This window comes from Glycine soja, chromosome 2 (genome assembly GCF_004193775.1).
Source record: "Glycine soja cultivar W05 chromosome 2, ASM419377v2, whole genome shotgun sequence".
NCBI lineage: Eukaryota > Viridiplantae > Streptophyta > Magnoliopsida > Fabales > Fabaceae > Glycine > Glycine soja.
This window is the reverse complement of record NC_041003.1, coordinates 40,527,974-40,585,986: the sequence shown is the minus strand read 5'-3', so window position 1 is coordinate 40,585,986 and position 58,013 is coordinate 40,527,974. Positions and strand designations below refer to the sequence as shown.

General features: G+C 36.1%; 5 protein-coding genes across 7 annotated transcripts; 3 read left to right on the top strand and 2 right to left on the bottom strand.

The window, feature by feature from the left end:
- The first annotated feature begins 1,420 nt into the window (after positions 1-1,420).
- On the top strand, positions 1,421-3,046 carry LOC114394082 (casparian strip membrane protein 3-like). The gene is made up of 3 exons (XM_028355651.1): positions 1,421-1,751; positions 1,861-1,984; positions 2,646-3,046. The coding sequence occupies exons 1-3, from the start codon at positions 1,507-1,509 to the stop codon at positions 2,859-2,861; spliced, it is 585 nt and encodes a 194-aa protein (XP_028211452.1). The 5' UTR covers positions 1,421-1,506; the 3' UTR covers positions 2,862-3,046.
- A 2,937-nt stretch (positions 3,047-5,983) lies between these two features.
- On the bottom strand, positions 5,984-8,093 carry LOC114376215. The gene is made up of 2 exons (XM_028334212.1): positions 7,836-8,093; positions 5,984-7,759 (listed from the first exon to the last, which is right to left on the bottom strand). Exons 1-2 carry the CDS (start codon positions 8,091-8,093, stop codon positions 5,984-5,986), a joined length of 2,034 nt encoding a protein of 677 aa, XP_028190013.1.
- A 2,926-nt stretch (positions 8,094-11,019) lies between these two features.
- LOC114394075 (casparian strip membrane protein 4-like) lies at positions 11,020-13,212 on the top strand. Its single transcript, XM_028355639.1, has 3 exons — positions 11,020-11,377; positions 11,575-11,698; positions 12,648-13,212. Exons 1-3 carry the CDS (start codon positions 11,115-11,117, stop codon positions 12,861-12,863), a joined length of 603 nt encoding a protein of 200 aa, XP_028211440.1. The 5' UTR covers positions 11,020-11,114; the 3' UTR covers positions 12,864-13,212.
- Positions 13,213-16,549: 3,337 nt separating this feature from the next.
- On the top strand, positions 16,550-44,246 carry LOC114394061. Of its 3 annotated transcripts, XR_003662634.1 has the most exons (19): positions 16,550-16,871; positions 17,469-17,943; positions 19,134-19,225; positions 20,505-20,669; positions 20,804-21,191; positions 23,258-23,376; positions 23,677-23,749; positions 23,832-24,052; positions 24,139-24,183; positions 34,081-34,174; positions 34,462-34,653; positions 37,004-37,107; positions 37,258-37,345; positions 37,802-37,948; positions 40,196-40,321; positions 40,576-40,746; positions 41,450-41,622; positions 43,454-43,513; positions 43,615-43,684. XR_003662634.1 is itself a non-coding variant. In XM_028355615.1 (18 exons), exons 1-18 carry the CDS (start codon positions 16,825-16,827, stop codon positions 43,726-43,728), a joined length of 2,721 nt encoding a protein of 906 aa, XP_028211416.1. In that variant the 5' UTR covers positions 16,551-16,824; the 3' UTR covers positions 43,729-44,246. The 3 variants fall into 3 exon arrangements, 2 of the variants coding, with proteins under 2 accessions (XP_028211416.1, XP_028211429.1); XM_028355615.1 differs by lacking the exon at positions 41,450-41,622 and having other exon boundaries at positions 16,551-16,871; positions 43,615-44,246; XM_028355628.1 differs by lacking the exons at positions 16,550-16,871; positions 41,450-41,622 and having other exon boundaries at positions 17,782-17,943; positions 19,102-19,225; positions 43,615-44,246.
- Positions 42,840-51,369, bottom strand: LOC114376206 (protein trichome birefringence-like 8). Its single transcript, XM_028334201.1, has 7 exons — positions 51,288-51,369; positions 50,775-50,886; positions 49,039-49,141; positions 46,912-47,153; positions 45,084-45,473; positions 44,633-44,788; positions 42,840-44,148 (listed from the first exon to the last, which is right to left on the bottom strand). Exons 1-7 carry the CDS (start codon positions 51,367-51,369, stop codon positions 43,800-43,802), a joined length of 1,434 nt encoding a protein of 477 aa, XP_028190002.1. The 3' UTR covers positions 42,840-43,799.
- Between the last annotated feature and the right edge of the window lie 6,644 nt (positions 51,370-58,013).

The following is a 58,013-nucleotide window of genomic DNA, read 5'->3' as shown; positions in this document are numbered from 1 at the left end:
GATTCTGAATGATGAGCACACAAGGGATAGATAGGAGAATGCACCATGTTTCTCTCCCATCTATAAAGATTAGTAACCAAACCTTCCCGAAGAACCTTCCATAACCATGTTTCATCTTCCAATTTCCACACTTATCAACCATCATATTCGCTGTAAAGTTCAACATACTCAAAGGTGGGGGAGAAGGACAGGTTGATAGTTCTACCATTTCGAAGAATCCACCAGCCACCCTTTAGAACATTATTCCAAACACCTTGAATGCCTTTCCAAACATCATAGCAGTTGGAGGTCTTTTTAACATCAGGAATAAATCCCTGGTTGCGACCATAATTGTCCCGGAAAACTTTAACCCCAAGCGAGTTAGGGCTGGAGATGAGACCCCAACCTAGTTTCATTATTAGGGATTTGTTGAACAAACGAAGGTACCTAAACCCCATACCACCTCTAAGCTTGGGTTTACAGAATTTACTCCAAGCCACAGAGTGCATCTTCCTTTGGCCATCAGAGGATCCTCAAATAAAATCCCTGTTCATACGATCCAGCTTATCACAAACATACACCGGAAGCAGGGTTGTTTGCATAGTGTAAGTAGGTAACACAACAATCACAAACTTTCCTAACGTAACTCTACCCAAATCAACCCTCTAAACACTTACTCTTTTGTTGAGTCTTATCCAACAGGTACTTATAATGACTAATTTTCTTCCTGCCATGCAGTAAAGGTACCCCTAAATACTTCCCTAGATCAGAAGTGAGCACAAAACCTGATAAATGACTAAGATGTCCTGCTACATGATGGCTCACGTTATGCATAGTATCTTCTTGAGCCAAAACAATGTTGTGAGTGCATGATTTGTCTCCCAGTGACAAAACTACACTTGCAGGGATCAACCAAGCTTCCTATGTGCATAATACTTTTGTATTGAGCATTTCTTTTTTATCTATTCCAATATTGCACCAGCAAATTAAAGAGGCTATGTGGATTGGTTGGCTGATTAATTATAAGCAACGACTTGTATTCTGAACTTAATTATATATATGTTTTGGTAACGTACTGTCTTGTTTCATACTAGTAAGTTTTTTATCTTAATTTGTCGCGTTTAAAACATCAATACTTTGATGATAAGAGAACAAAAGTCCACTGCTTAATTGACCTCATGTAAAGTTGATTTAACAAATCCATATGATCAGTCCCTCCAACTCTTTACAACCATTATTCACTTTAATCAAAAAGCAAATTAAACAACTAAGAAAAACAATTAAATAATATTATTTCTCCCAAACCTATCTCCACTTAATTATGAAGTAGTGGAAATGGTTTTCATAACGACTCCCCTACCTAGCCTTCACTTGTATGGCTATGTCCAAACGTTAAGCATTCTCTCTCTATATATAAGCCACTACCATCAAGCCATTTGCATCACCGAGTCTTACAATTCCAATTTCAGTCACAAACAAGTATACAATTCTAGAACACAAGCTTCTCTCAAATTTCAAAGCCAAAAAATGTCAACCACCATTGATGTCCCAGAATCAAGCAATGTTGCTAAAGAAAAAGTAGTTTTAGCTGCACCCTCAAGGTCTGGAGGGTGGAAGAAAGGGGTAGCAATAATGGACTTTATTCTAAGGTTAGGTGCCATAGCAGCTGCTCTTGGTGCTGCTGCCACAATGGGAACCAGTGATCAAACACTCCCTTTCTTTACTCAGTTCTTTCAGTTTGAAGCAAGTTATGATAGCTTCACTACTTTTCAGTATGCGACTTAAAAAACTTTATTTTCTACATATATATGCCTTTTCATATAGTATACATTTTTGTATTTATATTCACAAGAAATGCAATTAATGCTTACCATAATGCAGGTTTTTTGTTATTACAATGGCACTTGTGGCTGGCTATCTTGTGCTGTCACTACCTTTCTCTATAGTAGCCATCATACGCCCCCATGCAGTTGGACCAAGGCTTTTCCTCATCATCTTAGACACAGTAATTTTGATCCATCCCTAAACCTTATCATTTGTAACTATTTATGATTTTGAGAACCATAAAGGAAATTTTACTACTTATAGTAATCAATTCTTGTGTATTACAGTATTTATGGATACAATTAATCATAATCTCAAAATAATATTAAAACAACTTTGTTAATATTTTAAGAGTTTTTGTTTTAGATAAGCCACTCAACGTATATGTACATACCCTCATCCAATCACAAAATGTCTAATTAATTTTTATAATAATTATCATAGAAATTAATTTTAATTTTTGATTAGTTGATAAGTATTTTTTTATATGCACTAACAATGTATAAAAGTTAAGCTTTATGGAAGTTGATTTGATGATTGAAGGGAAAGATCATGAATTTAAATCCTTTCCCTAATAAAAGTTAACAAACTAACAATTAATATTTACGATAAAAGTTATACTCTCATTTTAATTCACGTTAAACTTTTTTATTATCAAACCAGTAAATATTATGTTTATACAAAAACTGAATTTAATTTATCTAAAGTGAAAGAGGGTGCCTTAAAGGAGATAAAGTATAATTATTATCCAGCACAATCCTTTTAGCTAGTGTATGTTTAAACATTCTCATACAATTAATTAGAATCAAAATTTGATTGATTTGTTTGCTTATGAATTGCAGGTGTTTCTGACTTTGGCCACTGCTAGTGGTGCTTCAGCTGCTGCCATCGTTTACTTGGCACACAACGGGAACCAAGACTCGAACTGGCTTGCCATATGCAACCAATTTGGAGATTTTTGCGCGCAAACCAGTGGAGCAGTGGTGTCATCGTTCGTTTCCGTGGTTATCTTTGTGTTGCTGATTGTTATGTCTGCTTTGGCCCTTAGAAGACATTAAAATATTAAGATGAAATCAGGGACTAAGTTAATTATATTACCTGCATTGTTATATGTTATGTTTGGTTTATGAAGTACTGATGTGTCAAATTGATTATTTGCAATGATTTGGACAAATGTTTTGGATGGAATTATATTACTTATTATGACGTTTCTAATGGCAGAAGTTTGAGCCTACATGTTCAATTTTTCTGTGCCTCTTCTCTACCTTGTAACAAAACAAAGTTACGAAGAAAAAATGGGAACGTATGAAAATAATAATCACGCTGTAAATAACAAAAATAATTAAGTAAAATATATGAGAAATTAGTAGTAGAAAATGAAACACTTCTATCTCATTTTGTTGTTAACAATGTTGCCTCTCTAATTAAAAATTAACAATAAACGAAAATTGAAAGTATTGTTGTTGTGACCCTGCACTTAGCCTAGAATTCGAGGTTCTAGGGACCTCCAGAAGAGTAAGGAAAAGGAAGGGAAAATTGCTTGTATTATTCACTATCCATAAGAATTACATAATCCTCTATTTGTAAGTCTTTTCATATAAATTCTAGAATGAAATAGAAGATACAATTCTAACGGTTTTTGGCTTTTATGCCTTGAAGGAAAGTTGGAAAAATGCTGAGAATCCTTTCTAACGGTCCAAGGTCTTTGGAGAAATGCTTCTAGATGGTGCTGACTTGGCTCTTGATGCTTACTAGGATTATTTTGCCACATAATCCTCCAAGTATTTTGGTTTAATGCTTCTTCTCTTTCCTTTTGTAATTTATGCGTTGTGCCCTGTTTCTCTGTTCATATCATCCCTGCAGGCTTCCAAAAAAACCTTGTCCTCAAGGTTGTAGTCTTGTTTAAGTGTACCCCACAGCTCCCACGATGTATCCTCTAGAAATAGTCCTGCCCACTGAACAAGAACCATCAATTATTTTCCTGAGGCAGTCTCCTCCCATTTTGTGTCTAGAATAGCAAGTGGAGAAACACAGGGTTGATTATCAATAGACTTAGGAGGGAGAGAGAGAGAGGCACTGAGTCATTCGAAGGAATGTATGGTTTTAAGAGGGAACAATGGAATAATGGGTGGATGCGGGAATCTGGAGGAAGTTGCAATTGATAGGCAACACTACCAATCCTTTTGATGATCTGAAAAGGACCATAGAACCTCTTGGCAAGTTTGGAGTGAGCAGTTCCCGAAGCTGAGGTTTGCCTGTGAGGACGTAGGCGAACCAATACCTGATCTCCCTCTGCATATTGCACTTCCCGGCGCCGGCGGTCTGCAACTTTTTTCATCCTCTGTTGAGCCTTAGTTAATTTCTTTACCAAACTGCCAATCATCCTGTCACGTTGAGTGAACCACTCATCAATTGCCTTAATCTTGGATGTGCCTTCGATGTACTGCGGAAAACAGGGTGGTTTCTTCCCAAATGTAATCTCATAAGGTGACATGCCGGTAGCCGAATGAACTGAAGTATTGTATGACCATTCGGCCCAAGTTAATAAACGTCCCCAAGTGGAAGGTTGGTGGTGTACAAATGCACAAAGATATTGTTCTACAATTCGATTCATGACCTCAGTTTGCCCATCCGATTGTGGGTGATAGGCAGAGCTCATCCGGAGCTTAGTTCCGCTAAGCTTGAACAATTCTTGCCAGAAATGGCTGACAAATAGCGGGTCCCTGTCAGAAACCAGGCTCTTGGGCATGCCATGAAGCTTGCCAGAGATTTCCATGAATAACTGAGCTACACCGGCGGCGGTGTGGTGCTGTGGAAGTGATCCCAGATGAAGACCTTTCGAAAAACGGTCAACAACCACCAAGATAACTGAGTGATCATGATAGGAAGGAAGACCAACAATAAAGTCAAGAGAGAGATCCTCCCAAGGTTGCGCCGAAATCGGAAGGGGAGACAGGAGGCCTGGGGCACGACGGTGATATGTCTTAATTTGCTGACAAGTGGCACAGCTCGTGACGAATTGATGGATGTCTTGTTTCATAGAGGGCCAGACAAAATTCTCTCGAATACGGGCTAACGTCTTCATTACTCCCATATGTCCGCTGGTAGGGGTCGAATGAAACTCGGCAGTGATGGTGGGAATTAGTTTAAGTCGTGGTGGGAGCCAAATGCGTCCCCGGTGAAGGAGCCATGCGTCTCGAACAACCCATTCCTGGAATTGATTGGGTTCATCGAGGATTTGTTGTCGGTGATCAATGAATTCCTGATTAGATGTGAGCTCAGCCTTTAATTCCTGCAAAAATAAGCAATTGGGTATCGTTAGCACATAAAGCTGACCCGATGGTGGTTCCGGTAGTCGCGAGAGGGCATCAGCCGCCCCATTAGCCTTGCCGGCTCGATACTGAATGGTGTATTCAAACCCCATTAAGCGAGCGAGGTAAACTTGCTGCTCTGGGGTTTGCACCGCTTGTGCCATGAGCTCTTTCAAGCTCCTATGGTCTGTGAGAATCACGAACCGGTGGCCCAATAAATATTGCCGCCATTTTTTCACGGCCGTCGTGATGGCGGCAAGCTCCCTGACATATGTTGAAGCTCGAAGTAGCTTAGAGCAAAATGGCTTACTAAATAAGGCGAGAGGATGATGATGCTGGGATAAGATGGCCCCCATACCAATTCCCGAGGCATCAGTCTCAATTACAAACTCAGAATTAAAGTCAGGTAATCGCAGAACAGGAGCTTGACACAGAGCATCTTTGAGGAGATGGAATGCACGATCAGCATCAGGATTCCAATTGAATTTATCTTTAGCCAAAAGAGCCGTGAGGGGAGCTGCAAGGGTGGCGTAGCCCTTGATGAAACGCCGGTAGAAGCCTGATAAGCCTAATAATCCCCTCAAGGTACGAGTGGAATTGGGAGTCGGCCATTGTTGCACAACTATGACCTTCTCCGGTACCGACTCAACTCCCTTCGCAGAAACCAAATGGCCCAAGTACTCCACCTGCTGGGTCGCGAATGAGCATTTGGACAGTTTTAGAACAAAACTGTTGTCGGCAAGAGTTTGTAATGCTATTCGGAGGTGATCCAGGTGATCGGAAAAGCTTTTACTGTAAATTAGAATATCGTCAAAGAAGACGATAACGAATTTTCTGAGATAGGGGCCAAAGGTACTGTTCATGGTGGCCTAAAACGATGACGAGGCATTACACAGTCCAAATGGCATGACCACGAACTCATAGTGGCCGTGATGAGTTCGGAATGCGGTCTTGCTAATGTCCTCTGGTGCCATTAATATTTGGTGATAGCCCTGAAGGAGGTCCAACTTCGAGAACCAACATGCACCCCCTAATTCGTCAAGCAGCTCGTCTATGGTGGGAATGGGGAATCGATCTTTGATGGTAAGGGAATTGAGGGCACGGTAGTCCATGCAGAAGCGCCAGGAACCATCCCTCTTATTCACCAAGAGCACAGGTGAGGAGAAGGGACTGGTGCTCGGACGTATGATCCCCTGTCGGAGCATGGTGGTCACCCGAGTCTCGATTTCTTGTTTTTGAAAATGGGGGTACTTGTAGGGGCGGATATTGACCGGAGAAGTGTTTGGTAGTAGGTGAATTGAATGGTTTGTGGTACGGGAAGGGGGAAGGGTAGTGGGTGGTTGGAATAGAGCTTGAAATTGGTCAATAATGGAGATGATGGCTGGGTGATGTGTAGGTGATGATTGTTGGGAGGATGAAATGCGGATGTGGAAGAGCTCACTCGCACTCTGGGTTTGAAGTAAACGTCGTAATTGGGGAGGGCTCACAGCCAATGAGTGTATGTCGGAATCGCCCCTGAGTTCAACCAATTGGCCTTCGTGAATGAACTTCATTGTTAGATGATTATAATCAGTGAGCACTGGGCCCAGAGATCGTAACCATTGGACCCCTAAAACGATGTCAGCTCCTGATAATGGCAAGACGTGCAGGTCAACCGTGAAGGTACGACCCTGAGTAATGACTGGGACGGCCATGCAAATCTGAGAGCACTCCACTTCACTTCCATTGCCGACGAGGACCCGCAATGTGGGTGTGGGTTGTGAAATGAGGCCAAGGGACTTAACAAGGCGGCTCTGCACAAAATTATGTGTGTTGCCGCCATCAAATAGGATAACCACCGTGTGATGAGCAATCCGGCCAGCCAAACGGAGTGTCTCCAGCACAGTCTGGCCCGATAACGCATGGAGGCTAATCTGGGCTTGGGGAGGAGGTTCAGGTTGGAGTTGGGTTATGGGGGAATTAAAATTGATATCGGGTTGGGTAATATCAGTTTGGGCCGGGGCTGGGTCAATAGGCGGGTCAGGGGAATGGGGCAGACTCTCTATATTAGGGTTCGAGAGAACGTCCCCTGGGTCATCATCTGCAATTAGGAGGAAGAAGCGCGAGGAGCAGCGGTGGCCGCGGGTGAACTTGTCGTCACAATAAAAACATAGGCCACACTCATGGTGGCTCGCAAGTTCTTCGGGGCTCAAGCGCTTGACAGGTAGAGGAGGTGGCTTTGCGGGGGAAGGAAGTAACGGCAAGGGTGAGGGAGGTGAGGGGGTCGAGAGGGAAAGCAGAGTGGGTGGGGAAGAAGGAAAGGAGGGGCGGATGCAAGTGGGATGGGAAAAGTCCTGAAACTTTTCCTCCTGGAGACGGGCCAAGCCGGCGGCGTGCACCATTGTCAGAGGTTGCAATGCTTGGACTTCACGGCGAATAGCAGGGTCAAGCCTGGAAATGAAACAGCTGAGGAGCGAGGAAGGGGATAGACCTGTGATTCGATTCGCCAAGGCTTCAAACTGCGTAAGGTAATCGCTTACTGATCCTTTTTGTGTTAATTTGAATAACTGGCCTGTGGGATCCTCGTAAGGGGACTGAGCAAACCTAGCTTCAATTGCTTGCAAGAAGCCGGTCCATGTGGGTAGCTGGTGGTTTCTTGCCATCCACTGGAACCAGGCAAGCGCGGGTCCGTCCATATAAAAAGACGGAGTGGTATTCAAAGAACTGGGAAATCTTGAATACCCAGCCGGATGGGTCCGTGCCATCAAACCGAGGTACGTCCAACTTGAGTCTGTGGGGCTGAATTGGGTGGGTTTGTATTGCAGGGTTCGTCGAAGAAGATGAAGGTGAAGGAGTGTGGTGAGGGGTATTCTCCAGAACCGCCACGCGATTGAGGAGGTCATCGAGTTTGCCGGTGATGTGCAGGTGACTTGAAGTAAGCTTGGCAAGAGCTTCCTCCAGTCGATCCAAGGTGGTTTTCGAACGGGTTGAGTCTGCCATGCTTGGAGTGCTCAATGAAAGCACCAAGTTGTTGTGACCCTGCACTTAGCCTAGAATTCGAGGTTCTAGGGACCTCCAGAAGAGTAAGGAAAAGGAAGGGAAAATTGCTTGTATTATTCACTATCCATCAGAATTACATAATCCTCTATTTGTAAGCCTTTTCATATAAATTCTAGAATGAAAAAGAAGATACAATTCTAACGGTTTTTGGCTTTTATGCCTTGAAGGAAAGCTAGAAAAATGCTGAGAATCCTTTCTAACGGTCTAGGATCTTTGGAGAAATGCTTCTAGATGGTGCTGACCTGGCTCTTGATGCTTACTAGGATTATTTTGCCACATAATCCTCCAAGTATTTTGGTTTAATGCTTCTTCTCTTTCCTTTTGTAATTTCTGCGTTGTGCCCTGTTTCTCTGTTCATATCAATTATCAATATATTTTGTAGTATAATATAGCTTGTTTTGAGTGGTATTAAGCTTCATTTTCTTAAACAAAATCATATTTGAATTTTGTGGATAAAAAAATAATTAAGAGAAATTCTACTAAAATGGTTAATTAAATTCTTTAACAAAGATTATATTCATCAACAAAGTTAATATTTTTTTATGAATAAATGTTAATTATTTGTTTAGTTTATTATTACGAATGACATTTTAACAAGAAAAATATTATAACTAAACGTACTTAGAACTTGAAAAAAAAATTCCTTTCGAGAGAGATTCGATTTAGCCATACGAAGAATTGAATACTGATAAATAGGAATTAAATCATTTTAATGAGAGTGACTAAGGATATAAATTATTATCTAATGATAATTAATTATAATTACAATTTCAAAATTTTGATAGTGTGTCCAACTGCATTAATACTAATTCTAATCCGATCACCTCAGATACATCATCTATTAATTTCAGTACAATAAATTGAAATCTCTAATTTGAAAAGTAAAACCGTTCGATCTGTATTCTCCCAACTAAATATATTCGATAAAGATTATCAGCACTATCTCTTTTCTCTTCTTGAGAAGTACATTTCACACACTTTATATGCGACTAGCCAAACAATATATATTTCTCAGTTATTTCAAATTACTCTTTTTTCATTTTTTTTATATACTTGATTTTTCTTGACCATCTAACTATCTCAATTTCCTTTAAAAAAAAATTACCTCAATTTAAAAATAACCATATATCATTTAAAAACATTTATTTATTATGGATTATAATTATAATAATCTAAATAAATATTTACCTTGCATAGATTAAAATTTTAAAATACTAGTTCATTTACAATTTCTGTTACATTAACCACAATTTTTTTTTTACAATTATTTATTGATTCTGTAATCATACGAAACCAATCCCATGCTTCAATTCTATATCATCACAAGGATAATGGCAAAGTCAACATAAGGATATCAATATAATTATTACATTTTTTTCTAGCATTATCTATGTTTTCATTGGTTATTTAAGGTAATGACAAAGAGATATAATTAATATTTTCATTTATTTTAAAATTACTTTTCATTTTTTGTGAAATTTAATTTCTTTATAATTTTTCTTATTAATTAATAAATTTCTCTCTCATTTATTCGTGCAATATTTTCTTTAATTACCGTTACAATTAATTAGAAAAACATTAATTTTTCACTTAACTAAAATTTATTAGAACACACGAAATAATACAAGTCTTATTTCCTATTAAATAAATTTAACTTATAATTTTGTGAGTTCTGATATTTTTTTATCATTATAATAAAATGTCTTAGAGAGAAATAATGGTGAGTTGTTAGAATTTCTCTGCAATTGTTCTCATCCTGGAATTGAAAATTTACAATTAAAGATAGAATTAAAAACAAAGGTATAATTAAAAATTTATAATTAATGTTGTTTTCATAAATAAATAATAAATCTGTATAAAATATCCTCTAAATAAATAAACAAACAAAAGAACTTTCTTTTAAAATGACATATAAAAAACAGAGATAGGAACAATTTCTACGTTATTTTTTGGGTTGCATGGCTTGATTTTACTACAGAAAGTAGGTTAGCTGATTAGGTGGTGGAATTTTTTATTTTTTTAAAAAAGAACACGCTTTGATTTCATGTAAATTACTTTAAAAAGAGATAGTCAAACCACATGACAACAATTTGCATGATTGTCATGTATGTATACTTACCAAAACATAAGAGCAGGAAAGAAAGTTGATTAAGTATGACAATGCACGTACGCTTTAATTTGATTTAATGCAAAATATATTTCAGAAAGAGATTGTCAAAATCCATGACAGTCCATTAATTGTCATAATATACCGAAACAAATGTTAATCAGTGCAAAACATATTGATTAACGAATTTGAAGTAAAAATATTTTATTTGAGAGACGGAAAATTATGTTATTCATAATTTTTACTACTTTTTTTTCTATAATTTATATAATAAATATTTTTTTTAATTCCTTAATCAATATGCTAAAGATACTTAGGTAGTAAGACCTATATATCAAACTGCAAACGCAAAAAAACAAAAGTTGATCAATTAGAGCTAAGTCCCCATATTTCATGTCCTGCAAATTATATTTAAGGAAAGAGCTAAGTCAACCCACATGACAACCATTTCCATTAACATCATATAACCAAAAAGTATACACAAAAAAGAAATATATAACCAAAAAGTAGAGGGAAAATTAAAAAATTAAAGAAAGTTGATTAAGTAGTACTATGTATGTTTGACTGGATTTTTCTGTCGATCTCCCCCACCTCCGTATATCACCTTGCTATAGAAAAAACGAGTTTCTAAATAATTAAATTAAAGTGATAACGACTCCCCCTTGCTTCCACTAAACTTATTTTATATTTGACTTCAATTCTATGATTTCTATCACGATGTATATATAAGCTTAAGCTAGCATCAAACCTATTGTATCACAATTTTCCCAATTTACATTATCTTGTACATTGAGAGCACTACTACTACTTGGGGCATTATTTACCTACCAACATCTCAATTTCAAAAGCCAAAAATGTCAACCACCATTGATGTCCCTGCAGAATCAAGCAAGATTAATAGTATTGCGAATGGAATTAGAAAAGTTCCAGGTGCACCCCCAAGGCCAGAAGGAGGGTGGAAGAAAGGGGTAGCCATACTAGACTTTATTCTAAGGTTGGGTGCTATTGCATCTGCTCTTGGTGCTGCTGCCACCATGGCAACAAGTGATGAGACGCTCCCTTTCTTCACTCAGTTCTTCCAGTTTGAGGCTAGCTATGATAGTTTTTCTACTTTCCAGTATGTGACTCTCTCAAATTAATCTTGTTTTCTTAATAAACTTTCACATTATTTATAAAATTTTGATTTTTAATAATGTCGAACGGCTTCATGTAATAATTCACATAATCTACCTTATCTAATGGAATACAAGACTTTATTGTTGTTGTAAACTTTCATGTTATAATTAACATATTCCATGCAATGAATTAATGCAGGTTTTTTGTGATTGCTATGGCATTTGTTGGTGGCTACCTAGTCCTATCTCTACCTTTCTCTATAGTCACTATTATACGTCCCCATGCCGCTGGACCAAGACTTTTCCTCATTATCCTAGACACTGTAGGCTCTCTAATAATATCATTTTTTTTTCTTTTGATATATAATATAGCTATGGGATACAAAAGGTAAATTATGTTTATGGGCAAGTACAAAAAGATAATTTTACGTAATTAAATGAACCAAGACTTTTCCTCATTATCCTAGACACTGTGTAGGCTCTCTAATAATATCATTTTTTTTTCTTTTGATATATAGTATAGCTATGGGATACAAAAGGTAAATTATATATGTTTATGGGCGAGTACAAAAAGATAACTTTACGTAATTAAATGAACCAAATTGAGCAAGGGAGCATTAATTTGAAAAGTTCATCTGCAGTTGTAAAAGACATTAATTTCTACTAGTTTTATTTAGATTATTGTGCTTAATAATTTTATATAAAATAAACTTATCAAAATAAGTTTCTTTTTTTTATCTTACTTCAATAACATGTTCATTGTGAATTGAAATTTATGAATAAGTAGTTTTAATTTGATTAGAATTTATTAAATAAATATTCAATTACTGAACTGTTTGCCTAATGATATTTTTAATGAGTAAATATTTATTTTAGTTTTTAAAACTGTAAGTATCGATTTAATCTCTGATTTAACGAATATTTAACTTAATATTTAATTTGAAAAAACACTGTTAATTAACTTTGTTCTTTTTAATATAAAATAACTGTAAAAAAATTAAAAATGATTTTTTTTTATAAAATCCAAAAGTAGCTAGAATAAATTTGATAATAAACTTAATTAAAAAGTAAAGTAACAAAGGCTTATAATAGCATTAAGAATAAATGAATAAAAGTCTATTTTACATTTCAACAATACATCAAGCTTTGATGTAATATTTATACCGTCCTAGACCTAAACCTTATACGAGAATAAAATAAAAGTGATATAATTAATGATTTATGGTGTAAAATACTAATTAACATTACTCATACATTTTAGCATCATTACAGGTGTTCCTGACTCTAGCAACTTCTAGTGCTGCCGCTGCTACTGCCATAGTGTACTTAGCACACAATGGCAATCAGGATTCGAATTGGCTTGCCATCTGCAACCAATTTGGTGATTTCTGCCAAGAGATTAGTGGAGCAGTGGTGGCATCGTTCGTTGCCGTGGTTCTCTTCGTTTTGCTCATTGTTATGTGTGCAGTGGCTCTACGAAATCATTAGCTAGCACCACTTAATTAATTATATATGGAGCTATAGCTTTAAGTTATCCTTGTATTTCAGCTGTGTTTGTGTGGCTAAATTGCCATTTTTTAAAAATGTATTTTTAGATTTTATATTTTCTATCAAAAGTAGCCAAGGTCTTTGTAATTTTGTATTGATGAATTTGGTCTTTAATTTATTTTTTTTAAAAAAAATATGTGAATTTGGTCTTGATTTGCTATGAGAGCGAGTGACACCATTTCTTCCTCCGACTAGGTATGATATCCTGGCTTATTAGGGATGGCATCCAAGCTGGCTAGGCACGAATAGTAGTTGGATAAAAAATTTGTCTATACTTGCTTTGTTATCATTGGGTACTCTTTCTTTTATTAATAAATATTAATTATTAATTTTATTAAAATGTTAGTTGGAGAAATTTGAATCCGCATTTCTTCCTTCCTCTCTTTAAGTATTTTTTTTGGTTGTTATATTTATGACAACTTCTCTAAAAGTTTGGATAAATCATATTTTTTTGTTAGATCTATGGTAGCTTCTTGAAGAATCAACATCAATAATTACCTACAGATTCCTATTTTTAGTGGAAGGCCCTGAAAGTCACATCTTCAACCTATAGCAAGCAGAATCATTCAAAAGTTGTCTCATGGAAAGGTGTCAAGCTTTCCATCACGGGTCGTGTGCAGCTTGTGAGATCTATCATTCAAGGAATGCTTATTTATAGCTTTTGCGCATAAATGGTCACTTTCCCTTATTAAAAATCTTGTCAGAAGTATCAGAAATTTCATTTGGTCTGGAGATTCCACCAAAAGAAAATTGGTTACTGTCTCTTGGCATAATTTATGCTTCCCCTTTAATTTGTTCTTCGTGGCTTGAATCTTAGATGGCTAAGAGCGACCGATGAAGCTTCTATGCTTAAACTCAGTTGGGAACTATTTGCCTCCAACTCTAACTGGTGGGCTAAGCTTTTAAGAGCAAGGTTCGTTAGAAATAATAAGCCATTGGGATATATATATATATATATATATATATATATATATATACTATGCAAAGTCTTCTATTTGGCCTGGTTTACAACAATTTTGCCAACAACATTGGATGGAAGTTTCTGGACTTCAGAAGATGGGAAAAGCATAATTAAATTCCTGGACCGACAAGTGGTTCTCACAAGCGTTGATTGATTTGCCCTCTGATCTGCCATCACTCACATCCCTTGGAGCATTTGGCATGCCCGAAACCGAGCTAGGTTCAGGAACAAAAAAGTCCTTTTCAATCTAGGATGTTCATGGATCATTCATAAGCCTGAATTGATCAAAATCAGTTTAGTTGAGTATTTTGTGTATTTTAATGTCAACCAATTTATTCAAATTCATTGATTTTTAAATTGAATTATGGGCTTTAATTTATAAACCTATTGACCTGACCTGTTCACATGTTATTTAACGTTAATATTATTATTATGTTATAATATATATATATATATATATACTATTTTTAAATTGAAAATCAAATATTATTCTTAGACTATTGGTCATAACAATGGCTAGTGAGGGCACTATATTACACTCACACAATATCAATGATTAACTGTGTTGAATTCAAATTATTTAATATTTCTGTTTACTGTTAAGTTTTAAAAAATTGAGGATAGATAATTTGTGAACAGTCATATAAATAAAATTTCAACACCACCATCAACTTAATCCATGTTGAATTCTCAATGTCAGATAACATCTCTAATGATAAGTTGTTTCTTTCTATTAATGAATTCAGAATTATTAAGCATTTCTCTATTAGTGGCCACCCTCCTAAAGTTCGGTTCATCGTTCAAGTCAAAATTGAGATATTGTAAATATTGGAAGAGACAAAAAACAAATAAGAATGCGAGATTATTAGAGACCAATAAAGTGAATTTTTTTACATAATAAAATCCCAACCCATGAGCCACAAGTTTAACTTGGGTGAGTCGCAAACTAAGTGACTAGGTTTAATTTAACCTATATTTGTGGTGAGCTAATATTTAACAACTTAATATGGCTAAAACTTGTGGTGGGCTAGATTGGCTCACAACCTTGATGTAAAGATAGAGTTGATATTTCGTGACTTGAGAGTTAGAGGTTTAATTATCATTTTTTTATTCTTTTTACATTTAACATTTTAGTATGTACAAGGTATGACCTTTCTCTGCATAAAATGTTAGTCCAATTAAGACTTAGGCATTCTTTTGAAAAGCCCTAAGCATGACTTCACTTCTCAACATAGGTCGACTAATTAAGACCTAAGCACTTTTCAATAAAAGTCTTAAGGATGACCTCATTTTGCCATGGAGGTTGACCTAGTTAAGCTTAGGCACTCTCCAACAAAAGCCTTAGGCATGACCTCACTTTGAAGTAGAGATCGATCTAGCTAAGTCTTAAGCACTATTCATCAAAATCCTTAAGCATGGCCTTACTCCGCAGTCCATAATAAAGGTAAGTAAACCTAGCCACTTTTTAATACAAGCCTTAGGCATGACACCACTTCACATTAGAGGTCAGTCCAATTAAGCCTAGGTTTTCTTCAGTAAAAACCCTAAACATAACTTCACTTTGAAATGAAGGTCCATCCAGCTAAGACTTAGGCATTCTTTAACAAAGCCTTAGGCTTGGCTTCACTTTGCAACAAAGATTGTTCCACCTAAGACGTAGACATTCTTTAGTAAAAGCCTTATGCATAGTCTCAGTTTACATTTGAGGTTGATCTAGTTAGGGATGCAATCAGGTTTAGTTGGGTTGGGTTTTGGGTGTTAGATGTCCAAACCAACTAAGTAGTATTGAGTTGGCTTAGTTTGTGTTTTTTATTCTTTGTTAGACAATCCTAATTGAACCAATTCACAAAACTCTTATATCATGAGTTTTTTATTTGTATTTTGGGTGTACAATGACGATTGAATCTAAGACCTCATACTTTTACCCTAACCCCTACCTCTAAACTCACCCTAATGGTTTACTTCATAAGGTTTGTATTTGTTGTTTGAAACCAAAACATTTTAAAAATATAATATTATTAATATTCAAGAAGAAAATGAAAAAAACAACACCTAAGCTTTAAGTATTCAATTAATCATATGGTAAGAGTTAATAATTAATAAATATGTATGTTAAATTTTAAACAACACTTTTAGTGGGATCTCCTCTCCCAATCACATCTTTTTTTATCCATAAGATTTATACTCGAGACTAAAATCACTCAAATCAACGACTTATTGATATTAAATGAAGTATTTGAATAAGTAGATCTTTTTCCTAATTATATTATACCTATGATATTCTCATATTGTTAATACTCGTGAATTTTTATCAATTTTGTTAGAAAGTCAACATGAATATTAAAAGGATTAGTTTTTTTTTTTTACAATTAAAAATTTTAAATTTTATCTAGTGAATTTTTGATGAAAAATGTGTTTATAATTTATTTGAAACTCTTTTGAATGGAATTGTTTGTTTTTAAGAAAATAGATAATGTATTAATATTATAAAATAGTTTTACATGTTATGATGGCTAAAATTAATTTTAATTTTAGACGGCTAGTATATGAACATTAAATTATTATTTTTTAAATAGATATATGAAAAAATAAAATAAAAAAGGGTCAAATTGAATAAATTTTAAAACAATAATTTGAAGAGGTGCCCCGTGCCCATACGCAGGCAGTGAATATGAACCGCGAGTTCGCGACGCACAAACAACCCAACCCAGTGGTGTGGTGGGCGTTTTCACAAAGGCAGTGTTGTGTGATTTGCGGGCTCTCCACGTATTCAGATAAAGCACCCTTCCTGCCACGTCATCGTTTCCTTCCTTCTCTCTTCTTCAGTGTCTGTTTGGTCACGCAAGCTCTTCTACTCTTTCATTTCACTGTGTTTTTCTTCTTCCTTCTCTCTTTCTCTAACGCAACTCAGTTCTTTCTCTCCGATTCTGTATCCGCTTCATGGCAGTTACATTGCGCAGCACCACCAACAACTTTCTTCCGTTAAGGTGATCGATTTCTCTGTATTTCTCTCTTTCTTTCTCTTGCTGGTTGCGAATTGCGATTACGATTCTTCTTCGCTGAGTGAGTGAGTGAGTGTGGAGGCACCTAGGTTTTCCGTGTAGATTACGATTGAAACATTTATTTCTTATATTATGTAGCTTATGCTGAAACTGCTTGAGCTAATTTGTGACGGTAATTGTAATTCGGGAAATGTTTGTTTCCTTGATTTTGATGCTCTTGCCTTTTACAGCATGGAAATTTGTGTTTTCAATCGGTGAATAAAGGTTGAGAGTAGTAATGGCTTTTGATGCGTGGTTTTGATGCAAGTTTTTTAGGTTATAATGATATGGTTATCTGTTATTATCGAGTATGAGAGGTTTAGATGATGGAAGGATATATTGTTGTGGGTTAACACTTAACAGATGATTAGTTAACTATTTAAATCCATGATGTAATTCATTGCACCACTTCCGCAATAAATATGTATTAGTGTGGCTGAACTATTGCTCTTTGTTTTCATATTTATTGCATTCCTTTTTAGCTGAGGTCTTGTGTATAATTTGTCGTGTATGTGCGGGTACTGATTACATATTGATTGGCAGCTCTTCAAATTGTTGGCTTTCGAATGGTTCCCCTTATGCAGGGAGAAAAGTGTCGGACTTTCATTGCGTACTATTGAGTAAATGGTGGAGTTCTAGAAAGGGATGCCTTATACGACATGATGTTCTATCGAGCAGTAATCATGGTCTGTTGGGCTTTAGAAAATGCTATTCGGTTTTTTCTAAACCTAGAAGGGGGTTGCACTTGTTACCATTTGCCTCCTCTGATGATGGCGTGACTGTAAATGGGAGCCTCCAAGCTAGCTCCGGTACTGACCTAGAAAAAATGAGGGTGAAACTGAATAGGTCACTGGAAGATGAAGAGTTTTGTGATGGACTTGTCCAAGCTTTATATGATGCAACCAGGGTTTTTGAACTGGCAATTAAAGAACATAAATCGTTCTCACGAATGTCCTGGTTATCAACAGCCTGGCTTGGGGTAGACCAAAATGCATGGGTGAAGGCACTGTCTTGTCAGGTATGGCATTTATCTTGTCAGATATTATCATGACTTTTGTTACATAGTATTATTTGGGTCATATCATGTGTAAAGTTCAACATACATTTGTGCATATAAATATTAGACTGACAGCCTTTGTGATAATATGTTATTCTATAGTCTAACTCATGTGAGCATAGACAAATACAAGCTAGATGAATTGTAAAAGGAAGAAGTGTGACAATAGGTTTTCTTTTGCAAGCCATTGTTGGTATACTGACTAGAATATGCACCAACATATGTCAATAAACAAGCACAATTATGGTCACTACTTACTAGAAGAAGCTTTCCATTATTAGGCATGTACTTGGGAACATCAATATTGGAGTTAATAGAGCATATTATCAGTCATAAGCATTGTCCAGAAGGACTTTTGTGTGAGGGGGCATGCCTATCACTGCATAAAGGTCTATAGCCCATTTCTTTTGTTTCTGTGGTTTGTGGAGACTGGAGAGGATCTTCATCAATTTGGTAGTTTCTGCCATGTTTACTGTGTCCAGCAGGCATATGTGTGTGGTGTGTGTGTGGAAGGGGGGTGAAAAGTCCTATATTGTCTACCTCAGCTACAGGGGTGTGATTTATATACTTGATGTCAATTGGTTTTAAGATGGAATCTAATGCATTAGTGTGATGCAAATATTGCTGCTTGTATTTATTGAAAAACATTATCACTGAAATGTGGTTCTCTCCTCCTCCTCCTAGGCCAATCCAGTAGTGATTCAATATTATGTTATGACTCTTCAAAGTAATAACTGCAGAAGGAATTATCAACATGTTGATTGGTGTTAGTTCATTGACTGGTCTTGTTTCACTTTTTGTATATGTTTGTAAGTAGGTATTTTATGTTTCACTATTTTGAAGTAATTGAGTCTTGGCTTTGGGTAATTTAACGTATTGTCTGCTTTTAGGCCTAGGACCTGGAAATTTGGCTTCATCCTCATTATGTCTCTTTTTTCTAATGAACATTTGTATTGATGGAACCTAATTATATATTGCTGTAATATATATGTTTCATCATAAATTAATCTGAGTAATGTTTCTTCTATTGCCTTTGCTACAAGAACTGTTAGGATCTCATTAGTCATAACTGACAAGTCACTTGAGCTCATTGTTTTTAAATTTTCAAAATTTTTGAAGAACTGAGAAACAGGTTGCATAAATTCTCTCAGGCTGCTGTGTACTCCTTATTGCAAGCTGCAAGTGAAATTTCATCTCAAAGTGATGGTAGAGACCGAAATGTCAATGTATTTGTTCAAAAGAGGTAGCATTTTGCTTTGTATTTTGGTTCATTTTTATCTGTTTCCATTGAACTTTGCAAACAATAAAATGTCAGACTTATTAATCAGAAGGAAGTAGAAATTCTATGCTTGAATTTGTGTAAACTTGTAATAGATGTACAAGAAATATTTCGTAAGTAGTTCAGTCATTTTATGGTTTATATCATTGAAGTGTGTTTTCTACAGCTATTTTACGTCTTAATGTCAAATTCTTAAGTTTAAAGTATTTATTTATTTTTTCCTGATGAAATCTAAATTTTATTGAATTTGAGAGTGGATCAAGATCCTTTGAAGTTAATTTTTAGCTGTAGGCATTTTCCCCTTGGAAATAATTTTTCATATTTAATTTAAGTAAAACATGAAAAAATTGTTTAAAGATTACACACTGTTTGATTCGTAACTGTATCTCATGCAGTTCAAAAGTGATGCCGGGATCTAGTTCCCTATGAAGCACGGACAAGTCTCTTGTTTGAAGTGTCACACTGTCAGACACATTTCTAATATTGACATTCTACCACAGTTGACACTTGTTTTACATGTGTCAGGCACTTTTCATTAGGTTTCCAGTTAAAAAGTATTTTTTGTTGGCTTGGACACTTAAGCTGACACCTCTACAGTCTACACAACTTGGACACTTGAGCTAACATCACTATATGGATGGGCACACACTAATATTATTTAAAAATATTTAATTTTTTAGCTTTAAGAAAAGTCAGTTAAAAATATATTATAAAATATTAAAAGATAACATCTCTTACTTTTATTTGTGATGAGGCTTGTTATCATACATAAAACATATAAGGATTTTTTAAAAAGGTGAATTATACTACCAATTTAGATCTTTTGTTATGTTATTCATATTTTGTTTCATTAGACTCTTTCTAGCTATACACACATGGTGTCCGATGTCTAATATTTTAGACATTAACTGTGTTGTGTTTGGTGTCTGTGTCAAAGTCCATGCTTTGCAGCCAGTTCAAATGAGAACCATCTGATTTGAATTTTTGGGCTCGTTTAAGGTAGTAACTTGTGTTGTACCTTCTATATCAAACAGACTAATTTTTAATATCACATCAATTTTCTATCCACACATAAAAGATTGTACACTTCTAAACCATTTCGATTGCCTTCCAGTCTTTGGTTCACTGTTATTGATGTGTTTCATGGTTTTTTTTTTCTCTCTTTTTTGTTTAGTTTTAATATTTTACACTACTCCCTAGTAGCTTTGGGCATAAAACTTGCGCTAATGTTTCATTGATTCAGTTTGCTAAGGCTCTCTGCTCCCCTGGAGAGTTTAATTAGAGAAAAATTATCAGCCAAACACCCTGAAGCATATGAATGGTTTTGGTCTGAGCAAGTACCAGCTGCAGTGACATCCTTTGTTAATAAGTTAGAAGGGGATGGACGCTTTACTGCTGCCATTGCATTGTATGTTTTCTCTTATCTATAAATTGAGATATTAACTGTTACTAGTCAGTTCATGTTCCTTGATATTATTATTATTATTATTATTATTATTTATTTATAGACAATGCATAAATGATCTTTTAACTGAATTCCAGGTCTGGAAAAAATATGGGTTTAAGTAGTGCAAGTGACATATCACTTCTTCTGCTTGCACTAATATGTATTGCTGCAATTGCTAAACTTGGCCTGTCAAGAGTTTCTTGTTCGCAATTCTTTTCAATGATAACAGAGATAACCAGTAGTTTGATGGACATGCTGGTTGGTTTGATTCCTGTAAGTCAATCATATAATTCTATAAAAAATATTGGTCTGCACAGAGAATTTCTTGTACATTTTGGTCCTCGGGCTGCCTCATGTAGAGCAAAAGAGAAGTGGGGTTCAGAAGAGGTTGTTTTCTGGGTAAATCTTGCTCAGAAGCAGCTACAGCAAGCTATTGATAAGGAGAAAATATGGTCAAGATTGACAACATCTGAAAGTATTGAGGTTAGTTATGTTCAATTCTGAAGAGAGCATGGTTTTGACAATTCTAGGGAGATGATGCTGGGCTTAAATGTCTCAGAACACATTTAGTTGAAATGATATTGGACCTTTGAAATAAAACACTGAATTCGGAGTAAATTATAGAAACATGTTCTTAAGGCACGATTTGAGTACAAACATCAACACAGGGTTTCCACCTAACCAGGAGTTCCCTCCTTCAAAACACTAGAAATAACAATCTTACACCTTAATTACCTTTTACAAATATGTAACAACTTGTATAACGCTGTAACTGTCATCATAACCTATAACTGCTTAATCTGAAATTAATATAAAAATAACTGCCTAATCATAGTTATCAATCCCGGATAGTGGCACAGAGAGGCTGACTCCAAAAATGGGATTGTATTAGCAGGATGACTGATATTCTAATATTTTTACATATATGTATATATGCTCAAAAATTGGAAAAATACTCAGTTCATAAATTGTTCATAATTAATTATAAAAACTCATAGTCAAACAAAACATACCAGGAGATAGCAAAAGAGGATAGCAAAGAGTCAAGAAACAAAAGGAAACAGAATACAGAAACTGCCCAGCAGCTGGGTAGTGGGGGAAAAAAGACAAAGTGAAAATTGATAGAAGAGAGCAATGGTAGAAGAGAAAGAAGGAAAGTGAGTAGAGGAACAAGAGAAAGAAGGAAAGCGGGTTCAACCTGCAGGAGTGGAGGAGAAAGAGGAAAACATAAGTGGATGTGGGTTGCCAGTTAAAAAAAAGGTAGCCGGAAATAGCAGTTGGTTGCTGGAAAATGGGTCTCCAGAAACAGAGGTTGGGTCACGTGGAGGTAACTAAGAGGAAGAAATAACTTTTCAAGGGTATTTTTCCCCTTTGAAGGCTGATGCACAACTACAATCCCCAAAATACTCCCAATCCCATTAACGATCATAAAGTAAGGGCATTTAAGGAAGAGGGATTTCATTCGAATTTTGGAGTTGCGCCTGCTCCACCGCTAACTGCTGCGGATTGTTCCTTTGATTCTGCTCTGGGATAGTGGCTGTGATGGCTGCACTACTTAACCAAGACACTATAGTCTTGTCATAGCAGCTAGGGGCCATTTGGCTCTGCTCTGGTGCTACAGCGATGGTATTTGCTGCTATTGACAACTATGTGCCTAATAACTTCCAAATATAGAATTATGAATGCTTAATTCAGAACTTGGTCCAATATAGAAATAACCTTGTCCTCAAGGTTGAAATAAGGAAATTGTTCCATGCAGATCAACATTTGAATTTGGCTCCATCAATTCAACCTCTTTGAACTCTCCTTTTTTGCCCCATCATCATCTTCCCCCCAAATAAGCACTCAACTTCCTTTCAAGACATCCATGAAGTGGCCAAATCGTTGGCCACAGGCCCACAATGAAAACAACAACCTTCTTCCCTCTTCCTAACATACTCTTGATAAGATAAATGCCTAGTGCTGGGGTTTTTTGTATCTGAACGATGAATTTCATGAATAACTAGCTGCAGGACATGCACTTGCTCCTATTGTATTCCTGCCTGGTTTTGTGCTTAGAGAAGGAGCTTTTCTTGGGATTGATTAATGCTTGAATTCGCAGGGTTATAACTAGAAACAGTCGAGTGGTCAAACTCAGTGTTCTCACATGTGAAATTGCCTCCCTTGTGTCAATCTGTAACTGCTCCACCTGTAGCAAAATTGCATGAACAATTTTTTTCTGTGCTCAACATCATACTATCATCATATAAGATATGACACAACAGTATCCTAACTGAGATGCAAGATATACAGAAAAAAGGAAAGGAATCCCCAGATCTAAGATATGATTCAACAATCTCCTAAATAAGGTAACTGGGAAACATAAAAAGAATCAACAAATATCAATCACATAATCAACAATTAAGTTTGAAGAGAAAGAACATTCAGTAAATGAAATAACAAAAGAATGAAGAGATGAGTTCAGTTGAGTATAATAGAGCTAATCCTCTTCCATTCATGTATGTGCTTTGTTGTTACAAAACCTTCAATTGAAAGTTAGTATATTGCAGGTCTTGGAGAAGGATTTGGCTGTTTTTGGGTTCTTTATTGCTTTAGGCAGAAGCACAAGATCATTTCTTTTGACAAATGGTTTTGATACTCTAGATGATCCAATTGAAGATTTCATCAGGTACAACTTGTATATGTTATTCCTATTGTTAAAACATTATGTTCTTATTGTTTTAGAGTCCTATCATGTTAGTGGCTTTTAAGGCTAGGCTTGTACTAGTTGTACTACCCTAGTACTTGACCTAGATAATAATAGTATAAATAAGTGTTTTAGGCTCGTAACTTTACACACACCATATCACTGTAAGAGTATCACTTCTCTCCTTTTCCATCTAATTCAAACTCAACTATCTTTATCTTTAACTTTGTTTTTCTTTCTATGAATAGTTTTTCATTTTTTTTATATAACTATTTGGTACAGATATCTTATTGGAGGCAGTATTTTATACTACCCTCAGCTCTCATCCATTAGTTCATATCAATTGTACGTGGAGGTTAGTATTATAGTCGTTAAATTTGACAGTGACGCTTAATCATTAAGTTATTTTAACTGTTAAAAGCCTATTAACTGCATAGGTAGTTTGTGAAGAGTTGGATTGGCTTCCATTTTATCCGGGAATCACCAGCGTTACAAAACAATCTCATATGCATAGAAGTAAACAAGAAGGCCCTCCCAATGCTGAAGCAGTGCGCCAGGCTTTTGATGTTTGCTCTCATTGGATGCAGAGCTTTATTAAATACAGTACATGGCTGGAGAGCCCTTCAAATGTGAAAGCAGCTGAGTTTCTGTCGACGGGGTAACTGGAACAATGTTTGTTTGTGGTTTGACAAAATTCTAACTTCTAATTTAATAAATTATTATATGTATTTTCTTTTATGTTAGGCACAAGAAGTTGATGGAATGCATGGAAGAACTTGGGATGATTAGGTAAGCTATGAATCAAAGTCTGCATTTACAATGTATTTGCATTCAATTAGTTGCATTTATATTGTAATTTGTACATATTCTGATGCCAATATTCAGGCATCAAAACCATAAATTTTTGGAGTAAAATTAAGACCATGGAATTGATTGATAGCTGAAAGCTTCATAAGAACAACTGAAAGAGATCAGTGTAGTATCTGCATGTTACAGTTGCCTATGCTTCTGTTATAGTCATGTCAAAATATTCACCAAAAAATGTATGGAGGGTTGTCAAATGTGCTTGGTTGTTCTTGTCTTTTGTAATTGGCCAACAAATGTGTGTATTTCGTCAACTTTAGCTTTTACAATAAACATTCCATTTCTTCAATATAAAATCTATTATTACATTGCTAGGTTTTATCCTAAAACTCTTTAGAGGAGAATTTACTTCTATTAAACAGCCACAATCACATAAAAGAATGTGAATATGGCATGTGACTACTCTTCAAACAAATGAATAATTACATGTGGAAGACAAAATGGAAGTCCAATTGTTGAATCTAGAGGATAGAATAACAACCTTGGAAACTGGCCCACTGATTATTAAGTTTGCATATTTGTTGTGTCCTCTAAAGCCAATGAAATTAGTTCTGTTTATGATTCAAATTATTATGACATTATGTATTTGTGCCTCTGAAGCATAAATGGTACTATTTTCAAATGTATCTAGTCAAAGTCCAAGACAATCCTTTAGGAAATGAACTTAGAGGCTTTTTTTTTTTTGAATGGCCAAAAGTAATCATATATTATATAAGTATAGTACCAGAGGTACTACAAAGATACATAAGAAAGCCATATGCTGAGGCTAGAAAATAAAACCTACAAAAACCTCCCCAACAAGAAACATTACAAAACCCAGCCAACCTTCCCACACTAGGTGAAGGCAAAAGACATAGATGAGGACCATTGTTGAAACAGAACAGCAAAGTCCTTTTCCCACCCCCTCAACCAAGACCAGGTGAGAAAGATTGCATTATCCACCAACTTAGAGATAGCAAACTGTTGATTTTTAAAAATCATATCATTCCTATAGTTCCAAATAGAAACTGTTGATGCTATCCACCAAATCTTCCACTTTCTATTAGTAGCCCTCGAAGCAGCCAAAGAGAAGTGCTGAGTGAAGTTGTCCACAGGCCTACAATGCAAGACTCTTACTTCCTTGACCCAAGAAAATTCCCACCACAGTGGCATAATTTTTTTGCATGTGAAGAGATGAGAGGCAGATTCCACTTGGCTTTGGCAGAAGGTGTAGAGATCATTATCAAGAGCAACTTGCCTTCTAAATAAGTTTTCCTTAGTCGGTAACCTATCCCAAAGAAGTCTCCAAGCAAAGGATAAAGCTCTCGGAGGTGCTTTTATTTCCCACAACTGATTGAAAGCATGATTTAGGTAGGCTGATGACTGATCACCTTTAATACAAAGGTAAGCAGTGGATGTAGTAAAGGTTCCTTTTGGATCAGCACCCCACACCCAATGGTCCTTCAAAGCTGCATTAGGGCTTAAAGCTGTGACCTGATCAATAAAATCTGAGGCACTTCCCAACTCGTTGTCAAAAAGGTTTCTCCTCCAAGAGAATTCCCACTGCCAACCTTCTTCTCCAAAGAACTCCATGTTGCCCACTAGCTGAGACTTGTGAGAGGATATTTGATACAAATCTGGATATTTTTCTCTAAGAGTTCTTCCATCACCCATCCAAGAATCTTCCCAAAATAATATTTGATCACCACTGCCCAATTTCCATTGGAACTGATTAAGGACCCCAGCCATGCTGCTGTGGAGCATTACAGACTTCAAGTCAGACCACCAAAAGGAATGGGTCTGCTTGTGAGAGGCCTCTTCCAACCCTCTCCATCCTTTATACTTTGAGATGAGAATTCTACTCCATAGTTGGTCTGATTGCTGGAACATCAGCCACTTCCATCTGATTGTTGGATTCAATTTCAAATTTATGAAGCAATTTTGGGAGTTGCTGAAGCCAGATGTGCTTCGCTTTTTGGATGAGTTTCATGTAAATGGTGTGTTCCCTAAGGGTTCTAACGCGTCTTTCCTAGCGTTAATCCCAAAGGTGCATGATCCCCAATTTTTAAACGATTATAGGCCCATATCTCTTATTGGGTGCATGTATAAGATAGTTGCTAAATTGCTGGCTAAGAGATTGAAGAAGGTGATGCCGTCTATCATTAATGAGTCTCAATCTGCCTTCATTGAAGGGAGACAACTTCTTCATAGTGTAGTCATAGCAAATGAGGTTATTGATGAAGCTAAGAGAAGCAATCGATCATGCCTAGTGTTTAAGGTTGATTTTGAAAAGGCATATGATTCGGTATCTTGGAGTTTTTTGTTTTATATGTTGAGGAGAACAGGTTTTAGTCCGCACTGGGTTAAGTGGATTGAAGGATGTGTCAAATCCGCCTCTATTTCTGTTTTGGTGAATGGAAGTCCGACTTCTGAATTTCTTCCTCAAAAGGGCCTTCGCCAAGGGGATCCTTTAGCTCCCTTTCTCTTTAATATTGTCGCAGAAGGCTTGAATGGGTTGATGAGGAGGGCTGTGGAGGAGAATCTGTTCAAAGGCTATTTGGTTGGTACTAACTATGTGCCTATCAGCATCTTGCAGTATGCGGATGACACCATTTTTTTTGGTGAAGCTTGTATGGAGAATGTCGAAGCTATAAAAGTCATGCTTAGGTCTTTTGAGTTGGTATCAGGATTGAAGATTAATTTTGCTAAGAGTTCTTTTGGTGCTTTTGGAGTATCAGCTCAATGGAAGCACCTCGCGGCCAAGTATTTGAATTGCAGCTTGATGACTTTTCCTTTTGTGTACCTGGGTATTCCCATTGGGGCCAATCCGAGGCGGGGTAGAATGTGGGATTCCATTATTCACAAATGTGAGAGAAAACTCTCAAATTGGAAGAAAAGGCATATCTCATTCGGGGGACGAGTGACACTGATCCAATCTGTTCTAACTTCCATCCCTATCTTTTTCTTTTCTTTTTTCAGGATTCCTCAATCGGTGGTTGCCAAATTAGTAAAGATTCAGTGTAGATTCCTTTGGGGAGGGGAGCATGATCAAAAGAAGATAGCTTGGATAAGTTGGGAGAAGGTTTGCTTACCAAAAGAAAGAGGAGGGCTTGGTATTAAGGATGTCAAAGCCTTTAATATTGCCTTGCTAGGAAAATGGAAGTGGCATCTCTTAAACCATCATCAGGAGTTGTGGGTCAAAGTAGTGGAGTCCAAATATGGAGGGTGGAGGGGTTTGGAGGAAGGGGATAGGGCAGCCTGCCAGTCATTATGGTGGAGGGACTTAAAAAGGGTTGTTTGTCAATCATATCAAGGAAGGAGCATTCAAGAAGGATTCAGATGGAAGGTTGGTGCTGGTCATAGAATTAACTTTTGGGAGGATAGATGGATAAACCAAGAGGTGTCTTTGGCAGAAAAGTACCCTAGTACCTCATTTCAATGCAGCAACATCACACTATAAGACAGATGGGGCAACATAAAGATCATGGGTGGGAGTGGCGCTTTTCTTGGAGGAGAAATCTGTTTGACAGCGAAGTAGATTCGGCAGTCAACTTCCTTGGAGAGGTAGAAGGGCAGATTATTCAGCATCAAGGTGAAGATGGTTGGGTTTGGGCCGGTCACCCTTCAGGTATCTACTCATCTCAGTCTGCATATCTCATGTTAAGGGAAGGGGGAGCAGCTGCAAGTAAGGACCAAGCCTTTGTGGAATTATGGAATTTGAAGATTCCCAGCAAGATAGCTATTTTCGGGTGGAGATTATTTCAAGACAGATTACCAACAAAATGTAATCTGCAAAGAAGGCAAGTACAGATCTCGGATGCTTCATGTCCTTTTTGTGGTGTTAGGGAAGAGGAGGTGTCCCACCTATTTTTTCACTGCACAAAGATTCGGCCTATTTGGTGGGAGACTATATCTTGGCTGAGTATCACTACAGTTTTCCCTTCCAATCCAGTTCAGCATTTTCTTCAGCACTCCTTTGTTCAAGTGGAAGGGATAAGAAGAAGTAGGTGACAAAGTTGGTGGATGGCTGTGGTCTGGTCTATATGGAAGATGAGGAACAGAATTATTTTCTCCAATGATTCTTTTAATGGTAGCAAGCTTGTAGACGATGCAGTATATTTAGTGTGGACATGGCTCACAAATTTGGACAAAGATTTCAAACTTTACTTCAACCAATGGTCAACTCACATCAGAGAGGGATTTTTGTTTTAATTTTCAGTAGCTCACAGTAGGAGTTGTAGCAGTTCTTACTTTTTGTAGCCATACTATGGTTCCTCTTCAAACTTCTTTAGTTTTATTTGGGAACCATGAGTATGGAACTACCTTTTGTATGTCTTAGTACCTCTGGTACTTCTATCAATATATAATTACTTTTGCTGATCAAAAAAAAAAAAAAACCTTCCATTTGATGAGAAGTGCTCTGTTAAAATCCTTGATAGCTTTGATTCCCAAGCCTCCTTTATTTCTAGGAGCACAGACTTGATCCCAAGCCACCCAAGCAATTTTTTTCCCCTCTGCACCTCCTCCCCACAGAAAGTTTCTTTGGATTGAAGTTAGCCTCTTTATCACTGCTGAAGGGGCCCTGAAAAACGACAAGTAAAACAGAGGCAAGGCTGTCAAGACAGAATTTATTAAAGTAATTCTGCCTGCCATTGAAACTTTCCTCTGGTTCCATTTATTCAGCTTGGCCTCAAATTTTCTAAATATGGGCTCCCACATAATTTTCCTTCTCGGGTTAGCACCTATGGGCATCCCCAAATAGGTGAAAGGAAGCTGCAGAGAACCACAGTTCAGGTGTTCAGCTGCAGATCTGCACCACTGCTGAGTTTGTCCAATAGCACCAAAATGACTCTTAGCAAAGTTAATTAAGGCCAGATACCATCTCATAACTTCTGAGCATTGCCTTAATAAGTGTGACATTGTCCATAGAGGGTCCCCAAAGAATATAGTATCGTCAGCAAATTGGAGCATATTGACTGGGATCTTTTTCTTCCCCACCAAAAAACTGTGATAGAGGTTTTTGGAAACAGCTTCTCTCATCATACCTGTCAACCCTTCAGCTCCTAGATTAAACAAAAAAGGTGCCAAGGGATCCCCTTGTCTCAAACCTCTTTGGGGTTTAAATTCATCAGTAGGACTGCCATTCACTAGTATGGATATGGAAGCTGATGATAAACACTCTTTAATCCAGCCTATCCACTTTTCTTGAAAACCCATTCTTCTCATCATATAAAAAAGGAAGTGCCAAGACACGGAGTCAGATGCTTTTTCAAAGTCAGCTTTAAACAGCAAGCAAAGTCTCTTACATCTCCTAGCCTCCTCCACAACCTCATTCGCAATTAAAACTGCATGAAGTAACTGTCTGCCCTTAACAAAGGCTGATTGCCTTTCATTTATTAGATGATTCATAACCTTACTGAGCCTATTAGCTAGGACTTTGGCAATAACTTTGTAGACACATCCTATTAAGGATATTGGTCTGAAGTTAGTAATGAGTTGTGGGTCTTTGATCTTGGGGATGAGAGCAATGAATGATGAATTGAGGCCCTTGGGGATAATTGCATTGACATGAAATTTTGAGAAGAACCTGAGGAACTCAGGTTTCAAAACCTTCCAGAAATGTTTAATAAAGCAGAAATTTAGCCCATCAGGCCCTGGGCTTTTATCACTACCACAGGCCCACATTGCATTAGATATCTCCTCCTCCTTAAAAGTTTCCACCAGCATCTCACTTTGGATTAGAGACAAAGCCTTGAAAGATACTCCATCTAAGTTGGGACTAGGCAAACATGGTTCTGCAAATCTGCCTTTAAAATGCTGAAGAACAGCTTCCTTAATAACTGTGGGCTTATCTACCCAGCCCCCATTAATTTGCATCCCCCTTAGAGTATTCCTCCTTCTACTTGAATTGATGATTTTATGGAAGTAAGCAGAATTACTATCTCCCTGCTTAAGCCATTTACACCTGGATTTTTGTCGCAGCATAGATTCTTGAAGAAAAGATTGCTCCCATAGTTCAGATTGGAGTTTCTTAAGCTCTTGGACCTGCTGATCAGTGGGTTGAGCTGTGAAAGAATTCTCCAAATCATTCAGCTTCTGCTGGATTAACTTCACCTTGTTGTCCTGGTCTCCACACTTTTCTTTGCTCCAGATTTTTAGCCTATGTTTAAGTTTCTGCAGTTTACATTTCAAGGCATATCCCCCCCATCCCATAGGCTGGTTAGCAGACCAACAATCCTTCACCACCTTATTAAAATCTTTATTGTGCAACCAAGCATTAAAAACCCTAAAAGGCTTTGGGCCCCAGTCAGTAATTTTGGACTGCAACATGATAGGGCAATGGTCTGAATAGTTCCTTTCAAGATTATGCTGAGAACTATCAGGCCACTTAGAAACCCAATCGTCCGAAAGCAACACTCTGTCTAACCTGCTTTTACAAGAGCCATTTGGCCTGAACCAAGTAAAGGGTTTTCCCAAGCAAGGAATATCCTCTACCTCCATTTCAGCTAGCCAATCATTGAATTCTGCTATGATGCTAGTGTCTGGTGGGCAGAGATTACTTCCCACTCTCTCAGCCGGGTTCCTAATGCAATTGAAGTCCCCTACAAGGCACGAACATTGAACCTGGGACTGACTTTTCAGATCAGATAGCCTCTGCCATAACTGTCTTTTAGTTGCTAGATCACAGGCAACATAAATGTTGACCACCACTACCCTATGACCCTCTGCCAGCCAAACCCCCTCCAACATGATAAATCCCCTTTCAGCTCTTCTAGATTCAACCCTGAAGTTAATGCTATCCCAGACACACAGGAGGCCTCCTGCTGTGTTGTCTGCAGGAACACACTCCCAATCAAAATAAGATTGGCCCCATAAGGCCTTACACACAGCCTTGTCCATAGACTTCCTCTTTGTTTCTTGCAAGCAAAGAAGGTCTATCCTCTGCTTCCCAACCAAGTTCCTGATAGAGGCCCACTTTATACCTCTACCCAACCCTCTAATATTATAGGATAGAATATTCATTGAGGAGATATCCTATTCCCCAACTCCTTGACTTCTTCTCTATCTCTGCACTCCATAGAAGCATAACTGTGGAGAAAGTTTAGAGTATCTAAATCTATTTCCATGTCTAAGTCCTTTCCCAGATTCCATAGATGTTGAGCCTCTAGCATCATCTCATCACTGCACTGAATTATACTTTTTAACCTCCCACCCGAGTTCGCGAAGGTCTGGTTTTGAGCCTTAAGCTGAATGTCATTTTGATCTGCTGAAGTAGGGCTGCAATGTGGAAGTGGAGGGTATTGTGCCTCAATGTGAGGGGTTCGGGCCCTGAATTGGGAGCTATTCTTTTGACGAGAATAGACTTTAGAGAACTTTTCTGGGTTCTCTTTTAAGGTTTGGGTTGCAGGTCTGGGCTCCTCCTTGTGACACCCTTCAGCTGTCGTTAATGGGCCTGGAGTATTACTTAGCCCACCCCCTTTTTGATTCTGCCCTTCATTCATTCCCGAAAGATCAGTTGGATAATGATTTTCCTTATTGCACCCTCCTTGATCCACTAGTGGGCCCTTTAAGTAATCTGGCCTACACTGCCCCAGTAACGAATTAGAGGAGATCTGCATAGCATATTTCTCTTCTTCCCCGATACAAGCCTGGCCATCTGCTGCTTTCCCTTCCCCATTCAAATTGTTTCCCTGTGAGTGATGTCTGTGCCTACAGTCATCCTGTAGTGTGTTTTGGCCAATTTCCCTTTTCATATAAGCTTCTTCCTTCTGTGTTACTGCAGAGCTGTCCCCTTGTCGTTACCGGAATTAGAGTCCAACATAGCACCTTCCATGCTTTTTGACTTTTCCTGATGGGTTACGTTGAGCTAGGTATTACTCAAAGGTCTACCGTCTCTGCTGCAACCATCAGTCCGACGGTGTGCCCATTGGGTATACGTCGGAGATGAATTCCGATTGGATAACTCCGGCGAGAATGAAAAGTTAGTGTCGGTGTCATCCACCGCGTCGCACCCATCCCCTTCATCATCAGAAGTTATCATCTCCGACCACCCCTCGGACGACAAGCTTCTTCTCTTGGTCAGACCGCCATCGGGACCTACTTCTTCCACAATCCAAACATTGTACTCGAGCTCCCCCACACGGACGATGATCTTTGACCTTATCGACGGCGGCAATGGTGTCCTCACCAATAAACGAGCCCGGTCGAGACGCCGACGATCCTCTGTATCATCGTCGGACTCAATAACGTCCCTGATATCAGCCACCGCCCTCCTGAAATTTTTCATCTCCCATACCTGTATCGGGAAGCCCCAAAGTTGAAGCCAAACGACCCTATTATTGGGTCTAGATGACGGCGACCACTTCTTCAGTTCGTAGAAGAGAGAGTCGCTTCTTTCCGTCTCCGACTGAATAAGGAGACGAGCCTTGTCGTCGGACAACCCAGGAAGTAGGACCATGTCATCACCTAGGAACTTTGTGCCGACATTGTATCCTAGCTCCCATGCAAGGCGATCCTCTAGAGTTTCTACCTCCGTCATCTTCTTTAGCTTTCCCATCCAGGTTCCGTCACACCAGGATCCCCCTCTTTCTTCTGGGTTGATCTGAATGGTTGGTTTTCGTACCTCGTCTACCCTTGTGTCTCCTTGACATCCCCCCTGAATCGCTACGTCCACATATGACCTCCGAGCTAGATTACTCCCTTCGATCATCTTCTTCCTCCCAACATGTTTACTTTCCTGCAACTCTGTCTTCCGGCCTGGTCTGTCGAACCTCGGAAGGTTGACAAATAACTTGCATTTGTTAATGACGATGTTGTCCAGCCTTATCTCCAGTCCTTTTGCATCCAATACGCCCTTGAACCGCACAAACCCGTACCTCCTACCCTCCTTGTTAAGCCTCTTGGCAATGCACACTTCACGAACATCACCCCATTTTTTGAAGTGCCACCATAACTTCTCCTCGTTAGCTTCATCAGGAAAGTGTGTGAAGTAAAAGGAAGTAATATCAGCCTTGTTCCTCCAGTTAATGTCGTAATGTGTGTTCCTGCCCCCTAACTTCAGCTGTTGTAGTTGTCCTCCCGCCGACGAGGAAGTCTGCATAGCCTTCGTTGACCTTCTGCTTACCACCCTGGTTCACTTTTCTTCCTCAGCAAGGTCATTGTTCCGTCCTCTGGTGTTAAATCGATGCCCTTCGTGCAATTCTTCCCTTCGAGTTGCGTTCCTCCATCTCCCTCTGTTCGTGCCTGTGACTCTCGACCTCTCGCGCACTCTCTCGCCCGTTCTCCCTCTACCTCTCTCCTTCACTGTCACATTGTCTCTATTCCTCTCCCTCTCACGCCCTCTCTCTCCCTCTCTCCCTCTAATCCTGTCCTTCTGTTTCTCTCTGAGTCTCTCACTCTCCCTCATTCTCCTAACTTACTGTCTTTTTACTTATAAAATATATTCTTAAGCTGTAATGAACTTAGAGGTTGATCAAGACAGTGCTACCTTTTAACATGATGACTCCATTTGGTTGGCAAATATCCATTCACTTGGGGGGTGATAAAAATTCTATGTATGTGCAAGGAATATGGGTTGAATGGTCATATTATGGGACAAAGCATCACCTACCAGAGAGCTTGTTTAGCACCAACACCCTCATGCAACTAGTGCAGATACCATGTGATGTTGAACTAATTGTCTAATGCCTTGTATGGTGCCAACATTTTTTTGAAGTTGTTTATACATACTTTGTATTTATATTTTATAGCGTTTACTAGAATTCCAGGGGTTGTGAACCTGATGTTTTAGAGTTTCTTATTCCAAAGTTGTGTTGCTTATTATTTCTGAAAAATGTAATGCAGGGATAGGGCATTGGAGACTGAAGCCAAGAAAGCAGTTCTTAGACGTAGATCTACAGTTCAGTCAACTATAAAAGAGTCAGGTTCTTTTGATGAGGTTTGATTCCCACTTTCAAAATTTGAATTTCATCCAAGTGCTGCTTCCAGTTTTGTTAAATTAGTAAATTACTTGGATTAGTGTCAAACCTGAAAATATAGGCCTTACAGATTAATACATTTATTTTTTCTTGAATACTATTAGAATAATGTACAGTTCATGCATAACATGTTAAATGAGTTCATGCATCACATGTTAAATGCATTTAATTTTCATAGGAATTATAAACCTTTTGTTTTGATGTATCTCATTCTTGTTTATGCCTTCCCTTTGGCATATAATTCTAGGCATTGAAGAGTGTTGAAGAAACTGTTATAAGACTTGAAAAGTTGCTTCAAGAGTTGCATGTATCAAGCTCTAGTTCTGGAAAAGAGCATTTGAAAGCAGCCTGTTCTGACTTGGAGAAAATACGGAAACTTTGGAAAGAAGCTGAATTCCTGGAGGCATCTTTTAGAGCAAAAGCTGATTCTCTGCAAGAGGTACACCTTCCAACCCTCACCAACCTCCTTGATCAATTCTTTGGAACAATGCATAATGGATATCTACCTTGAAACTATTTTAATTTCCATGACTGTCACTTGACAAAGGAGATTAAGAACTGAATATCAGTTTCTAATGATCCAAACTGTACTATTCAGGTTACAATATATACAGCTTTGATAATAAAAGCTATCATAGAATTCCGGGCTGAAAATCTGGCCTGATGACTACAAATAAGAAAATCAGTACTAATTACATATAATGAGGAAATAAATCTACTTAAAATTTTGTACAAAAAATACAAAATATTGATAATGATTTACAAGCTAAATGATATGATGATACACAATCTACAACACTGTCATTTTTTGTATGTTGATGTCTTTTGCTTGTTTTCCAGAAAATGGAAATCTTTTCCAGTTTCTAGCACCAAATAATTTTGTGCCTTTAATATTGCATAATGAGGAGCCTTCTGACATTGGGGTAAGTTAGTTCTAATATTGTTACGATTAAATTACTAAGTAGGTCCCTAAACTTTTTTTTCTTTTTAATTTGGATCCCTAAACTAAAAAAGTAGGTCCCTAGGATTAGTTTATGGCAGTTTTAAAAACCGGGCATAGCTGATCAATTAAATTTTTTTTACTTGATCAAGGATCCAATTAAAAAAAAAATAGTTTGGAGACTATTTGAAAACTCCCAAACAGTTCAGGGACCTACTTAGTAATTTACACTATTGTTATATATGTCGTTGTAATATTATATATATATATATATATATATATATATATATATATATATATATATATATATATATATATATATATTGTTTGTTGGTATTTGTTGATATAAATGGATGAATCCAGAATTTAACTAGTGAGGGGGCCAATTATGAAAGTTAGAGTAAATGAATATTTAGTTACATTTGTTGTGTATTGGAGACATCGATTTGGTTCCTAAAGTGCAGTTAGTATTGTTTTTTCATCCATTGAAAGATTAGTCTGGTGGAACTTGAAGTTGAAGGACCACTTTGATGGCCTTGGTTGACATTGAAGTGCCATTTTTCCATTTTGCTACTTATAAACAAGGGACCAATATGATGCTAAATGTTTATTTGGAAGATCAAAATGGATATTTGCTCTAGAAGTCAAGATTTTTTAATAAAAGTTTGGAAGCTGAATGCATCATACATTAATCAAAGCTTAAGCACAATCCTCTCAATTTGGGTGTATATCTTTCAATTAAAAAAATATTTTCATTTGTTTATTGAGTTAGTGGATCAATAACCTATAAAATAGTATACACTCACTAACCTAATTGCTAATTTAATTTTTCAAGTATTACATGTGCACACCACCACCAATAACCCTATGCCACTAGGCGAGGTTGGCTACGTGGATCCCAAATACCATTAGGCTAAATTTAAAACCCAATGCTTAGGGATATGAGGTTTGGTAATGTACACCACTTATCTTTAGACAAAATATTTTAGCAAACTATACCATAGGTGTATTTAAAAAAAAAATCAAAGTTATAAGTTGCTGCTAACACATTACGAGTGATGTATGTTGACAATAGTGGGTGCTCATATACACCCTCCTGCCTTTTAGAATGAATATGTTGGCAAGTTATACCTTTAAGTGTACTTTAAGAAAACCAAAGCTACTCATGCCTTATATATTAGATTTGAAGAGAAATGAGAGAAAATGAAATTGAGATGAGAGAAACTGAAATAAATGTAAAATGTATTTTTTTTTATTAATGTCAGAAAAAATCAGTTATGTATAAGAGTTTTGATCTATTTATAGATCTCGAAATGTACTAGTGAAAGTACATTACACTTGATAGCTGGTCCCTTGTTCAGTGCAATTGTCTAACTATTAGTATCTATCTGTTAACTAACACTAATAGCTCAGCTGTATGCTAAGCTAGCACCAACTATAATAGAAGCGAGACACTTGAGATAGCCCAGTTATGAGTTACTCAAGTTATTATATACACGAACACACTATTATGTATACTTGAAATACCTTATGTGTAATTTTTGGGGAAGGTGCTTGTGCCTCCCTTTGCTTTCATCCCTAAACTTGGATTTTGACTAATTGAGCTTCTGTGCTTGTCTTGCTGAAAAACTTGGGGAATATTGGATGCAACTTTGGTAGTATATGCATGGTTAATTCTGTTTGCTTCTTGCTGTGCCTCTGGGTTGTGCTCTTTTTTTTATATATTTTTTTTTCATTCCCTTGCACAATAATTTATCATCTTGCTTGATTCCCCTGTACACTAGTCACAATTGTTTGCCTTTTGAGAATTTGTTTTATAGTCGATGATATTTTTAATATACTGATTCAGGGGGTTGACAGTGGTCGGACCTACACACCAGTTGGTGAAGAGGACGAGTATATAAAAGGGAAAAGCAGAAAGAATGCTAATGTAAGGGTGGACAGGAGCAAAAGGTATGAATTTTTTATAATAAATTTTGGCTTGCTTATTTTCTAATCTAATTACTGGTTTCTGAAACTTCAATTGGCAGCTGTTACTTCTCTTTTTTGGAGTTTTTTTCCTTAAAATATATATTTAAATGAAAAGAACATCTTTTCTTCCAGAAATGTTGGAAAATCCCGTGGATTCTGGAGCATCTTTGGACGTCCTGTCACCAAAAAGCCTGGCTTGGAGTCTGATGTGGATCCTTATGTATGCATTGTTGTCCTATTAATTTGATGATGATATATTCCTTTCCATATTATTAGTGCAACCTAACTCAACTGTCTATTTGTTTTTGCTTTTATTGTGATAAATAAAGTATTAGCATAGAATGTTCATTGTAAATTTGTAATTGTGTTTTATTATAAACCTCAGTTTTTTATACTTGCTTTTGCTTGGACCCTGCACCTTCAAAGTAGTTAGGACCCAAACCACCCCTCACACCTCACTCACAAACACAGTGTTTGACTTCAAAAATTTACATGTCAAAATGCTCTACGGACTTAAAATGTCATTTATTTTGCTTTAGTTTATTACCTAATAATCCTTGTCTTGAATTAGCACTGTGCTTCATTTGGTTTAATTGTAAAGATAATTATCTGTTATAATTAGTGGGTATACCGTGTTGAACTTTTGAGTAACATGGACTTGCTATCTTGCTTGAAGGAAAATAATATTGAACTGTCTGCACCAAACCTAGGGGTTGTGGACCAAGAACCCAATGAAATCCACCGCTTTGAGCTTCTGCGAAATGAGCTAATAGAACTTGAGAAACGAGTTCAAAGAAGTGCCTATCAATCAGAAAATAATGAAGTACGTCTGAAAGATTCAATAAGTTACATGTTTATGATTTTATATGGCTTACAAAATTTTTGCTTAGTAAATGCATTGGTAAATAATATCTCTGGAGATTTGGTTTTTAACCGTGCCAAATGGTGTTGTGTGAGGTGTGATCCATATATCTGATCTCACCTAATGGGATAAGGCTTTGTTGTTTGTAACTGCACTGTTAATTATCCTGCCTGTACTGCTGCCTCATACTAATTCTTTTACTATCCTAAAATTTTCTTATTGATTTATAAGGTTTTAGCTTGCAATTTATCTTGCAGGTTGCTGATGAAAAACTATAAACTAGTATAGATTTTGGAAACTAATCTGTTACTTTTGGCTTGGGATACATGTTTTGTTGTTTTGATCATCCTTTCTTTGTTATCTATGATTCATCTTTCTTGTGCTTCACTAGTTACTTTCTCTTGATATAGTGTCTTTGTATCCACGAATGATACAAAGGCCAACCACTGACAATCTACACATGAGGGATATCAAACTTGATAGATTCTTGTATAAGTGTTGAGGTTTCAAAATTCATATTTGAATCCTTTGTATTGGACTCAAGAAATAAACACACTGAATTCTGAATAATGATAAAAATAATCTGGTTTTCAGGCCAGTTTTGAGTACAAACACAGGGTTTCTCCCCAGCAAGGAGTGTCCACTTTCCTCCTTCAAAACTTGAGGAATACCGATCTGACACCTTAATTGCCTTTTACAAGTCTGTAATACAACTTATATATTACCATAAATATCAACATTGTAACACATAATTGCATCATATGAAATCAATACAATAATAACTTCCTAATTAGACAAATGGATGAACAATCTGAGGGGAAGGTGAATTGGATTGTTAGAGTTTTCACAAAAACTAGTCCAATTCCTCCAAATATGATTTTAGTCAGAGTTATGTATTGATTTTGATTAGAGAATGTATTTTATGCACAATGATACGATTATGACCCTCAATCAATGTAAACCACAATAACATTCACAAAACTATTCAAGAAAACTGAATATAAAAGAATTTAAGGATAAGAAAATATGTACCAATGATTTTTATATTGGTTCAATCACTACCACTGACCTACATCCAATCCTCAGATCCTTTATGAGATTTTCCACTATTTCTTGCAAGTATTAGCAAAACACATTTTCTTTAAGCTTTCTAAGCATTCACCATGGATACCTTACCAAGTAGGAAAAACTAAGTTGGATACCTCACCTGCTATTACCCTTTGATAGATTCCCCACTCTCGAACCATTTCTTACAAAAAGATCAAAACAAAATCACTTTCATGTGATGGATACTCAAATTGAAGACTCAGTATCTTTCTTGAACTTTTCTTGAACTTTGAGAGTCAATATAAGAGCTGATCAATCTTTCAAAACTTAATTGTAATGATGTAAAAACAAGTTTCTCTCTTCAATTTTTCGTTTATATGAAGCCAACAAATAATAATCACTAATATAGCTATCCGGCTTCGAAAATAATAAAAAATGAAGCTAGTATTTCTGTTCCAAACACTGATGTAATAAACTAAAACAAGATGGTAATCGATTATTTTGATCATCAGACTATTTAAACAAAATCATTCAAGAGTTTGTTAGGTTATCATTGTTCTCAGTTCTTACTTCTTGTTCTTTTGAACAATTGAACTCTTGATACTATAGGCTTGTAATTGATTAAAACAGTGAAAAGAATTTCTTAGGATTTACCCTGTTTTTGTAATTGTTACAAGATTCATGTGATCTATTACATTGTTCTAAATTTCTCGAAACCTTTCAAGAACAATTTATACATTACAAAATCAATGTTCAACAATTCAAAACATGAATACTTTCACTAATCAAGCCCTAAAACTTAACTTCATCTAACCTAAAAATCGTTAAAACATTAATTTACTTTTTGAAAACATTTATCAACATCAATTACGCTAAAACCAACCAGATTAATTAAATCATTATGAGCTTGATTGATCGATCAATTGATTTATAATAAGAATGGTTACAAAGATAATAAATAAAAATAAATAAACTACTATTTTCAAGAGAACAATTAAAAATTTAAAATATCACAAAATCCTGAGATATATTAAACTCAGCTAAACACTAAGCTACTTGGAAGGGTAATAAACATTGAATGCTCCTAATTCCAACACTGTATGTCCTTCTGATTAAGTTTATTTTCCCTTGAGTATTTAGCATTGAATATTGCTTTTACAGGATTTACTGGTTATTGATGATGGTGCCCCATATAGCGATGATGCTGGGGGTATTCAGATGGCCAGGGTTGAGAAGAAAGAAAATATCCTGGAAAAATCTTTTGGCAAACTAAAAGAAACAGGAACGGTATGCTTTTGTCTTGTGGCTTTTCTTTCTTGGAAAGATTGTCTTGCTTTTATTTGGTTTATGAATTCATTTGCATTATGGCATTGATCAGATGAAACCAACTTCCCCCCTCCCATGTTTTCTCTAGAAACTGGTGGGCATAATATATATTAGTGTCTCTGATAATATTGACTATGTCCCCTGAAATTTAAAATTAAGCCATCTGTTACGTCTTGTAAACATCTGAGATCTGAAATCTTATATTCAATAAGCAGGATGTCTGGCAAGGAACTCAGCTTCTCGCCATTGATGTTGCTGCTGCCATGGGTTTACTTAGAAGGGCATTGATAGGGGATGAGTTGACTGAGAAGGAGAGGAAAACACTTAAAAGAACCTTGACTGACATGGCTTCGGTTGTTCCTATTGGTGTTTTGATGCTTCTTCCAGTGAGTTGAACATTTTTATTGTTCTCATCTTCTATGTCTGCATTGCGTCTTGTTCTGGCTAGAGAAGCATATTGTTCACTTGTAATCACAAAGATCCCATTAAAAGTAGGTTAGGGTTCTAAATCACTGTCTTGTTTAAATATGGGTCAATGAGATTGAGACCAGATCCTTTTAATCCCCACTACCAGGTTGGGAAATCTAAATTGAAAAAGAAACAAAATTGTATAAACAAATCACATCATGTTTTCAACCTCTATGATGGTGTCTTATGTTATAACTTTGTTACTTTTCCTAATTCTCAAGACCTTGCTTGAATTAACCCATCAAACATAAAGAGGGCTGGGTGCCTGTGTGGTTTGGCAGTCCTAGCCCACTTAGGGCAACCCGGGTCAAGTTAGTTGATTGACAGTTCCATCTGAAGGTATATGTATTAAAAAGGGGGGGCTAATGCTCACGGTTACCACTGTTGTGAGGTATATGGAGGATCAGATTTCTGTAGCCTTACCCACTTGGGGGAGATTGTTTTGGGGATTAGAAGCCATGACCACTATATCACAAGGGCAGTAAAATTTCCATTGTGACAAGGTATTTCAGAAGATATAGACATTATTCTTATAATTGATTAATAATCCAACAAGCTTAAACTACTAGGTAATAACTTATGAATAGCTTTATTACATCTTTAACATGCCCCTTCATGCAGGGCCCTTTGAAATTTGCAGCATGGACAATGCACTAGTCCATTATAACCATGTGCTGAATTTCAACTTCGGATTAATAGAATGGAGACAGCAAGGATCAAAACTATTTACCACTTAGTTATGGAGACTTTGACACCTATCAATGACTAACTTCCCTGAAAACTTAAGCTGTTAGGTGAGAGTTTTTGAATAACTTTATAATATCTCTAACACGCTCCTCATGCAAGCCTGCTATGGCCATTTTGCTGCCTACTTTAACCATGTACTGAATCTTATATATACACACACACACACATATATATAGAGAGAGAGAGAGAAAGAGAGAGAGGAATGGTAACAACAAAGAATGTAGAACTACTTAATCAATGAAGCTCTAATACCATCTCAAGAATCAACTCTCCTAAAAGCGTTGTGAAAGACTCATGAATGTCTTTCTTATGCCTTGGATGCACCCCCTGCTGCAAGAGTAAAAGTGGAAAATGCACAAGCCCATTTGTATCATATATTAAAATTTCTTTTTCTTTTTAAGATCAATGTGGCAACAAGGATTAAAATCATTGGATCATAGAGGTTGAAATTCTATGTCAAGGAGTAACACTCCTTAAAGTTATGCTATTAGGTGAAAGTTTTAATAGATACCCATTTGTAAGTTACATAAATTTGGCACCTTCATTGTGCCCCTTTTTGCTGCTGCCCTGCATTTGGTAAACCATTGTATGCCATTCTCTTAGTTTTAAATAAGGGCTTACCTATAGAGTGATTTCAGCAACTTTGCATGTTAGGAATGATTGACATTGATTCACCAATTTGAGGGGGAGTGTTGTAAGTATGTATATAGCTCTAATTTAGGATAGAAATTAGATTACATTTTCTCTTTCTTGTAATATCCTCTAGAAGCATTTGTAATTATACTGTATTGCCATATTTCCTAAGTTTCATTTATTAGAATTAGTCAATATATTCATATTAGAGCATGTACGTTCAGAGAATCATCAAATAATATTAAAAATTCATTCATCTCTCCCCTCATATTTCAAGACTATTACATCTCTAGGCTTAGTATTCAAATCAATGGTCAATAAATTTAATTATTGATCCTGCCAAGGTTATCAAACTCGAGAGTTTATGTAAACTCGTGAGAGTTTCGTAGACTCGACTTGTAGACTCGTAAGAGTTCACTTCATATAAAAATAATAACAAAATATCTATAAATATCATACTAATTAAACATTTCAACAATATAATAAAGCAAAATAGTAAATCATAAATTTCACAATACTTAAATAACCAAGTCTAATAATGCATCACTACTAGATAATAACTTGCAAATGTTATAGTAGTGGTAGATCGTTTCCATCAAGGGTTTGATATTATTAGAGAACAAGGGTTTGATGTTATTAAAGATGAGAATTTTTTTATTCGGAAACAACACACTAATTGAAGGTATGTTGAACACTAAACAAATAGAAAACAATCCAAAATGACTTACATTTTGGTCTAATTTTTTTAACTTGTTGACTCGTTAACTTGATGATAAACTCGAGAGTCTACCGAGTTTACTTTATAGAGTCTACCCAGAGTCTACTAAAAAGAGAGTTTACACACAAGTCAATTCACAGAAGGTAAGTGGACTCGTAAACTTATAAGAGTTAATGAGTTAACTAGAGAGTTTGATAACCATGGAACCTGGATAAGCGAGAGATTCTTGTTTCCACCATTTTTTTCCTAGTGAATCTGACTCTGCCAAACTTGGCATGATCAATTAAATTCTTTTTCCCCCTATAATTTTTTCCTCTCTGCCTCTTATAAATTTGAGCGGGGAATATAAGATGAAGAGCTAATGCTTATAGAAAATGTAGAAAAGATGAAAGAAATGAACTTATTGCTATTTCATATATTTTTATTTCTTAGGTGTGGTAAATTATCATTTTCCAACATTAGATCTGGTCCTTGGGGTAATGGTCTAGTGTTAAACCTACTAAAGAATAAATGTTTATTTTGCACAGGTTACTGCCGTTGGGCATGCAGCAATGTTGGCTGCTATTCAGAGATATGTACCATCTCTAGTATGCACACTATGACTGGCTGCTTTTTTCCATCTCCTATTCAGATTCAATTCTCCTATTATCACATCATAAGGGTTTTTACTAGACCTTCTCTCTTGCAGATTCCATCCACTTATGCACCAGAGAGGTTGGATCTCTTGAGGCAGCTTGAGAAAGTAAAGCAAATGACAGCCAGTGATATGGGCTCAGATGAAGAAGTGGATGAAGATAAATGATAAGAAGCAATGCCGATTTATGTATAGCTAGCGAAACAATTCTGTGATCTGATGAAAATTGGACTGCTTTGTTACCCTCTTTCTGGAAAAATTTTGTTGATGCCAAATTTCTCAGATAGGAGTTGAGCATAGAGAAGTTCATTCCACGTGTCTGGCACCCCTGGTAAGCACCAGTGGCTGCAATCCTGTGGGGCATCAGGTGGAGTACCCGGTTCCCGATACTTGGAAGGGTGACCGTCTTTCCTCAATTCTGAAAGATATGTGATGTTCAAAAAGTGGGCCTTCCGTCTCTCGTATTGCGTCTGTTTGACAACACCAGATACAAATATGTTATAATATGGTTCAATTTCAAGTTTTGTAGGGTCATTTTCTGGCTCTGTTTGCATGTCACACTCTCCTCCATCATTCCATGTGCCATTCCTGTATAGTAAAGACTTGTATGACCATAAGAAATCACCAGAAACTAATGTTAGGGTGACTGAATTTGAACTTTTGAAATGGAGTTTTTTTTTTTTTTTTTTTTAAGGCAAAAGAGGGAGAAAGACTGAGTCAAGCGCTTGCAACGATTCCAACTAGGTTGATAACCCTACAAAGACCCGACAAGGCAGCCAACTCCCGAATTCATTAATAACAAAAGAAACAGAAAACAGGGGGTCATGGGGGGACATAGATACTGAAATCCATGATGAAAATAAACACCAAGCTCTACCTGAACCTAAAACTAGGTAGAGCTTGTCTATCCTTTAAAAAAAAAAATCTATGCAAAAGAGTTGGAGTGGAATCCCACCGGCAAAAACCATCTAAGAAGTGAGTTAATTAAGTTAACACTTCTGTTTGGCCAAAATTAAAAACGTCTTACTACATGAAACATGCGTTTGCCGATGAATTGTGTCAATGCCCTTGCCTGAAATGAACGGAGGAATAGCTACGAAAGAAGACGAAACTCCTTGGATCGAGATTATGCAATGTCCATGATTTCCATGTCTGCAGGGATCTCCTAAATGCTTCTTTCACGTTCATCGTCATGTTTACCCTTCCTCCTTCCTGGAAGTAGATGCCCCTGCAAAATGTTAAGGAGTTTGTTTAGAAGTTTTATTTTCGATTATAGAAGACTTTTTATTTTTTATTTACATTATTTAACGCAACATATGTAAAATCATTTCAAAAAAGTGAAGTACATTTTCTAAAAAGAATTATGTGGTACTCAAACAAAATAATTTTTATTTGTTTATAAGGTTAAAAAAAAGCACTTAAAATTTTTTCTTTTCTAAATAGAAAGTTCATTCAAATGCGCCCTAAGTCAATAAATTTGCCAACACTAAATTTTATAAAAGAAACGGTTGCAGTTGACCTACGACTTGATGGTTTTGTCTGGGTTCCACCAATGCCCGGAATTGAAAACAAGAACATCTGCTGCTACCCATTTATTGAAATACCAGTGCAACTCGTCAAGCCTGATAGTACTTCGGACATTACTAGATGAGTTAAGTGGTGGGCGACCTATAACACACAAGAAGGGTGTCCTGTAGTACTCTACTGTCATGTTGTATTCCTGAAACCTCATTACCAGAAAACCGTTGTGTTTGCTTATGGGATTTCCATTCACTTCATATATTTTGGAGAGGTTAGAAACCCCTTGTGTCAGCATGCATAGCAAAGACTCCCATTGGTTTCTGCCCACGGAATCACCCGCAAACACAATGCGTCCATTGCGATTCCTTTCTAGGAGGTCACTGGCATTGAACCTGAGTTACATCACAATGCAATCAAGATAAGTTGCTATCAGATACTCATGACTTTTAAAAAGTACTGTACAAAATTTAAAAAAAAAAAAAAGAAGCAAATCTTAGCCGTACCTTTTAGACATTGATTAAGAAACTAAAAGGAGTAAAATTTTCATCAGGACATACAAAATTGGACTGTCCATGATTTTTTTTCGATCTTATATGATTTTCATTATAAAATACTTTATTTTTTAATTCCTTAATCAATATTCTAAGAATACTCATTAACAACCTAAAAGAAAAGTGCAATGGCTAGTTAGTAACTTTCACGACAATTTGGTATGAGGGATGGGGAGGCTTATCACCGAACGTGAACCTTACCCACTTTGTATGCTTCCAACATAATGTGAATCATGTCAGTCAACTAAAAGAATAAGATTTTTATTAGGACATACAAAATTGTACGGTTCAGGATTTGTTTTAGATCTTTTATGATTTTCATTATAAATATTTTATTTTTTTAATTTTTTAATCAATATTTTAAGGGTACTGGTTAACAACTAAAAAGAAAAGTACAATGGCTAGTTAGTTACTTTCACGACAATTTGGTATGAGTGATGGGGAGGCTTATCACTGAACGTGAACCTTACCCACTTTGTATGCTTCCAACATAATGTGAATTGAATCATGTCAGTCAACTATCAAACTTGAATGTTACATGTTCCAACCATTGTAGTGCTTCATTTGGACAAAACCCCTTTTTTATTAGTGGAGCACACTAGTGTCAAGTTCAGATTTCTAAACCACCAAACAAGTATGTAGTATTGGACTCAACTGAGACTCAATTTTCCCTTACACTTTTGAAGGGTAACCCTTAACTATTATTTTCTTTCATAAACACTACTATAATAGATAATTAACGTCATTTTACTTACTAAGTCCCCTATTGGAAATAAGGATATTGTGTCCACAAGTGTTTACGAAAAATTAGCTTCATTCTCCTTCCCTACCTTTATTGACTATTTTCACCCAAACCCCTTCTTTGATCCAAAAGAAGAGAGGAGGAACAATACTAAACAAAAAGACACGTTGAAACCCACACGATTCCATTATTGTTGACAATGTGAGGTTTTATTTTATCTCAACCATTGCCAGCATGTTTGAATTAAAGTTTGCTAATTGAGTTCGTAAAAGTAACCCAAGTGGTAAAACTGAATTTCAAGACAAAAATTTTAATGCAAACACACTTTTGGGAGTAACCAAACATGTTACTAAAATGAATTTACTTTCTAAAAGTACTTCAACCCCCAAATGTATTTTTAAACTGAAAATCAAACATACCCTACAAAGACTATCCGAAAACTGATCAATAATACGTACATAACATGCATATAGCCATGCAAGATGCATGCAATAAGTAGCCAAGGTGCATGACATGATACAAACATGTATCACATACCGGGGAATGTCACAGCCATCAGGTTGCCATCTCCATTTACGAAACCTTTCATTTTTCCGTCCGTTTTGGCGACACCGGAATCCGGGATCCAGAAAGGGGCAGTTTTCATCATACAATTGACGATGGTAGGTTTCATCCCACACCCAGCGGCCTCTGGAATAATCGCATGCTTCGACGAGTGGCGATTTGTGTGAATTATTGGGAGTGACATTTGATGACAAGAAAGCAAAGCGAGAAAGTAACTGTAGATCAAAAGGGTACACGAGGTTGAAAAATAATATGGATGAGAGTAAGAGGACAAGAAAAGAGAGTGCATATGTTGATTCTCTCTTCATTTTTTTTTTCAGATTCTATTAAAATTATGTGACGGTAAAAAAAAGTAAAGAAATAAATTTATATGAGGTGTTTTATTTTGAGGGTTTCGTTGTTTTTGGGGGTTGAGGAAGATCCATGAGAAAAGGAAGCACGAGTAATTTTACTTTTTTAAAAGTCTAGCCCTTTCTTTTGTCTCCTATGAGCTAGCTGGAATTCACATGACTCATCATTGTTTTTTTTTTCTTCGTTGTTATTGTTATTATTCCATGTACAGCTTTTGGCAATTCCTCTAATCTATCTAGTTGTCGCTAGCTAAATATTCTCTGATTATGAGATTATTGTTTTGTCTATTTAATCCATCTTCTTGGAATTTTTTTACATATAATAAAGTTTAGATTAGAGAGAGAAAAAAACACGTTATCAATCTAAGGATCATCTTGAAATCTAACAAGGAAATTAGAAGAAACTTAATCCTAACTTTGCTTGCTTTGTAGAACTAAAATTATGAAGAAGTGTGATCCTAACTTGCTCGATAAAACTAACAAATATGATAAAGTTCTTAATTAATCCAAGAACAAAAGAGAAATTCTCATAATAAAGAAATTATTCAATTCGTTAATATTCAACTTGTAAAAAAACAAAACGCTTATGGATAAAAAAAAGATTAGAAACTATTAGCCTTTTCTCATTTTAGTTAGAGTAGTTATAACTGTATTAGTCTTCTCTCATTTCAGTTACAGTAGTTGTAACTGTTTCAACTGTCTTAGGTATCATAGTTGTTAGTTAGTTTGTTATAAACTAACTCTTATATATAATTTGTATTCATAATTGAATTGAGTAATGAGAAGCATTCCTTTCGTCTTCTTCTTCGAGCTTCTTTTCTCCCTGTTTTAGAATATGTTGTGCCATGAGTTCTACATGGCATCAGAGTTCTTCAATTGAAGAGTTATGTTGCGCACTCTCTTTGTTCTTCCTCGATACAGACATTGTTTCAATTCTCCCATGGCTTCCCCCAATCCTTCAGCACTAGAGGATTCGCTCAATCCTCATAGCCCATATTATGTGCATCTGAGTTTGTCGATGATTCTTTGCCACAACCAACGCCTAATCATGCTCTTCATACTGCATGGAAACATTCCAACAATATGGTAGTTTCGTGGTTGATACATTCGGTATCACCATCAATCAGACATTATATTCTGGCTGGATAATGCCGTTGATATTTGGAGAGATCTGAAATCAAGATATTCACAAGGTGATTTGTTGAGAATCTGAGAATTACAGTAGGAAGTTGCTCCCGTCAAACAAGGTGATATCTCTGTTACAGAATACTATATGAAATTAAGAGTAATATGGGATGAATTAGAATCATATAGACCAGATCCAATATGTAGTCGTGTTAAAAAATGTTTATGTGATGCTCTTGTAATTGTGAAACAAAGGAAGGTACAAGATCAAGTTATGCAATTCTTAAAAGGATTGAATGATTAGTACAACAATGTCAGGTCCAATATACTGATGATGGATCCTCTTCCCTCAATTAATAAGGTTTTCTCATATGCTACTCAACAAGAAAGACAACTTCATGGGATTGTTAATATGAATAATCTCAGCTTGATTAATGCTAGTTGTGCTTCTCATTCTAGAAATCTGTGTAGCTATTGCGGGAAGAATGGACATGTTGTTGAAGATTGTTGGAAAAAGAATGGCTATCCAAGTAATTTTTCATCGCATAGAGGAAGAGGAGGTTGAACTTTTCATGGTAATGGTAGAGGCTGAAATACTGACAGAAGCGGTAAAGTGTGCAATTACTGTGGTATCATTGGCTACACTGAGACAGAGTGCTTCAAGAAACAAGGATATCCAATAGGACATTGTTTGCACAAGGCACCCGATGCTAATATCAATGACACAGCTACAGAACCAATGAATAATGAGAATTCAGCAGCAGCAACTATAATTCAGGAAAGATAAAATTCAGAAATGAAATTGACATCACAACAATATCAAGCTCTAATGAGTTTGCTACAACAGACATCTACCATTGGATCTTCTTCTTCTACACAGACAGCCCATATCAATCAACTTGGTATAGCTCCTAAAATTGATTCTGTTATAGGAAGTGTTTTACCTATAGTTTGCACCATAAACAATGATTCTGATCTCAATACTTGGCTCCTTGACTCGAGGGCTACTGATCATATTGCATCTTCCCTTGATTTATATAGTGAGTGTAAACATATTTCTCCCATCACTGTTAGCCTCCCTAATGGAGAACAACTAATTGCTAGATACTTTAGGACTGTGCATATTTTAGAATTTCTTGTTCTAACTAATGTGTTGTATCTACCTAATTTCAATTTCAATTTGATCTCCATTTCCAAATTTACTAATTCCATGCATTATCAACTTGTATTCTTGGCTAATAAATGTCTGATACAGGAAATCTCCACCAAGAGGATGATTGGTACAATTGATGTTGAATCTAGTTTGTACAAACTCAAGTCAACCTCTAGCCATCACAACAGTACATCCCTTGTTATACTCAATCCCTCCAATTATGTCAATTCTTGTAATAAAATACATTGATATATGGCACTGCAGATTAGGACACTTATCCAATGAAAGAATGTTAGCCATGAAACAATATTATCCCATTTTAAATTTTGTCAGAGAGATTATTTGTGATACTTGTCACAAAGCCAAACAAAAGAAATTGATTTTTCTCGTTAGTAGTTCTCATTCTCTTTCTCCCTTTGCTTTAATACATGTTGATATTTGGGGTCCCTGTTCAACCACTTCTATACATGGTCATAAATATTTTCTTAATATTGTTGATGATCATACTAGATTTTTTTGGGTTTTGCCAATGTCTTCTAAACCTGAAACTCAATCTCTTTTACAAGGTTTTATTAAATATGTTGAAAGGCAATTTGATACAAAAGTTAAAGCTATTCGCTTAGATAATGGTGCCGAATTTATCATGAGTCATTTCTTTCAAACCATTGGTATTATTCATCAAACAACTTGTGTTGAAACTCCCAAACAAAATGGGATTATCGAAAGAAAACATCAATATTTACTTAATGTAACTCGAGCCCTTTTGTTTCAATCTAACCTTCCAAACATTTTTTGGTCCTATGCTTTACTTCATGCTGCTACTTTGATAAATATCATTCCTACACATTTTTTGAAAAATGACTCCCCATATCAAAAACTCTATTCTGCATTATATGATGTTAATTTACTTCGAGTTTTTGGTTGTCTATGTTACACTAGCACTCTCAATGCTAACAGAAAAAAGCTGGATCCTAGAGCCTTACCTTGTGTGTTTCTTGGATTTAAATCCCACAAGAAAGGTTACATTGTGTACAATCTCCATACACAAACCATTGAAGTGTCTCGAAATGTCATTTTTTATGAGAACTATTTTCCCTTCTCCACTCTCAATATTAATGACCTTACCATCTTTGCTCACCCTTCCATCACTACCCATAATCCACAAGCCTTTTCTTTTCCTATAGATTCCCCTTCTCCTACACCTTTACCTCCTCAACCTAAACCTATATCTGTTGACCAGCCATATACTGAACCCACCTCCTTTGAACATTCCCTTTGTAAGACTGACAGAGTTCGAACCAGACCCATCAAATACAATGACTATCAAACCAGTTTCGCATCAACCACTGTCACTAATCATCCAGGCACCAAACATCCTATTTCCTCTATGATTTCCTATAATAAGCTCTCTTCCCATTATCACAACTTTATTCTTAATGTCTCTGCTAATTCTGAGCCTAAGTCTTATATTGAAGCCTGTCAACATGACTCATGGGTTCGAGCTATGCTTGATGAAATTTCTTCTTTAGAAAGGAATCATACATGGGTGCTTACTAATTTACCTTAGCATAAAAATGTGATTGGTTGCAAATGGGTGTACAAGATCAAACATAATGCAAATGGTTCTATTGAACGGTATAAGGCTCGCTTGGTTACTAAAGGCTATACCCAAATTGAAGGTCTGGACTATTTAGATACTTTTTCTCAGTAGCCAAAATTACTATAGTTCGATTTTTGCTGGCACTCGCTGCTTCGAATAAGTGGTTTATCAGACAGCTTGATGTCAATAATGCATTCCTTCATGCTGATCTTAATGAAGAGGTGTATATGATTCTACCTCCAGGTATGAAATCTACTAAACCTGGTCAAGTTTTTAAGTTACAAAGATCTCTTTATGGGTTGAAACAGGCCATTCGTCAATGGTATGCTCAATTATCTACTTTTTTTGTGGCTCATGGCTTCAAACAGTCTGCTGCTGACTATTCTCTCTTTACTTTGAAAAGAGAAAATTTGTTCACTGCATTATTGGTCTACGTTAATGATATTGTTCTGAGTGGGAATGATCTCTCTGTTATTTTTCATATTACAAAATTACTGGATGACACTTTTAAGATCAAAGACCTTGGTAATTTGAAGTATTTTCTTGGATTTGAAGTTGCTCGTGGAACCTCTGGTATTAACATTTGTCAAAGAAAGTATGCTTTGGATCTTCTCACCGATACTGATATGTTAAATTCCAAGCCTGTTTCTACTCCTTTTGATTACTGTACCAGACTGCATCAATCCTCTGGATCATTGCTTTCTTATTCACAAATTTCTTCATATAGACGCTTAATTGGCAGGTTAATATACCTTACAAATACCAGACCTGATATCACCTTTGTCGTTCAACACCTGAGTCAGTTCATTTCTTCTCCTACTACTGCTTATTACACGACTCTTTATCGTATTCTTCGCTACATTAAAGTTGCTCCTGGTTTGGTTATTTTCTTTCCTTCTACTAGTGAGCTTCAACTCAAAGCCTTTAGCAATTCTGATTGGACTGGATGTATTGATACTAGGAAATCCATTACTGGTTTTTCTGTTTATCTTGGTTCATCACTTATATCATGGAAATCTAAGAAGCAAGCCACAGTCTCAAGAAGTTCTTCTGAAGCTGAATATCGTGCCCTTGCTACTGTAACTTGTGAAATTCAATGGCTCACATATTTGCTTCATGACTTTGGTATTATTCATAAGCCTGCTTTGGTGTTCTGTGACAATAAATCGGCTCTCCACATTGCAGCTAATCCTGTCTTCCATGAAAGAACCAAGCATATTGAGATTGATTGTCACTTGGTTCGTGACAAGCTGCTTTCGGGTTTGATCAAGCTCTTGCCTATTGCTTCAGCACAACAACTTGTTGATGTTTACACAAAGGCTTTAGCTGCTGGTGCTTTTTTCCAAGCTGGGTATGAATGACATTTATTCCCCAGCTTAAGGGAGAATATTAGCCTTCTCTCTCATTTCAGTTAGAGTAGTTATAACTATATTAGCCTTCTCTCATTTCAGTTAGAGTAGTTATAACTGTTTTAACTGTCTTAGCTGTCACAATTGTTAGTTAGTTTGTTATAAACTAACTCTTGTATATAATCTGTATTCATGATTGAATTGAGTAATGAGAAGCATTCCTTTCGTCTTCTTCTTCGAGTTTCTTTTCTCTCTATTTTAGAATATGTTGTGCCATGAATTTTATAGAAACAAAAAACACGTTTCATTGGAAGGTTGAGGAAGACTAGCAATCTCAGGGAAGATTAATACTCGTTTACCAATAGAAAAATTTAAGAATTAAATGTAAATTACAATTAGTATAAATAGAAGAAATCTAAGAATTAAATGCAAATGCATTGCCATCCGTATTCATAATGTTAGTAATAAGTTGAATAGTATATTTTAGATATTAAAGTTAATTTGAGGATAGAATAGAAAAAGATAACCAACACATAAGTGAAAGCTTTTTTTTTCTTCTTCTTTCTCACATGTATCATATTTTTTAAGATAATATTATTTGAAACACGATCAAACTTTATGTGTCAAGTGTGAATCTCTCCTTATAAATATTTTTTGATTTAGTTCAACTTGTTTTAGTTTTAAATATGAAAATCAAATATTTAACTGAACTAATAAATTAAAAATGCAGTTGAATCATTATCCTATTTATCTATAAAAAACACATATACAAGGAGATTTATAATCGTTATCGGCTAACATTTATTTTGTTAAATTATTCATTTGGTCCCTATAGTTTCATGATTCGTACCTTTTAGTTCTTATAGTTTGAAAGTGATTTTTTAGTCCCTATCATTTACATTTTAAGTCTCTTGTAGTTCTACAGTTTAAAAGTGATCTTTTTAGTCCTTATAATTTATATTTTAATTTTCTTTTAGTCTTTATAGTTATCTTTTTAGTCCCTATCATTTATATTTTAATTATCTTTTATTACTTACTAAAAAATATATATATAAAAATCTCATTGTTTCTATGATTGGCCATTATACCAACGACAAACACCACACACATGGGGACCTTTCCACTTGCAGTGCCACAGAGCAACTGAAATATTTGACACCTTCTCAAGTAGAGATGGGACTCTTGTTTGCGTAAATCTTTATGGGCCCGTAATAATCACAAGTTACAGTGGTTGTCTTAATTTATTTTTTATATCTACAAATGAAAAATAAATACCAAATAAATTATAATATTCATTATTTAACTCCATCAAGTAAGTTAGAACTCAATCAATCCAGTTAGATTCGTGATGTTTATCTCAGTTGATCGTGCTATGCACATCAAAAATGTTATACACACATTACTTTTATAAATATGTAAATAATAATAATAATTTTATTTTCAGAAATAAAACAATAAAAAAAATGTAATTTTGTAGCATGCAAATAACAAAGTTCTTTCACTTTTTCCCTTTTTTATTAATTATGTTGTATAACTTGGATAAAACTGCATCCATTCTGTTCACAGAAGTCAAGAACTTAAAAATTAAAATATTATATACACCTAATTACGCATTATTGTATATACTCACACGATCTTCGCTAGCGATATGATTGTTTTCATTTTGTATTTACACACACCCTCTCTAATACTATTAACTATGCTTTGGTGAAGATTATTTTTTAGATAGATAATTCACTGAAACATAATTTTCGCCACCTTATTTTTTATAAATTTATAAATTTTTTTATTTTCTAATTGATATATTTTTTCTTTCACTTTTAAAAATATATGTGATTTTAGTTCTTTCTTTATTTAACTAAGATATTTTGTTTCTAATTTTTAAAAAAATCATATTTTAATTTTTGTGATCAATTTTGAACGTTGACCATGTACCATGTACCCTATTAATATTGAGTGACACATATTTATTTATTAGTCACATAATAATTTTTTTATATTATTTAATTGTTGATAAGCTTAATTAATTTATAAATTTTTTTAAAAAATACATAATTAACGTTTCAAATTGGTCACATGAACTAAAATTTTAATTTTTTAAAAGTGTGAGACAAAATGTCTCAATTAAAAAAACTGAAGAATACTAAAATTATATATTTTTTAAAAGTGGAGGACAAAATATCTCAATTAAAAAAAATAAGAGAACTAAAATCCAAAATTTAGAAAAATAAGGAAACAAAAAATTGCATTTTATCTTAAAAATTTAAAGATAAAATATGTTTTGAAACAAATAAAGTTATCTTAAAAATTTAAAGATAAAATATGTTTTGAAACAAATAAAGTTAGTATAAATTTTGAAATTTAAGCTATGTTTGGTTTGACCTTTGAAGAGCTTATTTATTAGCTTATTTTTCATAAGCTACCTCAAATAGCTTATTTTGATAAGTTACTTGAAGTAACTTATGAAAAATAAGCTAGCTTAAAAGCTATTAACTTTTTTTGTTTAATTTTATTCTTACTATTGTATTCGAAATTTTGTTTTAGCTTTTTATTCAATTTAAAAACCCTCTTATTTGTCACACCATTCCTTAACGTTAGGAATTATTTGAATCATACTAACATTATAGTTATTTGCTGAATTATTTTATTTTTTGCTAAAATGTATTTTTGGTCTTCCTATTTTTTATAATCAATAATTTTGGTTTTCCTATTTTAAAATTGAAATATTTAGTCATTCTATTTTGAAAAATTAATAATTTTGATCCCACCATCAAAATTTTAGACGTTGACCCTTAAGAATTAATGTTGACCTACACAGGTTCATGTTACTATTGAGGAAATTACCCTTCAACCCTTTCACACAATCCTTCTGGTTTCACTGCACATTAGTCATTACACTTCTCAAACCCTAATAACACAACCACCACATCCAAACATATCTTGGGTGAAGTCATCGCCATCATTGTCACCGTCTTCGATGAAGGCGATTGGTCCGCACCCTAGTTACCTTCCTCCATAAAAGCACCCGTTTCCCTCAACCTCTTATTTATTTATTTATTAACCCTTTATTCCACCCCTTCCTCTCCCTTAACCAAGCACCATGGCACTGCCAGAGACAATACACAAAAGGCTATTTGTGTTTGTGTAAGCATTACCGTCTTCTTTGGCTCATGCTTCCGTATTGGCATTTCGTCTCTAGGGTTTGCAACATTTCAATTTATTGTTGAGGTCTGAAATTTTAATCGACACAAGATGATTTGTGATAGCTCAGGGTATTCGAGGCCCCTAGCTAACCTCCCTGAGACGAAAAATAGACAGAAGGAAGAGAGAGAGAGAGAGTCCTTTAGGAAGAAGAAGCTTTATTACTATCATGTCCCCTTCTACAAGAGGGAAGATATAGTTTTATAACCACTGAGTGGTAGTTACAACGTCCTAACGGGCTAACCGCAAGCCTCAACTAGTTGCTCCTTCTCGAACCTTCTTGCGCTAGCTACCAGATTGCATGCATCCCTCAGCTTTCTCACGACGTCACGTAATCTCTTAGGTGCATGGGAGGGATACTATGCCTCTTGGGCCTTGCTGCCTGCACCCCTTCTGATGTGAACCTGAGTAGGAGCGGATCGTTTGATACAGGCTACGGAGGTTTGGATGACGCCACTTCCGGTGAAGGAAGATAAGTCAGGGTAGACACCACAAGGATTACCTTGATAAGTCTGAGATTGGTTCAACAAGGAACTCCAAGAGAAACTCTCACCAAATTTTATCAAATGCCAAAAGTTCCTTTATTGAAAACAAAAACAAATACATATAGTGTATCTGAACAAAAAGATAAAAATAGACATGGGTCTTCTAAACAGTTTGGGCCAAAATTATAATAAAAATAAATTATAACTAAAAACTTATTTAACTTGGGCCTTCAAGTTAGTTTGGGCCTTCAGCAACAATTAGTAGTCTTGGTAGTGCCTCTGCCTCTGGGCCTTCATCTTTCTCCACTTGGGCCTTCAATCATCATCAATGGCAGCTATACAAATGACCAGCCTTGTCTCTATGACGTGTTGGGCTTGTTTAAGTCTGCCTCTGGTCATGGGCCCTTCAAGTGCTTCATGGTCCTTGCCCTTGGTTATGTCCTCATCACTCCCTCCTTCTTGAAAAGGATTTGTCCTCAAATCCAAGGCCCCTCTATCTGCATCAAAAAGAGATAGATCAGACACATTGAAAGTGGCACTTACATTATACTCACTAGGCAAGTCAATCTTGTAGGCATTGTCGTTGATCTTCTCCAACACTTGGAATGGTTCGTCTCCTTTAGGTTGAAGCTTGGACTTCCTGTGTTCTGGGAACCTCTCCTTCCTCAGGTGTACCCAAACCCAATCACTTGGTTCAAGCATGACTTTCTTTCTGCTTTTGTTGGCTTGCCTTGCATAGCTCGCATTTTTCTTTTCAATTTGAGCCTTCACTTGCTCATGCAACTTCTTCACATACTCAGCTTTAGCCTGTGCATCCTTATGCTTAAACATAGCAATGTTAGGCATAGGCAACAAATCAAGAGGAGTCAAAGGATTAAATCCATACACTATCTCAAATGGTGAACAATTAGTTGTGCTATGGATAGTCCGATTATAAGAAAACTCAACATGAGGCAAACAGGCTTCCCAAGATTTAAGATTTTTCTTTAAAACAGTCCTAAGCAGTGTGCCTAAAGTCCTATTGACTACCTTAGTTTGACCATCAGTTTGTGGGTGACAAGTAGTAGAAAACAACAATTTAGTACCAATCTTACCCCACAAGGTCCTCCAAAAGTGACTAAGGAATTTTGCATCCCTATCACTGACAATGCTCCTCGGTAATCCATGAAGCCACACTATTTCTTTGAAAAACAAATCAGCCACATGAGAAGCGTCATCCACTTTCTTGCAAAGGATTAAGTGTGCCATCTTAGAAAACCTTTCAACAACAGCAAACACAGAATTCTTTCCATTCTTGGTTTTGGGCAGCCCCAAAACAAAGTCCATAGATATGTCAGTCCAAGGATATTCAGGAACATGCAAAGGAGTATACAATCCATGAGGTTTAACCTTAGATTTAGCTTGTTTACACACAATGCAATGACCACAAAACTTATGCACATCACGCCTCATGAGGCCAAAAGAAATGCTCTTGCAGAATTTCCAGGGCCTTTTGAACCCCAAAGTGTCCCATCAACCCCCCCTCATGTGATTCACTCACAAGTAACTCTCTAATGGAACACTTAGGTACACACAATTTATTTGCTTTAAACAAGAATCCATTATGCCTATAGTAACCATTTTCAGAAAACTTTTCACATGCAACAAAAATTTCAGCAAAGTCCACATCATGCACATACATGTCTTTCAAAGACTCGAGACCAAACAGTTTAGTTTCAAGCATAGCAAGTAAAGCATGTCTCCTAGACAGTGCATCAGCCACTACATTCCCTTTCCCCTTTTTATGTTTGATGACATATGGAAATTGCTCTA

Bases quoted from the DNA above. Each gene is read 5' to 3' on its own strand.
- LOC114394082 (XM_028355651.1), top strand. From the start codon at position 1,507: ATGTCAACCACCATTGATGTCCCAGAATCAAGCAATGTTGCTAAAGAA. The intron at 1,752-1,860 runs GTATGCGACTTA...ACCATAATGCAG, and splicing joins GATAGCTTCACTACTTTTCA to GTTTTTTGTTATTACAATGG. The intron at 1,985-2,645 runs GTAATTTTGATC...TATGAATTGCAG, and splicing joins TCCTCATCATCTTAGACACA to GTGTTTCTGACTTTGGCCAC.
- LOC114376215 (XM_028334212.1), bottom strand. From the start codon at position 8,093: ATGGCAGACTCAACCCGTTCGAAAACCACCTTGGATCGACTGGAGGAA. The intron at 7,760-7,835 runs GTATTCAAGATT...GCCTGGTTCCAG, and splicing joins GCACGGACCCATCCGGCTGG to TGGATGGCAAGAAACCACCA.
- LOC114394075 (XM_028355639.1), top strand. From the start codon at position 11,115: ATGTCAACCACCATTGATGTCCCTGCAGAATCAAGCAAGATTAATAGT. The intron at 11,378-11,574 runs GTATGTGACTCT...GAATTAATGCAG, and splicing joins GATAGTTTTTCTACTTTCCA to GTTTTTTGTGATTGCTATGG. The intron at 11,699-12,647 runs GTAGGCTCTCTA...GCATCATTACAG, and splicing joins TCCTCATTATCCTAGACACT to GTGTTCCTGACTCTAGCAAC.
- LOC114394061 (XM_028355615.1), top strand. From the start codon at position 16,825: ATGGCAGTTACATTGCGCAGCACCACCAACAACTTTCTTCCGTTAAG. The intron at 16,872-17,468 runs GTGATCGATTTC...ATTGATTGGCAG, and splicing joins AACAACTTTCTTCCGTTAAG to CTCTTCAAATTGTTGGCTTT. The intron at 23,377-23,676 runs GTACAACTTGTA...TATTTGGTACAG, and splicing joins CCAATTGAAGATTTCATCAG to ATATCTTATTGGAGGCAGTA.
- LOC114376206 (XM_028334201.1), bottom strand. From the start codon at position 51,369: ATGAAGGAATGCATTATTGACATCAAGCTGTCTGATAAACCACTTATT. The intron at 50,887-51,287 runs GTAATTTTGGCT...CTGGTTTGATAG, and splicing joins CCAGCAAAAATCGAACTATA to TCATTGTATTTGATGGGTCT. The intron at 44,149-44,632 runs GCAAGGGCATTG...TTTACTATACAG, and splicing joins TATTCCTCCGTTCATTTCAG to GAATGGCACATGGAATGATG.